Genomic DNA, 72,089 nt, shown 5'->3' with positions numbered 1-72,089 from the left:
GTATGATAGCACCTTTTATTTCTAACCTCGCCTAATAAATTCTCATAATGGACTACACATGGATTTCTACATGGGGGAAATCATTTGAAGACCTTCAAAGTTGGCTTGGAATTCTCTTATCCACTCAACTTCTGTATCATCCACAGAATTTATTCAACAAGCATCCAGTGAGTGGGTCTCAGCTCAGAGGGCCTTTTCTTCTTGAAGCTTTCCTTGGGTGCTTTTTTGCTGAGCTCTCACTCTAATTGAGATATTATTTAATTATAGCACATATTGAACAATATTAATGCCAAGTGTGTTTTTGTCTGTCTCCCCTACTGGATTTGATGCATGTATCTTGGAATCACTGCCACCTGGCATAGTATTTAACAGTTCGGAGACAACCAGTTTCCATCGAGTGGATCATTTTGAAACTATTCTGTCATGTTCTGAAAAACTAAGGGATGCCTGGGTGGCTCAGCAGTTGAGTGTCTGTCTTTGGCTCAGGGCATGATCCTTGGGTCCCAGGATCAAATCCCGCATCAGGCTCCCTGCATGGAACCCGTTTCTCCCTCTGCCTGTGTTTCTGCCTCTCTCTGTGTCTCTCATGAATAAATAAATAAATCTTAAAAAAATAAATAGATTAAAAACTAAAAAATATATAATAGCTTCCATATTCCCTACTTATATCTAAGGATAATCATTTTCAGTAATTATTCTTGGATTTATTAGGACTTTTTAATAGCAGGGTAAAGCTGGTCCTTCAGGAGATGGAAGGAATCCTAATTTCCTCCCCACATCTTCCTTAGGCAGAGTCAAGGCATGGTAGCCAAAGAGATGTGGTACTCGTATCCCTCCTGAGCTAAAGGAGTCAGTCCTCCAGCTCTTGGTAGAGCTGTTGGAAGATTACCCTCAGCCATTATTTTGTTCAAGGACTGCCTCAGCCACAGACAGCCACCTTACCCAAGGTCATGCTCTTCCAAGAATGACTTACATCCAATGACTTAATCCATGCCAATCAAAGGGAGGGGCATAAAGACCCAACCATTTCAGTCCAATTCAGGGCAATTGTGATGGACCATTTTAGTTCCTGAGTTCTGCTGGAACTAAACTAAAGTTCTGATGGAACTGGCTGAGACTGCACCTGCATGCTAGCTCAACTTTCCATTTTCTCCAATCCTACTTTTTATGCTTCCCTTCCATGGAGATTGATTACCAGCTTACTCTAATAAACTTGCTGAACATTAAACTTTATTTTGGTGTCTGTACCCTGGTGAATCCAAAGAGTTGATTAACGTAGGCAGGACTAAGTTGGGATTTGGTAGCTGTATTACTCACCACCCAGGTGATAATTAGGATGCAGTCATTTGTTGTTGGTGATGCACATATAGTCCCGGCACCAGATAGTAGCCACTTGTTGAAACATTCCCTGGAGGTGAGATGGGATGCATACCAACAGAAGGGACTGTATTAGCTGGCATAGTTCATCAGGCACCTGAAAGGGATGGAGAAAATAAAGTATATAAGGGCAGTGATACTATATTGCTATCATTAGATGCTGTTTAAGATCTGGAAAAACATAATAATGAAATTAAGATTGATTAAGAAGCCAAGTGTGAAAGCCACAGTGTCTGTGGTAGTAAATAAAAGGGCTCTAATCTCTTGCAGCAGAACAGCAGAGAAAGCTGGAGAGCCACCCATAAATGAATCATCATGGTAGCTGAGCTACAAAGAAGGTCAAACTCATAACCAAGGACTGTTTATGCCTAGGTGAAGGGTCTGATTGGGGAAAAACGGGACTTAGATACATGGAGTCAGAAACATGTGGGTTGAAGTCCCTGAAAATTTAAATATTTTAAAATATCAGAGTCCCTAAATCTCTGAGCCTCCAGAAATGGCCTTTCCCTCTCTCTTAACCCACTCAGAAGTCTCTCCCCTGCAAGACAGCAGGTGCCCCCTCAGGATCTGGCCCTATCTTCCTTCCTGGCCATTAAGCCAATAACTAATGTAAATGGCAGCGTAATCCAGCCAGGAATACGCTGAACCTTGTAAGGAAAGAAAAAGAGTATATCCCAAAGAAGTTTTAAGACCTGCTAACATGGACCAGCTGAGGCCAGGTGACTAGTGGGGAATTGGATTATGAAGGTGCTTGATCGAGGAGGCTGAAGTACAACAGTGGATAACGTTGGCTTTAGTTGTTTGGGACCACTCTCCCAACTTGCAGCATATAACACTTAGCAAAACCTGGTGACAGAAAAACTGGTTCTGGAAATCATGCAGACCAATTCTTAGAAGCATGGAAAAAAATCATACCTAGGAAGTGAGGTCTAAATACCAGAATTTTGGGACGCCTGGGTGGCTCAGCGGTTAAGCGTCTGCCTTTGGCTCAGGGCGTGATCCTGGAGACCCGGGATCGAGTCCCACATCAGGCTCCCAACATAGAGCCTGCTTCTCCCTCTGCCTGTGTCTCTGCCTCTCTCTCTCTCTCTATGTCTATCATGAATAAATAAATCTTCTAAATACCAGAATTTCTATGTCTAATGGGATTAAAAGTCTCAAGAAGAGGACATGCTGAAGGAGATCTACAATGTATGAAAAACTCACAGTACAGTTATATTCCACAAGAAATTCCAGAAGAAATAAGGAATGTGCTGATGATGGGCCAACATCAGCAAGAAGTTAAATGGTGTCTCCCTTTTGTAGGCAGGGTTGACAGTGGGAGAGGACATCACAGAAATAGACTCACTCATGGCAATGAGGATGATAGGATCCCCAATGAGTCCAGGTTGTAGCACTTCATTGTTAAAATACAGATAAAACACAACTATTATAACAAGTGCCAAGATTGTGGTAACAAGCAAGAAGGCCTTACCCACAGAGAGTTATAATGATAATCAAGAAAACAGGGTCCTTAGAGTCAAAACAGATGGAAAGCCAATAAGTAGAATACTCAGCTTGTCTCATCAGAAGAAATCAAGGATGAATTACCTGGAGCCTGAAAACAGTTGGCTCCACATATGCATGTGTGTGTGTATGTGTGTGTGCATGTGTATGTATGTGTATGTATATATGGGTGTGTGTATAGACACACACACACACACACACACACACACACACACACACACCCTGCATAGCTTCTGGACCTGAGCCAGTTTTAGAACTAAGAACTCCTTTACTTTTTTACAAAAACCCAAATTAACATTGATATTAGAGACCCAAAAAGTCATCATAGCCCCCATGTTGGAATGGGTCCAAATAAATAAGCCAAATCCTGACCAATGTCCAATAAATGTCCAATCAATGTGGGTGTACAAAATCTCCCTTTTCCAGACCCTTCTGAAACTGATCCTCCCGCCAACTGCAGATAGTAAATAAAAAGCAGTATCACAGTCCAGGTGTCTAGCAAAAATTAGTTTCATTCTCAAGTCACTAAATGATGCTTAGGGAGTAGTCCTCATCAAATCCTCAATTAATTCATCAGTCTTTCGCAGAAACCAGCTGAATCTTGGATAAAGATAACGTACCACCATAAAATCTCAGATTCCCCAAATCTCTGAGCCTCCAGAAATGGCCTTTCCATATTCACCATATTCATCCCAACTGAAATTGCAGTTTTTGTTGCAGATTAAATATCTTTGATACCATGGGTGAACATGGTCTTAATGTAGGATTTGTGGCCATTGATTATGGTTATTCTTTTCTATCCTCATCAGAAAAGAAGACCAAACATAGTTCGTATTACACTGAATAGGTACAACTATAGGTTCATACTTGTCCCCCCAAGGTGATGTGTTAACTCCTTCATTCCTCCATCTTGTCAATACTGTAGTCTGTAGGGATCCTAGGCCACCTGACATCCCATAGATCATCACATTGAATCACAACATTGATAAAACATGCTTATCAAACCAGATGAGCAAAAATGACTGCCTTGTTTAAGCCTTAATAAAATGCATCTACGTTTGAGGGGAGAGATAAACTCTACAAAGACTGATGGGATACCGTATGAGTAAAATATTCTGGTTTGGGGACAAATGAGGATTCCATATGTATTGGTATTGTGTGGCTGCTATAGTGAATTACCATAAAACGAATAATTTAAAACAGCAGAAATTTATTTTCTCAGTTCTGGGGGCTACAAGTCCAAATTTATAGGGTTGATATGGCCATACTTCTTCCAAAGGTTTTAAGGGAAATTTCATTTCTTACCTGTTCCTGCTTCTGGCCCCAGGCATTGTTTGAGTTGTGACTGCATTACTCCAATCTCTGCCTCCATGATCCGATTGCCTCCATCTCCTGTGTCTGCAAAATCCCCCATGCGTCTCTTGTAAGAACACTTGTCATTGGATATGGGGCATACCAAGACAATCCAGGGTGATCTCTTTATCTCTAGGTCCTAAACTTAATTACATCTGCAAGGATCCTTTTTCAAAAAAGATAACCTTCATAAATTATGAGGATTAAGAAATAGATGTATCTTTCGGAGAGCCATCATTCAACCTACTACCCTATCCAAATTAAAAGACAAATTATTCCATAATATTCTTCTTAGTACACAAAAAAAGAAGCATGCCATCTAGTAGGCCTCTTCACATTCTCGAGGCAGCATAATTGCCACCTAAGAATACTACTGTGGTCTATGTAATGGATAACATGAGATGCCATCAGCTTTGAGTGAGGTTCAGAACAGGAAAGTTCTCTGTAACAAGTAGATTATAGTTGTGGAAGGGAAGAGCCCTTCCACCTGGGCCACATGACAAGCAGACCCTAAGATATTAAATACACCAGTTCTGGGAAAAGATGCCTTGAAAAGCCAAAGACAAGACCAAGTAAAAGAATCACAGAGCAAGCTTTGAGATTCTGGAGCAAAAAACCCAGTGGACATAAGCAGCATACATGCAGTGGAGAAATAAACACCTTTTGAAAAATGATTTCTGGCTTGTTCTTCACCCTGGTAGGATAATAGAGCACTTGTCCATGGGATTGCTTGTTACTCTAGGCACTGAACTGTCTGCAATGAGCTGGATTCTGTCAAAACACTCCATGTCATAAAATTGTACATGACCAACTACAATACACTGTAAGAAGGAAGTGGTATGTGAGAAAGCACAATAAGCTTCATGAGCACGTACCGCTGATAACCATGTCATCCACCACTGATGCATCAGTGGGTGCACACATTGACACCATGGCCATGTGGGGAGATCCCTATTCCAGCTGACGAAGCAGGAAAAATCCTTCATAGAAGAGTTCTTTCACAGAATGAGTCTGAATATGAGTCCAAGTCAGAAATAATAGTCTCATTTAGAGGCAGCCTTGAAAGACAATAGTGAAGAAAAATCCACCCTTCTCATTGGGTACTGCTTTGGGAAGAGCAGTAGTGATGTTTTCGTTGTGCCAAGAAAAGTGCCCTACAGTTAGAATGTACAGATTCCTATACCGGCAGGAGTGAATAGTCTGACCAATCTTAAAGAACTAATTTTGGAAGAAGATGGGACAAGGAGGTATGGGGTAGAGGTATATGGATGGATATTTGGAAGTGGTAATGATGTATGAAGATTTGGGTATCACATGTTGATACTTGTTAGAGAACATGTACTACAGAAAAGGCACAAAAGAACCAAGTAGACACATGACTGAGACCATCCATGTCAGCCATTGTCATAGACCAGCTGAGTGTGGGCCTTTGTCATAGACCAGCTCACTTTGGCCAACCAAAGTGGCCATGGTGACTGAGATGGGGAGCCTGCAGATGGATCCAACAGCAGGATCTCCCACTTACCAAGGCTAAACTAACTAGCCTTACCATTGAATCTCCATGTCAAAAATAGAGACCAACCCTGATTCTCTGATGCAGCATCTGTCGTTCCTTCAGCAGACCCAGCAGGTCACTGAGTGGCAGTTGACCAACTGAGCCTTTCCCATACTGCAAGGGCTAGCAATTTCTTCTAAGAGGAATTTATGGATATTTCAGGTATGGATTATGTTTTCTGGCCTACAGGGTCCTGGGCAGCACCACTTGTGGAGTGTGGCATCCACTGGCATGGGATCTTACATAAAAGTGCAAAAACCCACTGGTGACCAGGGCTGGTGGGAGCATGGACCGATGACCATAGAACTGTTCATAACAAATATACACGGCCCAGAGACTGCTGGCTTGAAAGAGCTTTGGAACAGCAAGAACTACAGCTAAAGCACCAGCTCAGAGACTGGTGAAAGATAGAGCACCAACTCCAGGAAGCAGTACATGTAGGGAAGCAGCGTCTCTATATGATGCTGTGTTCCCAGTATGAAGGAAACATGGGGTCAGAAACATGAGGTAGAAACAGAAATGGCATCTCCTTGAAAATTCTGAGAAAGTAATTTCTAACCAGTATTCTATACCTTCCTTACGATCAATGATGCATGATTATAACATAATCATTTGACATTTACAGCCTCACAAAAATTATCTTCAAATACTCTTTTCTAGATAGCTACTCGAGGACGCATTTTACCAATAAAGGAGAAGATACCAATTCATTAAATTAGGAATTCTATACCAGAGAGCCAAGCGGGATCTCTGGGGTGAGAAGAGCAGGAGATCCCAGGATGCTGTAAAACAGGCTCGGCAAGATGCCAGTCTGGACAGGGCCTCTGGGAGAAATGTCTTCAAGCAGATGAGGTTTTTGTATTACTCTATTAACAAGTGGATTTTATTTCTGGGGAAGATTTGGGGCTTGAATCAGTAATAATTAACAGACAAAAAAGGAGTAAGGCAATGTTAGGGAAAACAAAAAGGTGCAAGGAAGTTCATTAGAGTGTAGTGTATCTCTTGATTGTGAATAAGTTTTTACAGTCATAAGGTAAACACTAAATTTTATCCAAATAAAATTATAATAAAGATAGGTTGGAGGGTGGTGGGCCGGGAAGCGTGCCTGAATAGGGCAGGGAAGGGATATGAAAGAGAGGTAAATTCTCACCTTCAAGGACCTAATTTTTATTAAAGTGTGATTTGGCAGAAAGTTATCAGCCCACCTGCTGGAACCTTATCAGAAAGGCCTCCACCGTATTTGCTTTAGAGAAACGTTTGAAGATTAATTTCCTCTTATGCTCACGTCAGCTTTATGAACAACTGTAGGTAAATTCCCCTCTGGTCATTTTACCAAGAAATGTTCTATTTCCCTTGAGAAAAACCTTTTTTGTTGTTGTTGTTTTTACATTTTCCTGGCAAACACAATGAATCTTACACTAATCAGTTCTCAGTCTTTCACTCAGTATGCTAATAAATGCAGAGGTTGCTCCGCACTCCATTTTTATCATGTGCACAGAATATGATGACACTCATCTTGCATGCTAACTGTGCTGCTTGTTGTATTTTGTGAACTTCCTTTTGCTTTTCTCCATAATGTCTTCATTTACAGATTCTTACAATGGCTGTATTTCTTCAAATTGCCTTAAATTATTTTGTTTTGGAAGGAGGCAAGGTTAAAAACAAGTAAACATATAAATAAACAGAACTCGGGGCACGTTAATAAATTTTGGATGCGCTTTTCGTAATCACTCTGCTTGTTTATACTGTGCTGTCACATGTCTTCCCACTGGAGCATAAATTTACAAACATCATGCAAATGCATTATTTGTAATAAAACTGACTAATGAGCATTAAAAGCCAATTATTTCTATACATCTGCTGGCTATGGCTGGCAATAATCGTGCATCATTCAGATTTGTGGCTATGTGTTTGCCTTAGTAAGATTTTAATCACTCATTAATTTATGGATTACAATATGCATCATGGGCGCCAGCACTCCCCAAACTGCCTCAGACTTATAAATCAAATAGCGAGAAAACTTGGAATCGTGACAAGATAGGGTTCTCTTCTGAGTTGCATCTTCATGACGATGTTGACGGAAGAGTCATAGATGAGATAAGACAACCTCCCCCCCCCCCATAAAACACCCAGAGTGCAACTGATCTGCTAGTCCATTGAGGAAATATGTCTCCTTTTTTGCAATATCATACTATGTATTTCTGTGTTATTTTTTGTCAGTGGATAAGTTCTTGATAGTCTAACCCCTGGAGGTAAGATATATGGTACAAGGAGTGTGTTTTCAGTAGGTAGAAGCAGGCTTCAATCTTGTTTCCATTCCTTAGGCATGTCACTTAGCATTCCCAGATCCATTCCTCTAAACACATTTTTAGTAGAAAAAGATGCACTGTAGTTAGATATGAAGATTTTGATGAATGGCACACCAGTCTTGGAAGGGATTTTTCTCAACCTCCGCTGGAATACACTTAACTGGGGAAGGGGGTCATTGAGTGACTCCGACCTTGACCTGTGAACCAAGAAGAGGAGAGGCTGGAGGATACAGCCATTTCCATGATCTATCCCTCCCTCACAAAGAACTTATGGGCCCACCGCAAGTGATCCTCCCCTACCAGGTGAGACCAGGCGTGTTTCCTTCCCTCCTACCCCACCCCACTTCCCATGTATGCTCATCACCTCTGACCTCAGTGAGTCCAGCTATGGAGAGTGCATCACAATGAAGAACATTGTCCACAGCAAATCCATGAAGGGAAGCAGAGAATTAGAAGTACTATATTTTCATATAGTCCCATATTTTCACATGCCCCCCACTTACAAAATCAACAAAAAATGCAGATTCTTTCAAATATGCAAGAGGTAGGCTGGGAGGATAGTCGGAAAGCCATATTGAAGGGATCAGGGCAAAGAATCCCACCTTACAGCAAAGCAACCCATGCTAACGGCCTACCAGATACTAAACACGTGGCGAGGGACCATGCTTATAGCACAGTTTAAGAAGTTCAGGGAATATCAAGACGGCACCCAGGTGGACAATAAAAAAAGATCAAAGTTGATACATACTCATGTCTGTTGGCAAACTGCAGACACACACAGATCTCACCTCATAGAGGAAAAACTACAGACAGCAACAGAAAAACATCGTGGGCCGTACAAAAAGATTCTAACACATAAGAAGGTAAGACACAGCTATAAAGATTCAGAGTAAAAGCATAGTTACAAAGATAATTCAATACAAATGGCAGAAAAAAATCAGGATGTGTCTGCTTTGTGTTCTCAGCATATAAGAAAATATTAGTGCATGAAGTTAGATGGAAAATATGATCTTCTGGTGGCAGATGAAGTTGTCAAGACCCAGGAGGGGAAAATATGGTTAAACCAAAAATGCAATGTCGAAAATTAAACTATATGTTGGAGGTATTTCAAAGCTGAATCAACACTTGTAGAAACAATGATCTAATAATACAGGGGTCAGCAAATAATGGGCTAAATTTGACCCATCCCTTGGTTTGTATTGTCCTTGAGCTAAGAATGATTTCTATACTTTTAAACAGTTAAGGAAAAAATATCCAAGAAGAATAAAATTTTGTGGTGTATGAAACACTGGAATTTCTAATTTTGATGTAATGTATAAAGTTTTATTGGCACACTGGCATCCTTCCCCATCATTTACATATGATCTGTGGCTGCGTTCCTGATACGGAGGCAGAGTATTTGTGCAGAGATCCTGTAGTGCGCAAAGCCTAAAATATTTACTTTCTGTCCCTTTACAGAGGAGATTTGCCAACATCTGACAGAGAGGACTATTAATGAGAGAAACCTGCATCTTCAGAGGAAAAGAAAAAATCATTAATATTACAGGAAAGAGGAGAATAGCTATTACAGGTAGAATGCAAAAATTGGGACACTTTTGACAATCTTTTCACACAGTGGTGATGCAAATGTTGTCATTGGAGAGTAATAGGAGAAGATTTGCCCTCCTCAAATACAAATAAATAAATAAACTGTGAGTACAGAACAAGAGTACACCATGTCCCAGGAAAGCATGAATGAAAAGAGAACTATTCCTTTGTGCGAGTTGAAACATAAAAGAAAAGAAAAAAGAAGAGAAAATTCTTTGGGCACTGAGGCAAGAGAAGGTTGGAGGGGAAGGTTACTTGTAAAGAAACACAATCAGACTAATCTCAGGATTGCTTTTTACATCATTAACTCCAAAAGAGAAGAGATTGTCTACATAATTTGTAAGCTGCCAAATAATCACTTGCAAAGGCAAAGACTTTCTCAGATGCTTAAGGACCCATTATTGCCTCTCACGTTCATCTCCAGAAGAACTTCGCTGTCTTCAGGGTGACCAAGACATCGAATAGAAAGTAAACAATCAAAAATGCAGAAGTCAGAAAACTAAACACTAGATGATTTCACATTATATCCATTAAATGTGGAAAGTTACAGAGAAACAAGTGCTGTCGAAACAGATATAAAATCAAACTCAAGAAATAAAAGAGATTAAAGAAAAATAGAATAAAACACACAGTGGCAGTTAGAATCATATTAATCTCTGATCATGGATTAAAAAAAATCCAAAAATTGAGAAATATACGAACAAGTGAAAATGTTAAATATCCCATTTGATTATTTTTTCCCTGATACTCTAATTAATTTAATTATTTTGAACACGTGAGATATTAACATAGTCCTAAATGCCAGAACTGTATAAGAAGTATACTCCAGAGAATGTCACTTTTCTTTTATTTTCCCTATCTACTCCCATATCTCCATCCCTCCCACGCTTTTCGGAAGGTGGAGAAAGGGGCCTCATTTATAGCCAGAGTTGCCATTTTGAATTTGATGGCCAGGGGTGTCCAAGTGGTGCAATCGGTTGGGCGTCTGACTCTTGGTTTCAGCTGGAGTTATGATCTCAAGGTCATGAGATCAAGCCCCATACTGGGCTCTGGGCTCAGTCAGGAGTCTGCTTGAGATTCTCTCTCCCTCTGCCCCTCCTCCTGCTCACACTGTCCCTATCTATCAAATAAATACATCTTTAAAAAAATAAAATAAATTTGACTATTAGAGAGAACCTTGGGAGAAGAAATTTGAGTGATGATGTATAGTTGGCAAGAGAATGATTGATGTGAATATCTTGGGAGGAAGATTCCAAGCAGAGGGAACAGCAAAGGCTCTACAGCATGAGCATCCCTAGTGTGTCTGACAGTAGCAAGGAAGCTGTAACTCCTGGAGATGAGCAGGGGAAGAGGATAGTAGCAGGAGAGAGGAACAGAGAACTAACAGGAGCCAACGCATGTAGAAAACCTTTTAAGAAACTGAAATGACTCTGAGTGAAGTGGAAGACTGAGCAGTGGGTGGTGGGATGGGGCTACCCTGCTGAGAATCGTCTGTAGGATGAAAGCATGTGGGCATAGAGACCAGTTGGAAACTCTTGCAATATTGCAATAACCTGTGTGAGAGATGATGTTAGCTTGAGCAGGGTTGGTGTGGGGGTGGAGGTGATAGTTTGAATATATTTTGAAGTTATAGCACAGTGGTTTCACGACAAGGAAGAGTCTGAGAAAAGCTGAGCAAGATTTTTAACCTGAACAATTGAAATAGGAATTATTCTCTACTGAGCAACCAGCCTTTGGATCTTAACTCTTTCCCAGCTAGAATTTAGATCAATGCTTCTTAGCCCTCAGCTGTACACTAGCATCACATAGGAGGCTTTAAAAACATAGCCTAATAAAAAAGAAGAAGAAGTCTGTTGCTTGGGATCCACCACCAGATATCCTGACTTAATTGGTTAAGGGAACGGGCCTGAGTATTGCCTTGAAGCTCCATACTTGATCATGGGAACAACCACGTAGGACAGCTGCTGTGGTCTCCTATAGGGAAGTTGCAGGGAAATCTAATTAGCGCTACTGGTGGAGAGGAGAGACAGAAGCAGAAATATACTAAGAATGCAGTTGAGAGTTTTCTAGAAGGATTAGATTAGCACACTGACTGATACATACTTGGTGTTCAGCTCATGTTACTGAATGGACAACAAATACCAGGGTAGACTGTGATTTAGGAGATGGTTTTTCACGAATGCACAGCCTTCTCTCACAATGGTCAGAGGAGGATGAGGGCAGGTACTGCAGAGACTATGACCCCCTTTTTTTAAGATTTACTATTTTTGAGGTGAGGGAGGGGCAGAGGGAGAGGGACAATCTTGAGCAGACTCCCCACTGAGTGCAGAGCCTGACCCAGGGCTCGACTGTGACCTGGGTCGAAATCAAGAGTCTGATGCTTATTCAACTGAGCTACCCAGGTGCCCCGAGAGGGTGACCTTTTAATATTCACAGCACCCATTTAGTTTCTTACATGTGTTTAGTGCTCAGTAATGGATATGACTGCATTCTGCTCTCCTAGAAGCACAGACGGTCTGAAGTCCTCTTCCAAGCTCAGTGGCTGGTGTCAGAATTCAGTTCCTGTGGTTGAGGGACTGAGACACCTGGCTCTTAGAGGTCACCCACCATTCCCTGCTATGTCACTCCTTCCACCACAAGGTAGTTTGCTTCTTCAAGACTGATAGGAGAGTGAAGAGAAAGCTTGCTGCTGCTTCTAGACAGTTTTAAAGGGCTCACCTGATTAGGCCAGGCCCACCAAGGATAATTCTTCTCTAGGTCACCTCAAAGACAATGGGGACCTAATTACATCTTCAGACTCTTCACCTTTACCATAAATGTGATCTAATTACAGGTTTGACACCCTTCACACACACAGGTCTTTTCCACACTCAGGAGATAGAGGTTATACAGAGAATGGTCGTTGGGAGTCATCTTAGAATTCTGACTACCGCATGGGTGGACGTAGGGATTGCACTGTGTGTGACCATTCCAGGACAGGAGCCCATCTGGTCAGCTTTGTGACCTCAAGCAAATCGCGTCATGTACATTTGTTTCTCCTATTGGGAGATAATTCTCCACTGAGTTCTCACATTTCAGTATGTGTTGCAAGCAGAAGCACTAACAGTTTTGTTCGGAACTGTCTTTTCGACAGCCTTGGAGATAGTATCACCCTATGGAGCAGAGAACAGGTTTGCTTACTATTGAGTAAAATAAAGATACTATCACCCTCCAGAGTCAAAGTTGTGAAATTTGCTTGGGGCCCAATAGAAAACATGCTCTTTTCTTGAACTTGGGGCTCTGCATCTGTGATGCAAACCTACTGTGGATGCAGTCCCCCCCCCCCCCGGGGCCATCTGTACTCCCCCATGAGAATAAGGGCAGAGGGGAAGCTGCAGAACTGGGAGCTTCCTGTCGCTTCCTGTGTGTCGTAAGTAACAAAACCCTTTGTCTCCAGCCTGGGAGTCACGTTTCTTCTGCCAGCATCCATGAAACTGGGGCAGCTACCTTGTTAGCTTGCAAAGAGGATAAAGTCTCAGACTCTTCATGGTTCTTAACATTTCCCCACAGTGCCATATGCTGTTTCTGCCTTTGTAGTGAGTGATTCTCCCCACTGAATTTCCTTAGCAGCTCAACCTCTGGCTTTTCCAAATCTCTCTGGGGCATTACTTCTTTTCCTTGGAAGATTTCTTAACACATCTACTCTCTTCCCTAGAAAAAGTCAATCACGCTTTTCCTCCACACATCACCTTTTAATTTATGCTCATTGACCACAAAGGCCAGATTAAAAGGCAAAATATCTTCCAAAACAACATTCTTTTGCAAACAGGGAGTTGTGCTATATCCAATTCCATACAAAGTCTGTTATAGGGGATTCCCCCCAATATTTTATTTTTCAAATAAAATATTTTTTATTTTATTTGGAGAAGAGACATTAGCACAAAGCAATCTCAATAAATGTTGGTATCGGCTCCCCATAGAAGTCACCTAAATGGAATTATTAACAAAGGGGGCAAAGAAATTTTAATTTAGGTGTAATTCCTCCAGACTGGGGATAGGCTCTGACCTCTGAAGTCCATTTCTGCCATGTTGTCGCAAACAAGGCTTTAAAAGGTCACCTTAAGAAAAGCAAGAGGGTCACCTGGGTGGCTTAGTTGGTTAAGCGTCTGACAAATGACTTCAGCTCAGGGCATGATCTCAGGCTTGTGAGACTGAGCACTGAGTCAGGCTCCCCACTCAGCCTGGAATCTGCTTGAGATTCTTTCCCCCAGTCCCTCTGCCCCTCCCCCCGCTCACCTACATGTTTGTGCGCGAGCTCTCTCTCAAATAAGTAAGATCTTAAGGGACAAATAAAAAATAAATAAAAAATTTTAAAAAGCAAGAAAGAGATTTATGTTGGGCAGGTCATGAATACTGAATGGTAGCTGTGGCTTGAGATAGCTTCCAGTGACAAAATCTTATAAAGATTCAAGGAGAGCTGTCCAACAGATGGACGTGAAGGTGTCACATGTTCACTGAACATGTGCTCATGATGAGGGGATGTTGACACCAAGGGGCCACGGGAAGAGTCTGAATAAACTTGCATCATGGAATGAGAGCAGAAAGATTTAACATAGTTTATAAACTATGCAAATGTAAATGTGCATACCTAATTTGAAATTTATATACTTTATGGAGTATTTGGCCCACTTAGCTGCTCGTACACAGAATGTGCATGTGTGTGTGTGGGGAGTCACACACGTGTGCAACCCTAATTTGGGCTTTCTAATTGGGAACCTAGGGCTCTCATTACATCCCTAGCTATTTTGCCTTCAGCCCTCTGCTGCGAACATTCCCAGGACCATGCACCTGACTGGTAGGGTCTGGAACTAGCGGAAGTTAGGGATCATTGCATCCTCAACATCTTGCATAGTGTCTGACACATGGTGGATATAAAAATTCATGCTGCAAACTAAAATCCTCACCTGAGGGGTCTGCCTCCTTCTCCTTGAGACCAGGTGATCTGATCCCCATCCCCATCGCCACTGGTCCTCTGGGCTCGCACATTGCAAGAGCCTGTCACCAGCAGCTGCCAGGGTCGCATGCATGTAGGAACTGCCTATACATTCCAGGGGAAGACTCAGTTCAAGTCTCCCCTCAAAGGCCTAACCAGGAAGCTTTGCCCGTGTTGAATGGCGCCTTTGTGACCACCCCCTCCCCCTTGCGGTGGGGCCAGGCTCTGTGGGAAGAGGGGAAGCACTGGCTTTATGGCATGTTTTGCTAATGTGAGAATCAAAGGCTTTCCAGGTGTTAATGGTGGCAGCGGTGCAGAAAGCCCAGAGTGACCTAACCTGGTCCTGGTCTGGGTTGGTGTGATTGCCTCTCTTGGCTCAGCTAACTCTTCGTTTCCTTTCACCTCCTGGTTGGAATGAACCTGGTGAGCTGAGGTAAAGTTTCCCAGGGCTTAGGACGTGAACCTGATCTTCCTGCACCCCAGATCCCAAGGCTGGGAGTCAGCTGGCTGAGGAAGGGGAGGGAGGGAGCTGGGGCCTGTTCACTCCGTGGGAGCCTCAGCTCTCTGCATTTTCTAGAGATGCCAGACAAGAAAACAAGCTTCAGAGAGGCCCCTTCATTAAGAACCAGAGCCCATCCTTCCTTTTCCCCATTAATTAACGCTGTTGCCTCCTTCTGCACGTGCAGAAGTTAAACGTCTTACTCTGCCTTGTTCGTGAAATTCTGAATTTAGAGAGCTCAACCTGGCGGCCCACGGTGCCTGGCGGCATGGGGACAGCCCTTCCCAATTATCACCTCCAGAATAAACCTAGTCAGCTCTCTGCAAAAACAGATTACATCACCAACAATAACCTTGCAATCGCGTGCCATTTACTTCTTTCTGAGCATTTCTGCCTGCAACGGGGTCCCTCTAATTCCAAAGAGTCCATGGAGGCGAGCCACCAAGGCATTGCTGTTCACCCTGGCCCACTGGGAACAATGAAACCCCACAGAGGTGAAGCAGCTTCCTCTGGATGACCAAGGTCCTGGCTCTCAGACTGGGGAGAAAGAGGACCTTAAGACAACCACCTCCTGCAGGGTCACCCCAAAACAGAGCTTTCTCCCAAGGCTGTGGGGCTGATGTGTGAAAAAGAGCAAGGTATTTAGGGTGGGTTAACACTGGGTTCAGACCGTCGTTCCATAGTTTCCTCCCGATGTGACTTAACATCTCTAGAACTCAGTTAATTTATTTATAAAAGGATAATGATGACACTCTTCTCATGGGACTTCAGAAAGATACAAATGCTAACATGCCAGTAAAATATTTCCATGTAAGCCACATTCCCAACAAACATGAATTTCTTTCTCCTTTTCTTTAAGAGATAGATCCCCTCACGGTTGGGAAGGTGACTTGCAGACTGCCCGAATGGCAGGGCTATACACAGAGAGCTGAGAAAAAGAAGAGATTAAAATCTGAGGCCAAGCATCATGCCAGGGTTTCATGGTCGAGAGCATTCAAAAATTTGGAATTTTCAGCCCCACTTCCCCACAGTTGGGTGACCCCTGTGTGGGGCTCCTCTTTGGCTGCCGGTCCTATTGTTGGCTCTTGTAAGTCTGACTCATCTGAGAACAGGACCACAGACACAAGTCAGCTCACCAGCGATTGTTTTGGAGCTCTTGAAACAGAATGGTGCACCAGAGAACCGCAGCACATTTCTGTACTTATATGTACCCAGAAAGCCAGAGCTCTGACTCCCAAAAACTTCCTCTGCGCTAAGGGGCCCTCCTGTCCCCACCGCCAGACTTGTCATTCCCTCAGTCTCTGAGCAGAATACCTGCCCTGGTTAATAATGCTCCCTGGGCTCATATAGTTACAAAGCGACAGTGTTGAAGGCCTGGTTTATTTTGAAGCAAACCTATCCAGCTGAGGTTCAAGAAGCTTACTCGCTCCATAGATGAAAAGAACTCGGGGAAGGCGTTCAGAATCTAAGACTGGAGACATGGGGGAGGAACAGCGCAACTTCTCTGTAGCAAAGGTGTTGTTTTTTTTAAGTATTTGCTGGTCAACTGAACTTCAAACGTATTTACACAGATCTCGCTTTCATCTCCTTTTTTTTTTTTTCACACGTGTTTCTGACTCAGTCACACTTAGTTCATCAACATGTTTTGTCTAAATAATTTAATACTGAAAACACCCTCCAGTATCATGGGTCTTTTTTTGAAGGAGAAAGAGACACAGGACCAACTACGTATTTTGCAAGGCCCAGTGCCAATGAGCAGCCTTTATTCAGAAACTGTTAAGAATTTCAAGAGGGTGACAAAAGACCATTATATCATACATGGGGGCCATTCTAAGGGAAGGATCTTATGTGATGACACAGGACACAGGCCCATGAAACCCCCCTCAAGAGACATTTCAAATGTCATTGTTAAAGACCTTCAGGACTGGGCATCTTCCCCAGATTCTTTAAAATATGCATTTAAAACTGATGAAACAGAGATCTCTAAATGCAACAGAGTCAGCAGCTGGGGGAAGGCTCTCACACGTTCGTCCATTCACACCTCACACCATCCAGTGAGGCCCTACTTGGTACCACACCCACTGCACGATGCCAGGAATGCACAGATCTGCCAAGATACGTATTTGCTTCTCATTTCTATCTCCCCAGCAAGGCAGAGAGTCTTCTATGTCATAGACATTTTGTAGAAGGTCATTTAACTAAATCTGTGGCCTGGTTGAGGAACTTCCAGGGATAGACAGACAGTAGATGGTACATAGTCCAGGGTGGCAGCTGCTCTGGTCTAGGCATCTGTGGAAGAAAAGTTATCCTTGTTTGATTATATGATGATGGCTATACGGTTGCGTCAGCTGTTCCCGTGACTTTCATTGCCCTCCAGCTGTTCATTTCACAGGCCCAGGACTTCCCAGACTCTGACTTCAACACCTACACGGTGATATAAAGATGGCATAAGCAATGACGCCCCAAGAGTCCAGTGGAAGGAGGAGGCTCACAGCCACTGATGTGCACAGTGCTCAACTCACAGCAGGCAGAACCATCGCCATCCTGAGGAGACAGAGGTCACCATAAGCCAATTCTTTGCTAGATATATCCCAATCCTTTATCCCAACAAGTAAGATCCCATATATTGTAGCCTAAGCCAGGGGTGGTGGAAGAGGGGTTGACTGATTTACAATTAACAATATAGTGCATGGAAAAGGAGCGAACGAGACTGGCTTCCAAACCAGCTCCTGGTGTGGACTGGTGACAATCCCCATGTGAGTTGGGCACGTTTCTGAGCATCTTCTATGTACAAGCAGCGATGCTAGCATGGTACTTTGGTTCTGTGAGGTCAATACCTCTCTGGTGAATTTACTAATGAAGAAACTGAAGCCAAGAGAAATCAAATACCCTTCCCAAGTGCTTCCCAAGTGGGCACTCGGCCTGAAATACCCACGCTCCAACTCTCCTCCTGCATGTGGCCGGGGTCTCTGCATCTGTCTGTAAAGTGAAAAGCAAACTCTCTGCTAATACTGTCAAAGGTTGTCGAAGGTCACATATGGAGGTAGATTTAAAACCACCTCAAAGCTGTGAAACACTGCAATGAATATGTAGATGACATTATTATTTTTCAGCAAATGGAAATACACATTTTATACAAAAAAGCATTGATAAGAAAATGATATATGTATTGTTTTATATTCTTCACCAAGTCTTAGGGCAATCATCATTTTGTTTTTTACTATTTGATCATATGATCTAATTATAAGAAATCATATTTGATTTTTATGGAAAATACAGATAATACAAATAAAAAATAAGCAAACATATACCTATAGTCCTAAACCCTAATGGTAAATATCTTATATCCTGTGTTTTCTATGTCTGGGGGTTTGTAAAACATATTGTTGAGAGAAGATGATAGAATGCATGCATACACATACTATTCACATCCTGCTCTTGAAACTTAACATGCATTCGCTCATTCGATGTGGCTGGGTTTCTACGCTTTCAGGCACATGCTAGGTCCTGGGAGAATAAAAATGAGCAATGCAAGAGGTGAAACCTACCTAGCAAGGCAGGAAGATACAGACAAAGCAATTACAAAAATGAAACTAATCAAATCTCGGGCACTGGAAGGAAGAATGCATGAAAAGAAACTAGAGGGAAAATAGGAGTTATTAGGATATAGGGCAGATGGGTCTGGAGGGGAGCAGCCTATGTGTAGGGACAAGAAAGGGCATAGAGCACAGTATGTATAGGAGCAAATCAAGCTCATTATGGCCAGGACTAAAACACAAATAATACACAAGTGATAGGAGGTGTAGTAACTGGAATTTCCCAAGTCATTTAAACTTCATGGAGATCATCATTTTGAATATCTGTTGCAGGTCTTAGTGGCAATATGAGGGTGCAGGTGGTAGACCGTATTACCTCTAGGCTTGTAAGCTGGGAAGCTTTCTCTCCTTGTAGAGAGATTTGGAGCAAGCTCCTAAGGACCTTTGTTGTTGTCATCAGCCTTCTGTCCCAGAGAAATCAGAAAATGTTGCCTGAAACTATTGTCTGAATATATCAATGGTTACATTATATTCTGTGACACATCTGCGTGTATCTCTGGCTCTTTCACATCTTTTCTCCAGACTCCTTCAAATCTCGTTCTCTAAGATCCGTCTTTCCACAGGATGTGGAGCTTTGGATCCACGCAGCCTGTAAATCCAGGACTGGCCTGAGAGGAAGACCACAACGCACCACCTCCTCTATCTAGAAGATTCTTTTAAAGGAAGACAAGATGGCATTCAGTACACAAGGGTTTAAGAACTTCCCCGACACTTAGTAAGCGGTTGGGGCATCACTTAATCTCTGAGTCTCAGTTTTTCGTGGATAGAAGAGGGTGAGTGGAGGTGGGGGGATTAATATTAGATGGGTGAGGAAGTGTGTATGCCTGGCGCTGGGAAGGTGTCCAATAAAAGGGAGTTGTTCTAACTAACCCCCAGACTTGCAGTCTGCAGTGAAAGGTCTCAGGGGAGGAAATGGCAGGGCCCACTCTGTAGATGGGCATTTCCTGACAGAACTGGGTCTAACAAATGCTGGATTGATAGGCAGTCTCTTTTTTTCACATCTGTCTAGTAAGTTATGTTTGGATCTGGTTATCAAGATAATAGGTGTTTTCATGCTGTGTATTCACCTTAACACTATTCCCCATCTTATAGGCATGTTTCCAATAAATGATAATTAAAAACTCCATAATATGTGACTTTTAAAAATCCATTTATTATTCAACAAGGAAAGCCAAGACGTTCATGCTTTGTAGATCACGGCACATTTAGAATCAATTCATATATTTTATCAATTCTTGAAGCAGCCCTTTTCTTCACCAACCCACAGCATGCCTAAACTTTGGTGGGTACTGAGGATAAGGCAAAGGGGTGAGGGAAGGAACCACCTCTGGGGAGCGCTTACTAAATGGCAAATGCTATTTCATTGACATTCTCCTCACCACCATTTAAGACAGGTGCTATTGCCTCCAACTTATAGAAAATGAAATTGGAGATCAGATTTCTAGATGTATCCACAAGATACATGACCAGGAAATATTGGTGCTGGGACTTAAAGCCAGGTACATTTGGTTCCAAAATCTCTGCTCTCTTAACTCACTCCTATGCTCTCTCCAAAGCTGAGTGAACTGTCCTTGTCCTTGATGGCATCACTTACACTACATGTAAGAGGATTTAATCTGAGGGGAGGCTATAGCCACTCCAAGCTCTCTTTTTGGTTCTTGTGCTCAAAGACAGATGTGGATGGCATGGGCTTGGTAGACTCCTGGATGGTTCCACTCTTTTCACAGCAAACCAGTATGAGCAAAAGGAACATGGGTGCCCAGGAGAGTCTGCATCGCTTCTCTCTAAAACAGATGTTGATATGGAGACGTGGGCAGATTCCAAAAGTTCAGTCAACCCAACTCCCCTCAACAAGGTACTTACAATGGGTTAACAGATCCAAAGTCCAATTCTAAGTCTTTTTTTTTTTTTTAGATTTTATTTATTTATTCATGAGAGACACACAGAGAGAGGCAGAGACACAGGCAGAGGGAGAAGCAGGCTCCCTGCAGGGAGCCCGACGTGGGACTTGATCCCAGAACCCCAGGATCATGCCCTAGGCCCAAGGCGGCGCTAAACCGCTGAGCCACCCAGGCTTCCCCAATTCTAAGTTTTGAAGATGAATTTCAACTATTCATTTAGAGAAATGTCTATTCAATCTTTTGTCCATTTTCAGATCAAGTTCTCCTCCTCCTCCTCCTCCTCCTCCTCCTCCTCCTCCTCCTTCTCCTCCTCCTCCTCCTCCTCCTCCTCCTCCTCCTCCTCCTCCTCCTCCTTCTTCTTCTTCTTCTTCTTCTTCTTCTTCTTCTTCTTCTTCTTCTTCTTTTCTTCTTTTCTCCTTCTCCTTCTCCTTCTCCTTCTCCTTCTTCTTCTTCTTTCTTCTTGCTACTGAGTTGTAGAAGTTCTTTATATATTTTGCATTTTAACTCCTTATTCTATCTATGATTTGCAAATGTAGTGTTCCATTCCGTAGGTTGCTTGTTCACTCAGGCAATTGTTTTTCTTTACTGTGCAGAAGATTTTAGTTTATTATAGACTCACTCATCTTTTCATTTGTTGCTTATGTGTTTGGTGTCATTACAGAGACTAATGTCATGAAACTGTTCCCCAATTTTCTTCTAGGAGCATTTTCAGATTTTATGTTTAAATCTTTAATCTATTTTTGTGGGTGGTGTAAAATAACAGTCAAATTTCAGAAGACACTCAAAAGACTATGAAAATGTATATGAAAACATGCTCAACATCCCTAATCATCAGAGAAATGCAAATCAAAACCACAATGAGAGTCACATCTGTTAGGATAGCTATTATTCTTGGTGGCAAGAATGTGGAGAAATTGTTCATTGTTGGTGAGAATATAAAATGATACAACCTTAAAAGAAAACAGTACAAAAGTTCTGAAAAAAATTTAAAAATAGGGGATCCCTGGGTGGCTCAGCGGTTTGGCGCCTGCCTTTGGCCCAGGGCGTGATCCTGGAGTCCCGGGATCGAGTCCCGCATCAGGCTCCTGGCCTGGAGCCTGCTTCTCCCTCTGCTTGTATCTCTGCCCCTCTCTTATATATATCTATTATGAATAAATAAATAAAATCTGAAAAAAAATAAAAATAGAACTATCATATGATCCAGCTATTTCACTTCTGGATATATATCCTAAAGAATTGAAATCAGGGCCTCAAAAAGATATCTGTACCCTCATGTTCTCTGCAGCACTATTCATAATAGTCAAGAGATGGGAACAAGTTATTGAATGAATGGATAAAGAAAATGTGGTTTATACACACAGTGGAATATTATTCATCCTTAAAAAGGAAGGAAATACTGCCATATGTCACAACATACATCAACCTGGAGGTCATAAGACAAAATTAAAGAATCAGTCCTCAAAAAACAAATACTGCATGATTCCACTATATGAGGTATCTAATACAGTCAAACATATTGAAGTAGAGTCTAGAATGGTGGTTGCCAGCTGCTGGGGTGGAGAGAATGGGGAGCTGCTGTTCAATGAGCATAAAGTTTCCGTTGTGCAAGATGCGTAAAAGCAGAGATCTGCTGTGCAATATTGTGTTTACAGTAAACAGTAATGTACTGTGCTCTTACAAATATAAGGGACCAGGCAGCCTGGGTGGCTCAGGGGTTTAGCGCCGCCTTCAGCCCAGGGCCTGATCCTAGGGACCCGGGATTGAGTCTCATGTTGAACTTCCTGCATGGAGCCTGCTTATCCCTCTGCCTGTGTCTCTGCCTCTCTCTCTCTCTCTCTCTTTCTCTCTCTCTGTCTCTCATGGATAAATAAATTAAAATTTTAAAAAAGTAAAAAAAATATAAGGTACCTATGTCATGTAAACTCTTCTGACTACAATGAACTATAAATGATCCTCAACTCCTACAAAGAGGTAGGCGAGTCCACCATCATCATTAAATTGAAGCTGCCATCAGTGGTGCTCTCCTTGGCCTGACTTGGAGAAATTTAAACAAATACTGATGCTTGCATTTCACCCCAAAGGGTCTGTTTCATGGCCTGGGATGTATCTTAGGCATTATAATTTTCTTTTTAATCTCTACAAATCAATTTAACTGGCAGGCAAGTTTGAAAATCAATGATTTAGAAAATTCTCTTATCTTCCATGGAACTCATTTGCCTAGGCATGATTTAAAAGACGAATTACAGAAAAAAATAAAATAATAAATATAAATTAAAAAGTCAAGGATGAATTACATGTTGTGATCTTTCTCTTTATCTCTCTCAATTTTAGTGACCTCTCCTACTTACCACTCGGTGTACCTTCACTCAACCTCTCATCCCTTGCTAATGGAGATACTAATTCAATCCAGGGCACTAACTCCTTGGATTTTTCTACTCAAAGATCATTTCTATTTAAAAGGGGGACATCAATGCCTTAAAAGCAACAACTGCAACAAAAATCACAAGAGATATGAGGAACATTTTGAAGGCTTCTAAAGGAGCCTGCTTGGGAAACTCCATGCCTCTGCTGTGTATCTGACCACCCTACCTAGGATACCAACATTCCTTAGAAAATAGTCACCTGATTCTAAGGTAAAGCCCATTCCTGAGCCCCTGAATTAGTTTATCTTTGGATTTAAGAAAGGATTTATTTCTCTTTAATGGAAGACAACTTCATAAATCCTAGTGGACCACAACATTCCCAAAGTTGCAAAGGGACTCTCCAGCAGGTGAGCCAGTTAATCCTGGACTCCTGGGATTATGTTGTGTAGCTCAGCACACATGACCAAACATCTGTCCTGTGCCACCCTGTGGGCCCCTACCCTCAGAGAGCTGCCTTCCAGGTTGGAGGGAATACAGGACCACAGTTCCAGGACAGGGAGACTAGTGCTTGAGAAACAGAGGATGGATCCATCACCAATCACAACAGGTTTGTGGATCAGGGAAGTCTTCTGGAGAGGATAAAGGCTGAACTGAGGTATTAGGGCACATCACAGTCCCAGGGGAAAGGCATTGCTGGAAGAATGACCAGGAGAGATAAACAGAGGACTTGGCTTTGCTGGGAGGATCACTGAACTGGACCCACGAGCCTTGGATAATTCTCACCCTAACATAGTTCGAAGTTCTCTGTGCGCATTATGTAGATGGAGCCTCCTTCTCTGAGCCCCGCTCTCCAGCTATAAAATAAAGCAGGAATGGATCCTCTCTCTCCACAGTTTCCCATGATTCTAAGTTAAGGAAGACTTCCCAGCTACTGTCCTACACAAAGCAAATAGTTATATCTGCTCAGTGATTTTCAATCCTCCTTTTGGTGATGTGCCAAATGAAAGTGCTCTTTTTACCCACCACTGCACCAGGCAGCAAAAGAGGCCAAAGGAAATGAAAGTAAGTCTTGTATAACAAACCAAGGAGCACAAGTGCTGCCGCTCATGGTGTGGCGTGGCGCCTCCATCTGGCCTCGAGGGCTATCCTGGGACACACGCTTGGCTGCATTGGTACAAGCAAGTGACAGCCAAACAACAGCCACTGCCTCCTGTCAAGGCAGAGGCACCGAGGCCTGGGCAGGGGGTAGAGACTAGACATCCACTCAGCTGTGGTTAGCAGGCTTTGGCTTAAGGTTCCCCAAGAGTGGGCGGAAGGGTCTTCAGAAATATTTTGCTTTGATTTCCTGACTCTTCATTCTTCTGGAAAAAAAAAGTTAAACAAAATTTGCTCAGAATCCGAAGACAACAGTGTCTGTGGCTGGTATAACGCAGGTCTCCCTCCCCAGGCAGCCCTGTAATTCATTGCATGACTCTATTATATATATATATATATATATATATATATATATATATATATATATATAGCCAATGGTAGGCTCTAGAAGGCCTTGGCCACTACTCTACCCTAGGCCACCATTTTGTCACTACTTTGTGCCCAGCCACCTGGCTTGGAGAGGAAAGGCAGGAGGCTTACTGAGTGCCTACTGGCACCAGTCTTTTCAGATGAAGCAAACATTCTCATCCATCATGTGATAAAAGCATTATTACTACTATTCTCATATCCTCATTCTCATTTACAGATGGAACCCACAGCTCCACCTTCACTGTTGGCTTAAACTGCCTTACTTCAGGGCTTGTCGGAGATGGAAATGGTGTCCTGAACATCTGTGTGCCTGAATGGTCCTGCAGTCAAGGGGAGGATCTTTGAAACAAGGGTAGACCCAGCCTCACACTCAGCAACAAGAACAACCAGGAAAATGAAATAGCATCCAGTGTCTTTGCGTATTTCAAAGGTCTTTCTTCTTTACTTTTTTAGATAAACGTCTACCAGACTACAGAGAAAGCAAATGAAACAACCCTCTGTCCATAGTAGACAGAGGTCTAAATCATTCAGGCAGTAACCTCCCTCACAGGCGCCACCAAAGTCCTCTTGCCCTGTAAGAACCAGGGCAAATGCTTCTCTCCCTGGAGCCTTCTCTGGCTCCCTGGTTATGGATTGGATCATGTTTCCCAACTTGCTGGGCCCTAACCCAGAATGTGAGTGTATTTGGAGACAGGGCCTTTAAAGAGATAATTAAGATAAACTGAGAGTATATGAGTAGGCCCTAATCCAGCATGACAGCTGTCCCTATAAGAGGATATTAGAACATGCAGAGACATACAGAAGAAAGACCATGTGAAGACAGGAAGGAAGCCATCTACAAGCCCAGAAAGAGAGGCCTCAGGACAACCTCACCCTGCTGACACACTGATCTGAGATTTCTAGCCTCCAGATCTGTGAGGAAAGAAATCTCCATGTTTCAGCTGCCCAGTCTGTGGTAGGGCAACCTGAGCAGACTACCACCCCCAAGCCAGACCCTCCCCATCCCAAGTAAAGGCAATTTTCACTCCAAATATGCTCACATTATCACACTCACAACTCTTTCTCTTGTCTTTTCCTACAAGGAAAATATTGCAATATACACAGACCCAAGTGAGGGTGAGGGTAAGGGCTTTCAGATACGTAAAATTTTATGCCTCACTTCAACAGACCCAAGAATATCTTTTCCCTTTTGTTTTCATTTTTGTTTGTTTCTTTATGAGGTTTTCTCTAGCTAAGTGAACTTCACTGAAGTTTTCTCATTTGGAATTGGAGATGATTACCAGTCATTAAGACCTGTCATAAGTCTTAAAATGTGATAGAGTATACAAAGCCCCTCACAGAGCACTAGGTGCTCACATAGAGGCTCAGTTAATGCTGACTTATTTCCCATTTTTATTGTCTTCTCTGAGAGTCTCTGAGCAAAGGGAGTCTTACACACCATCAAACGTATTATAAAAGTTTTTAGGGTTGCTCTAGCAAAGCACCAGCAACTGGGGGGACTTAAAGTACAAAAATGCATTGTCTCACACTTCTGAAGGCTGGAAGTCCAAGATCAAGGTGTCAGCAGAGTTGGTTTCTCTGAGGGCAAAGAGGAAGAAGCTGTTCCTTGCATGTGATGGTTAATTTTGTGTCAACTTCACTGGGCTATGAGGTGCTCAGATTAAACATCATTTCTGGGTGTGTGTGTGTGTGTGTGTGTGTGTGTGTGTGTGAGGGTGTTTAGGTCAGGGTCACATTGAACCTAGTGGTCTCAATAAAGCAGGTTCCCCTCACTGGTGTGGGTGGGCCTGAATAGAAAAAAAGGTGGAACAAGGAGAAATTCACCCTCCTCTTTTTTGTTTTGCCTCACTGTTGAGCTGGGACATCTCATTTCACTTCTTTTCTCATCTTCAGACTGGGATTTATATCCTTGGCTCCCTTGAGTCTCAGACCTTCAGACTCAGACTGAATTATACCACTGGCTTTTCCTGACTCTCCAGCCTGCAGGTGACAGATTGTGGGACTTTTCAGCCTCCACGGTAGCATGATCCAATTGCTTATAATAAATCTCCTTTTATATACACACATATGTACCTGCTTGTGTATGTACACGTGTATATGCATGGGATATATATCCCATATATATATCTCCTGTACAGATATCTTATTGATTGTATTTCTCTGCTGAACCCTGACTAACAGAATGCCTTCCTCCTGGTTTCTGGTGGTTTGGTGGCAATCTTTGGCTTGTAGAGGCATCTCCCCAATCTCTGTCTTCATCTTTACATAGTGTTCTTCCCTTGTGCATGCCTCTTTGTCCAAATTTCCCCTTTTCCATAAAGACACCAGGCATACTGGATTAGAGCTCACTCTAATGACCCCATCTTACCTAATTATATCTACCAAAAACCTGTCTTCAAATAAAATCATATTCTGAAGTGCTCGTGGTTAGGATTTCAGTTCATGAATGGGCAGGGTTACAATTCAATCTGTAACACTTATTTTCCAGTTGTTGCTAGAATTCCATTTATAATCTCTCTGTGCCTATGTTTGGTTTAAGTGATGAAACTTGACTACTTTCCCAGGCAATCTTTCTGTCTATGGATGCCTTGAAACATCATTATTTTTTTCCTATAATTCTAGCTCTCATGGACAAAGAACATATCATTTTTTTTCCCTTCTGATTCACTGAAAGAATTTGAAGAAAAATGTTCTTTGCTGCAAAGCCTAGGCTCCTTGGAGTCCTATATCACTGACATGTTCCACCTTGGCTGGCCGTGAGAATCACCTGGACAGCTTTAAATAAAACCTAGTACCCAGGACCCATTCAAACCAATCACATCAGAATTCCCAAGGGAGGAGCCAAAGCCTCAGTTTGACATTCAAAGCTTTCTAGGTGATTCCAACTATAGCCAAGGCTCAGATGACTGATCTGTTAAGATCCTGGAGGTTTATCTCATCTCTGCAGATAAGAAAACTGAGTGCTAGAGGCATATTTTGGGGTCTTTGGAGTCTACTAAATACAACACACTGGCACTTATAACCATTAAAAGATTGGGAAAGGGAGGTGGGCGGGGTTTGGGGTGACTGGGTGATGGGCACTGAGGGGGGCACTTGACGGGATGAGCACTGGGTGATATGCTATATGTTGGCAAATTGAACTCCAATAAAATATAAAAATAACAATAATAACAATAGTAATAATAATAATAAAAAGATTGGGAAATTCAGCATGAGCTTGTGTCAACTATCTCTTCCTGATTTCAAGCACATATATTTAAGAGGCAACACGAATCATCTGTTTGTAATTCAGTGACACTTAAGTCCTCACTGGAATACTATTTTCTAAAAAGCTTGCTGATGCCTCAGGACTCCATTTGAAAAGACCTGGTTGCTCAATCTGAAAACTGAGTGGCCTGCATTGGGCAGGCAGACAGAATTGAAAGCCTTAAAGATCTAGCCAGTGTTCCAACATGTACTCCATGAGTAGAAAAGCCCAGAATAGCTAATTTCTTTATTTTTAGGACTGTGGATAATTTAGATGGTTGTACGTTTGAAGGATTTGGGGGGAACTGTGTATCTCAAGTGTCCCTTTGTCTTTGTCGCATTAGTATCTCCTGGAAGTTTTGGGATCATGTCCTCCGTCATTCCCTCTCTCTCTCTCCTCTCCTCTCCTCTTTCTCTCTCATCATAAAGTCTTTAATCCATTTATCAAAACTAAACTGATTTGTGCCAGGCTCAATCTTACAGAAAGCAAACAAAAATGACTAGTTATGATAAAATCTGAGCTGGACACAGCTCAGTTACAGAACAAAATAAATGCTTCAAGGTAAGAAAGAAGTTCTGGGAACACAAATAGCTCTGAGGGAAACACACAATGATGGAGATCATCATAATATTTTGTAACTCGTATGTGAGAGAACATCTAATCCAGTTCTTTCACTTTATAGATGAGCGACGGTGGCCAAGAGAATGAGACATAACAACTTACTCAAGATCACACAGAACGTTGTTTACACATCCAGGACAGAAGCGAGGTCTCCTGCCTCCCAGACTAGGGTTTTCCAAAATATCCTGCTGGGAGATGCCCAGATAGAAATCAAAATTAAATAGGAGTGTGATTTGTTCTCTTTTGCTCCAGTAGCCTTGGCCTGTAGCACCACTAGCATTTGGTATGAAAAAGGGTAGTTTTGCTGGTAATCAGGAGAGGCAGGGGAGAGCAGAGGCTGATCAAGGCAGAAGCCAGGAAATGTTGGAACGGCCAAGGGTGAGGACCCTGGGTGGCATCTGCTTCAAGGTCAGGCTGGAGTGCAGGATTGCTGCTCTGTACCCAGCCCCAGCTATGCATCACAATGACCCAGCAAGTTGTTTCAACAACACTGGTCCCCAGACTCTGTCCTTCCCTCAATAATTCTAGCTGATCAAAAATGAGGCCCCCAAATTGCCATAATTTTACAGCTTCCGTGGTGAGTGGGTATGCACTAATTGTGAGGGCGAGAAGCGGGAGGGGGGTACAGGCATGGTGACAGTGGGGACATGCAGCACAAGAGGCTGTAGGCAGAGACAAGCAAGGGAAGCCAGAGGAACTGTGTGATTAGCTGGATAGGGGTGAGGGAAGGGGAGCTTCTGGCTCTGTAGGCTTAGCAGATGATGCATCTACTCATTAGGCATTAGGCAGTAGAGAACGCTTCCGAAGCTGCTTTGACAAGGGTGCTGATACACTCACATTTAGACCTGTTGGGTTTGAGATGCCCGTGAAACATCGGGGTAGAGTCTGCAGCCACTGGCTGTGTGAAGAAGCCAGGAAAACATTGGAGATCACTCTACGTTAATATTTATGAGCTCAGATCCTTACTCCAAGCCAGAAATGAAGTTTCTGGCCAGGAGAAGGGCAGCCACCCAGGCCCTGTGAGCTCTGGAAACATGAGTATGTTCACAGATGCTTTTATCCTGCCCTCTGCCAAATGACGCTTCCAGGACATGGCATTCCCCACTCCAGGCATCTTGCCACCCCAGGACTCAGTTTCACCAGACTTAGCTGTGATGTGGGACATGTCAGGTTCCTAGGAACGTCAGTGAGGGCCTGTCCTATCCTAGAAACCTCAGTGTGTAGGGAGGGGAGGGGGGAGAGGAGGGGGACATCCGGGATGTGGGACAGCCAGGGAGTAGGCAGTGGGAAGGGAGTGTGGGGACTCTCTGTGAAAGCATTCCATTGTATGTAGGTAGCTTTGAAGGGAGGAAGAAACAGATATCAATCAATAACACAAACGTCAGGGACTGGAAAAAGATACAAGGAGAGCCCCAGATACTGTTCTCACCAAAAGTTAAGCAAACAACTCAGTCTTACATCATGCCCTAGATATCACCAAGCACGGCTGAGGCCAGACCACCAATGAAGGCCGTCCCCAAGACTCTGGTCACCCTCCTGTGCTCTGTGGCCAAAGGTGTCCTGCTTTGTTTGGGGGTATGGGGCTCTGGACAAGAACAGGGAAGCCAGCTCAGCGAACATCTCCTAAGCCCCTCAAGTAGAAGAGGTGTCACTTACCAGGGAGGCACAAACATTTGCAATTCAATTTCCCTGTGCATGGCTGCAAGAGACAAATGTCCCTAATGGCATCTGACCTTCACACAGTCGAAGCTGAAGTTCACAAAAAGAAGAATGGAGGCCCTCTGACAGCTCCACCTGACCTCAAGTTCAGCCCTTACAGTATACAGGCACCATGCAAGGCACCTCACATTCCATTTCATATTTAATCCCCATAAAAACTTCGCCAGGGTTTTCTTGTCTATTTTTACTAGTGTGACCTAAGCCATGACTGGAGAATAAGAGATGGGATGTAGGTCTGTCGAGATTACTCCTGTCTACTACCAGCTGTTGTGCATTTTTCCCCCACTTCTGTAAATATATGGACACATCTACAGCCTGAGATGTTTCCTGGACGGCCCTGCTTCAAGCATTAGCTTGGACTTACCAAGGGATGTTTGTCGGCTTGTCACAGGATGTAAAAAGTAATATACCAAATGCTGGGAACCCCAAGTTTAAGTTTGAGCTTTACTGTTCACTAGCCTGATAATTACAAAGTATGTACTTCTCCTTTCAAATAGTAATTTTCTCTTCTAAATAATAGAGAACATAATTTTTTTTTTTTAAGATTAAACATCAAAACTTTTCCCAATATGTTAAATCTGCTAGTTTGGTCTCACTGTCTTTAATATTAACTAGGGAATAAAGAAACCACCTGAATATCGGATTCCAGCCCCCACAAAAGAATATGCAGTATCCTTATGTTGCTTTTGAGGAGATACACTTGGGGATTTTATTTTCGGATATCTTTAAGTGTTAACAACCTAATTCAATGGTAGTTAATTCCACTGTCATGATGTAATAGCACCATTGACTAGTGAAATGCAAATATAAGATTAACCATTTAAAATTGAGCCTCAATAATGATTTGGCCTGCTTGCCCATGCATGCCTTCGGAGCTGAGATAAGCAAAAACTGCCAAACAATGAACCCAGTAGGGTGTATTGGTGAGAGCTACAGGCTTTGGCAAGGCAGGTAAAAAGCACCCTATCATTCCAATTTGGATGAAAATTCGTTTCTTCTTCTTATGTCTAAAGAAAGCTGGGAAAGCCAGTGGTTCAGTGGTCTCTACTCTCACCTACTTTGTGTCTCCTACTGAGGGCCCAGCAGCTTGCTTTATAATCTCATTTTTGTTAGACTTCCGGATTTCGTCAAAATCTGCCTCGATATTTTGTGTTAATAATTATAGTTAGGGATAGAGCCAGCCCTGCTTTTGACTTCAAAGGTGCACAATTTTTCAAACCAGACATTTGTGAATCTGGGTCAGGAAAGGCAGAGCAAAGCTGATCTGGAGCTCTGGTCGGCTTCCCCTTGCCTCACAGTGTGGGCACTCTCAAAGTGCAATAAACAGTCCGCTCCAAAGAACAATGCCCTCATTGTAGGAATCTCCGGGTTCCAGAGCCTGAGCCTTCCCTACACCCGGCTAAGTGTGCCCCGGTGAGCAGGCCAAAGAGCCTCTGGAGAGGAGACTCTGAGAGCCAGTGTTTTCGGCAGCTCCTCTCCCAGCCTGTCTGAAGGAGTCTAATTGGATGCAGCTGGATTATCCCAGCACTCTGAACTTGAATTTGCTTGCAGAAGGTGGGGAAAAGCAGTTCCTGTTACATTTTGAGCCCCCAGGCCATGGGAGACTTCTGGGGTAATGACTGGGAATCTCTCTGAAGTCACTGTGTGCATCTACCCAACTGCCAGGACTCAGCCATGTGACAGTAAAGTCACGCTTCGAGAATGCCTGCAGATTACATTTATCTCCAGCTGGAAACACTGGGAATAAAAATTACTAAGAAGAATAGTAGTAAAAATTGGTAGCATCACTTCTCAAAATACTTCCTCTTTTCCTCTTGTATTATCCATTGATTAACTCTATTAACTCTATTCTGAAAATGAGATGTTTTTAGACTGGAGTTCACACAAAAGAGGGGTAGCATGGCGGGAAGCACATGATTAGGTTCAAAATTAAGCTCAATTTAGGTTCAAAATTAAGTGAGTTACCAATAGTTAGAACTTGGGCAAGTTACGTAAGACCTCTCAGCCTCTGTTTCATCTGGTTACAAATGAGCAAATAGAAAAGCACTCCACAAATTGAAACAAGGGATTAAAAAAGATGTGATCAGATAGTCATAAAATTAGACTTTTTCTTTTCTTTACTTTCTTTGGTTTTGGTAGACCAGAAGTTACATGTCTATGTGACTCTATTTCCTTCCAAGAGGTTCCTTCAAGAAGGAAGAAAGCTTATTCCTATAGTATAGCAATCCTCAGGCCACTTTTGACTTCAAAACTGGGAATTGATGGGATGACTGGCTTATGAACCACTCGACTTTGTATGATGTGATTTCATAGTCACATTCTTTTGTGTATATTTATTTGTATCCCCATTGGTAAGTCACTCTATTTGTCTGCTTGCCTTGCCTTTGGATGATTTTTGGCTCTTTACAAAAATCAAATCTATTCTCAATGTTCAAAGATTCAGCATCAGTGAAGAATGGATAAAGAAAATGTGGTTTATGTATACAATGGAATATTACTCAGCTATTAGAAATGACAAATACCCACCATTTGCTTCAACGTGGATGGAACTGGAGGGTATTATGCTGAGTGAAGTAAGTCAGTCGGAGAAGGACAAACATTATATGTTCTCATTCATTTGGGGAATATAAATAATAGTGAAAGGGAATATAAGAGAAGGGAGAAGAAATGTGTGGGAAATATCAGAAAGGGAGACAGAACGTAAAGACTGCTAACTCTGGGAAACGAACTAGGGGTGGTAGAAGGGGAGGAGGGCGGGGGGTGGGAGTGAATGGGTGACGGGCACTGGGGGTTATTCTGTATGTTAGTAAATTGAACACCAATAAAAAATAAATTAAAAAAAAAAAGAAATTGTAAAGTCTCTTCCTCCATATCTTAAATCAGTCCCTTACACATTCTGAGCAATAACTATGAAAAGATTCTATCTTTCCCAGTGAGCTGCTCTATAGGACAGAGAATTATGTTAATTAGATGTTTAATCTAGGCCGTGTTCTATGTTAGGTGTATAACACACATAGCTGATTTTATCACCATAATAATACTGGAGATAGGTAATGTAATGTCTAGTCTAAAAATGAGGATGCTGAAACCTGAATATTTTAACTTCTCTCACCCACCAGATCAATAGGGAGCTGGAATTAGACTCTAATTCTCCCTATGTTCAAAGTCTGCATTCTTCTTCCACCAGACTTCTCCATCCGTGTGGATATATAACGGGCCTCATCATTTTATAGTCAGACCTCCTTTATTTGTTCATTAAACCACATTTATTGGCCCTTTCTGTGAATGTGATCCCAAAGGTGGTCTATGAGACACGCTGACTTCTCTGGCTCCTTATCTCCAAAGTGTCCCATTTCCCCAGGGCCTCAAACTAAGTACCACGACAGGGTCACGTGTTTAATGATTGTTGGAACTGAATCTGATACAAAATTAATTCCTTGCATGCCACAAATCAATAGTGCATTGTCCTCAGAACAACCATAGTGATACTTCAACTGGACTCAGGTAAGACCAAAAGGTCTAGCTCAGAACTTACCACTTTGTTAACTGTCATCCTGGATGCATACATATGCATGTAATGTTGGAAAGTTGTGCCAAAAGCAGCTATATCTCAACTTTTATATGCCCTTGGGCTTTCATTAATATTGGAGATATAATTCTGTGGATCAAAAGTAACATAATTTGTCGCCCACTTTGAGCCAAGGTGAAATAACAAGACTACATTTACCCTCCCACTTGAAAAAAATAAAAGTCAAACTAACAAAATATAGGAGAAGATAATTTTCAAGTATACATTAGGCAACACAAGACAGGGATCAGTGAGAGACAGAAAACAAATGACTTTAATACTTATTATAAAGATGCAGTTATCGAGACAGCATGGTATTAGTGCAAGTATAGGAAGACAGATCGATAGAACAGAACAGAGTCCAGAAATTGACCCACACGTATTTGGATAAAGGATTTTCAACAAAGATGCAAAAGTAAATCAGAGGGAAAAGGATAGTTTTTCCAATAAGTGATGTTGCAGCAATTTGATGCCCACATGCAAAAATAAAATAAGGATAGATCTGTGTCTTGCAGCATACACAAAAATAACTCAAAGTAGATTATTGACTTAAATTCAAAAGCTAAAATTAAAAAGTTCAAGAAGAAAACCTTTGTGTGCTTGAGTTAGGCAAAGCTATGACATTAAAAACAGGATCTATAAAATAACAAATTGATAGATTAGACTTCATCAAAATTTAAAACCTCAAACTCTTTAAAAGACCTTGTTAAGAAAACACAAAGAAAAACCCAGGAATGGAGAAGAAAATTTATGAAGCATGTATCTAACAAATAACTTGTATCCAGAATACATAACAAACCTTTAAAACTCAATAAGAGGGATCCCTGGGTGGTGCAGCGGTTTAGCGCCTGCCTTTGGCCCGGGGCGTGATCCTGGAGCCCCGGGATCGAAACCCATGTCGGGCTCCCAGTGCATGGAGCCTGCTTCTCCCTCCGTCTATGTCTCTGCCTCTCTCTCTCTCTCTCTGTGACTATCATAAATAAATAAAATTAAAAAAAAAAACTCAATAAGAGAAAATAGAAAACCCAAAAAACCTGAGCAGAGTATTTGAATAGCACTCTGGTAAAGGAGATAAAAGCACATGGAAAATAAGCTCTATATCATTAAACATTAAGGAAATGCAAATTGAAAGCACAGTGAGGCACTGCTACACACCTATTAAAACTGCTGAAATTAGAAAGAATGACCATACCAGGTGTCGGTGAAGACATGAATCTCTGCACTGCTGGTATGAGATCAAATGGCAAACCACTTTAGGAGGTAGTTTGGGAGGTATATCAACTATATGACCTATTGTTCTTCTCCTTACTTCCTCAAGAGAAGAGAAAGCATATGTCCATACAAAGATTTGTTCAAAAATTTTCATGGCAGCTTTAATTGCAATAGACCGAAACAGGAAATAATCCCAATGCCAATAATGGGTGAATGGATAAACAAATAGTGGTACATTCATACTATGGAATAAAAAGAACAAAGTACTGCTATGCTATGGATGAATCTGAAAATAATGATGCCATTTGAGAGCAGGTAGAGGAAGAGGAGCATGCTGTGCGATTCCATTTAGATACTGTTCTGAGAAACATGAATGAATGTATGGTGAGAGGCAGCGTGCCACGGTAGGGGTGCTCAGAGAAGCAAGCAAAGAGCAATGACAAAGGGGACACAGGAACCTTTCGGAGGTCATTATTTTGACCATGATGATAGTTTCCTGAGCATATACATCTGCCAGAACTTATCAAATTCTTTAAATACATTTGTTCAGCTAATTGTAAATAAAAATAATTAGTACGGTTTTTAAGAACAGCTCTACTTAAAAGTGCAATCAATCTTTTAAAAATCACATTTCCAAAAGACTAAGAAAAAACATTTTCTGATGAAATATTGATTAAATTGTCCAAAATAAGCTGCAGGATATGACTGTTAAGCAGCTATGCTTGTTCTGGTTGGCATCACAGCTAGACAGCCTGAAGGAAAAACAGTGACAGCTTACTGAACAGAACTCAGCGGAGCGAAAAGTCCCTCCAAACCCAAGTGTGTCCCTCATAACTATTTTACAGTGGGAGGAGAGGCAGCTCTTTCTAGTTCCTTGGTGTGCATTTCTTAGCACTTGGAAGGGCCTGCTGACTTCCAGAAAGGCACAGGTGAAACTGCCCTGATGGTAGGTGGGCAGAGCAAGAAGCTACAGAAACATAAAAGCCATAATAAATCCAACTATCAACTCAAAATAGAAGAAGAACTGGAAGTGTCTTGCCTCCTTCAGCCACATGATTCAGTGGTCCCCACTGGAGGTACAGAAGGGCTTCAAGTTCTGATAATGGGTTGGGGCACTTAACTCAGAAAGGCCAGGGGGACACCTGGGTGCTCAGTGGTTGAGCATCTGCCTTTGGCTCAGGTTATGATCCTGGGGTCCTGGGATGGAGTCCCACATTGGGCTCCCCACAGGGAGACTGTTTCTCCCTCTGCCTATGTCTCTGCTTCTCAGTGTGCATCTCTCATGAATAAATAAATAAAATCAAAGAAAGAAAGAAAATAAAGAAAGAAAGAAAAAAAAAAAAGAAAGAAAGGTGGGGGGGAGCAGAGTCCCCACCCTGCCAACCTCATGCTCAGGGCAGAAGTAAAACCGAACCCTGGTACTTGCTTCTTTCCTGTGTCTCTGGACATTCATCCAATGCTAAGAGACAGCACAAAGCCTTAGGTCACCCAAGGTGGGCCTCAGAAGACCTGGGTCCTGTTCTCCCTCTTTCACTATTTCCAACCTTCTCCTTTCTGTCTCTTGACTGTCCTGGTTTTCTTGTCCTCCATCTTCCTTTTCCCTGTCTCCTTCCTTTCTTTCCTCCTTTGCCTTCCTTCCAGTCAACTTTCAAAGGTCTTTGAGCAAAGCAGGAAATACATAAATTAAATATAGGAAATTGCTTTGTCAGCAAGAATTTACTAGGTGGTTCCCAATGTACTCAGTCAGGAGCTGTGATAGGCACTGGGGTGAGCAAGGGAAGAAAGAACAAGGCCCTTGAAAAAAAAAAACAAAAAAACGTAGTGTAAATCAAAGGGATGAGGATGAGCCAATGCACTGCAAAATGATCTATATATGCTGAAAGCGAATATATAAAAATCAGTGACGGCAGAAGCCCAGCAGAGAGGGCCCACAGCTTTGCCCCTCAAATCATCAGGGAAGAAGATTGCATTTCAGCTGGACTTTGAAAAAAGAGCAGAAGTTCATCAGTCCAACAAGAATAGGATGCTTAGAAAAATGGGGGCATTTCATGGAGCAATGGGAGCGCAAAAGCAGAGAGTGGTAAGTGGAAGTTTCTGTAATTCACAGTAAGAAATATAGCTGGCTGGAAGGGGGTGCGAGAATGGATTTGTGGCTGGAGCAGCCCTGAGGATGCCAATTAAATGCCTACTTGATCTGGGGTTTGGGCAAGCTGTTAGCTCAGGGGACCTAATTTATTTTTCTCCAGGAAAGGGGGGGTTTGACTAACTTACCTCTAAGCTTGGCTCTAACTCTAGGATCCATGACACTGCATGTGTCAGCAATAGAATCTCTGGTCTTTCTTGGTACATGTGTGCACCCATCAGCCCGGCAAACTCATTGTATCTTTTAAGAGTATGAATGATAAACCATCTCTCTCTCACATAAACAGAATCTGTAAGCAAATTTCTCCCCAGAAGCCAAAGCAGGGTTTTGGCTGGCCTGGCCTTTTGATGTAGTCAAGGATAAAGAGAGGTGATCTAAAAGTGAACGTTTTCAACAGGCAGTGCAGTGAAAGGAAATAGATCTGACACCCACACACCTCCGCCAGCACCGTTAAATGCTACCCTCAATGCGACAGGCATACAACATAGGTGACCATTCACCCCGCACGTCCTCCCTTGTCCTTGTTCTCCGGAAGGGTAACACGATAGTAGGAGATTCAGGACAAGACCTACAGAGAACTGCAAGCTGGTCAAGAGCATTATCTCTGGGTTGTGCCTACTTCCAACGCCCCATCCTGTGGTCTCAGGTACTCACCCTGCCCTGCTGGGATGTGTACTGGCACACGATACAACTGGGAGTTCCAAACTTTTCCTTTTGTAGAAGAGGAGCCTTCTTAAGAGGCTCAAGGGATGGATTCCAGACTGAGTCCTGAAGACAACCGAAGCCTCTTAGTGTCATGGTGGCTTCTAGGAATTGGCCTGAGAGAGATAGAAGGGGTCATGGAATCCCTGGGGGCTAGCATGAAATTCCTGCTCTGCTCTTTCCAGGCTGAACAATGCTTAGCGGGATGCTTGCCTTCTCTGCATCCCCTTGTCAAATGGGAATAAAAATATCTAGTTCAAGGGATGGCCAGAAGGACTGGAGGTAGTGCATGTGAGGGGCTTGGCATAGTGCCTGGTACCTATTCAGCCCTCACTTAGCAAGTCCAGGATGACGTATCCGTTGCATGAGGCCTACCTGTGGTTCTCTGGTGACATATAATAAAGGCATATATTATGTGACGGTACGATTAGGAAGTGAATATAGATAGAAAGTGACATACAGCCAAACTGCCCTTGAAAATCATGTAGGGAGGTACCATAGCAGGGACATATTCCTTAATAACTCCAACACAACCAACATAACCTGTTTGGTTTTGTTTTGTTTCTAATCCAACAATGTGACACCTTACCCCTTTATTTGGTTGACCACCAGATAAAGTAACTGGTTTATGTTTTAAGACAATACTCCACCCAGTTTTGTTTTTTTTTTTTTAAGAGGCATGTAATTAAGACACCTGACAGAAAGAAGAGCAGATTCTTTGTTTCCTCATCTGCCAAAAAATAACAATGCCGTACTAGGTGCCTGGCCTCCTTACAACTTTATGGTGAGGGTCAAATAAGAAAATTCGAGGAAAAAAACTTTTTAGATTGTAAGACACCTGTAAATTGAAAATATTTAAATAGATCTCTTGATGTGGTTGATGGAAAGCACCCCCAGAAATTCCTGATTGCATAAAGAAGATTGAAATGAAGAAGATTCGAAATAGTTAGCAGTCACCTCTAGTGGTGGCCCAAGTTCAGGTCTATAAACAAAGGCTAAGAAGATTTAGACATTTCCCATCTAATCACTGACATCGAAATGTGATTTTACCTAAGGAAAGTGTCACTGAACTGTTTGTATTGATCTTTTCCATGTGGGCAGAGAGTCATCTGCCTATGGGTTGGACTCAAAGAGAATCCCAGAGCAAGGTCAAGTTAATGTAACACAAATGATCTCTAGCTGATTAAAAAATAGTAATAAAGAACAGTTCTTATCTTGAAGCTACCATTTTTCTATCAGGTCTAATCTGTAGGGCTTTGTTTCTTAACATATAATAAACCCACATGCATCTTAAGTGACAGAGTCTTAAAATTACTGTCAGCAAGGCAGTGTTAACGTAGTTGTCATAGTTGTCGCTGAATGAACATTCATGAACATGGACTTAACTATTCACATTGTTTTCGCTTCTGTATCTAAAACACTATACAGTAGAATTACCATATGCCCAGTAATTCCACTACTGGGTATTTACCCAAAGAACACAAAAACACTAAATTGAAAAGATACACGTACCCTATGTTTTTGTAGCATTATTCGCAATAGCTGAGATGTGGAAGCAACCCAAGTGTCCGTCCACAGATGAATGGATAAAGAACATGTGGTATGTATATCTACACGATGAAATCTTGCCATTTGCAATAGCATAGATGGTTCTAGAGGATATAATGATAAATGCAATAAGTCAGTCAGTAAAAAACAAATACTATATGATTTTGCTCATGTGTGGAATTTAAGGAACACACGAGCAAATAAAAAAGAGACAAACAAAAAAGCAGACTCTTAACTATATAGGACAAACTGGTGGTTGACAGAGGGCAAGAGGGGGACGGGTGAACTAGATGAAGGGGATTAAGAGCACAATTATGGTGATGAGCACTGAGTGATATATAGAATTATTGAATCATGATATTGGACGCCTGAGACTAATACAACACTATGTTAACTATACTGGAATTTTATTTATTTATTTATTTTTATACTGGAATTTTAAAATGAAGAAATAAACATTTCAAAATATAGCTCTTTCAGTAAGTCTAAAACAAAAACTTGAAGTGATAAAGAAGCATTGCATTATGATGTAATAACGGCATCTCCCCATCCCCTTCCTCCTCCCCCTGATTCTTGGTGGTTCATGAGATGATGGTGTTTCTTGTACGTGGTGTGTCTTAGGTAATAGGACTTGCCTTAGGTAATGCTACAGAGGGCAGGCAGCTGAACTACACTGAGTTTTAAGATTCTTCAATATCCTCCTCAGCCCGGCTCTAGACTCATGGAACAGTTTCTGATTATAATTTAGCTTCCCCCAATACCTGTCGCTAAGAGGGGAGACTAGATGAACAGTAGACATGGGTGCCCGAGGCAGGGTGTTTCTCATCCCATACCAGTAACAAGGGAGCCTGATACCTCGTCGCACAGAGCTTTGATCAGACCCTGAGTCTGATCACTCAAGGGTGCTTTGGCAAAATGCAACATCTCAACTGGAAAAATCTGTGCAAAGGATGCCAAACCACGGTGATCTCATCTCATTTCCATCTCGATGCAAGTCTGTGCCTGGGCAGCCAGCCTGGCTCCTACAGGAGGACACTGTTGTCCTCTCTCCTTCTCTTTCTCTCTCCCTCTCTGCCAGCATTAGTATGGCCTCCTCGCATCAACTCTCCCTTTCTTGTCAGTCTTGGGCTTTGCTTACAGACCTGGTCCTTGTCCTGCCCACACCCTGCTCTGTGTGGCAGGACGGCTGACCCTATCTTCATTTCCCAGGTCCTCATGCAGCTGCTTCAGCTTGGGTCCAGCCAACGTGAGGAGGTGATAAGAGATAGGAGGCTGAGAAAGGTAAAGCTGTAACATTTCTTTCCTTCTCTCTGCCTCAAAAGCTGTCCCTAGAAGCAACATCCTCGGAGTCTGCTCTGTGTCTCTGTGTCCCCCAGGGAAGCTCCAGCTGGAGCTTGTGCAGGGTGAACCCAGGTGACCCCAGTCCCCAGCTTCTGGTTGCACCACCTTCTTCCTTTGTCTTTCCAATGGAGGGGCGAGAGTAGTTTACTGCCATCCCAATTCTTATGTTGCTTCTCTGGGACCCAGTAGGTTTCTCAGCCTTTGTCCCTCTACAACCAATTTCCTGTGACACACGGCTCTGAACCCTGATGTGATTATGAACTGCTGGAAGTCAAGAACCCCACCCCATATCTTTGTGCAGGTACATTTGGGTGGGTACTTGGCAAATTATTATTCAACTGAATTGAAAATTCCTTGAAATTGAAACTTTACGTGACCTCTAAGATGACAAAACTAATTGCCCTGAGAAGTCATTCTTTTACTTTCTTAGCATTGCTTCCTTTTTTACTTTTCTCACTCTTTTTTTTTTTTTAAGATTTTATTTATTTACTTGAGAGAGAGAGAGACAGAGCTCATGAGTGGGGGTGCAGCAGGGAACCTGGTGCAGGGCTTAATCGCAGGGCCCCAAGATCATGACCGGAGCTGAAGGCAGCCACTTAACCAACTGAGCCGCCCAAGTACCCCTATTTTTCTCATTCTTAATTGCAATAAAAGACACGTATTATAACATTTACCATCCTAAGCATTTAAGTGAGGAGTCATCCACTTTAAATGGAGACATTTGCTTCTATGTTTAAACCAAGACTTGATTTAAGAAAACTTCATGGTCATGCCATTCCCAGGAGAACAGGTGCCTGCAATTTCCTTTGAAACAATCACTGAACCCTACTTGAGCACCTAGTAGGCATCTTAAAGAGAGGACTTATATTCCTCACCACTAATCTCCACTATGCACAGTACCAGTCTCACTTTACATATGAGGGAATCAAGGTTCAGAGATGATGGCTAACTACTCCAGGGTCCCACACCTAGTGTATAACTTAGTAAAATGTAAACCAGTAAGTCTATAACTTGAAAAACTGTAAGAATTAAGTCTTTGTTACAAACGGAAAGCTCAAGGCCCATAGCAAGAGAATCTAATTTATCAGGTCGGAAGTTTGTTCACACCCTCAGTTTCTGATACAGGCAATTCCTCAGTCATGCACTGAGAGCTACTGCACTAGACCATAAGGAAAATGTATCTGTGTTAAGTGATTTCTTGATCTATCCCCAGGCCCTAGCCAAGGCCCTGGTACTTAGCCAATGACCAATAAATAATTGTAGAATTGATAAGTGAATGAATGAGTGAACGTTAACCATTTCGTTTTGAATTTAAATCTTAAACATTTTCTATTCCAATTAACTAGCTCTCATTTTAGACACCATGCCAAAGCTTATTCATTTCTTAACTCATCCAATGAGTATTTGATGAACTCTTACCATATGTGATGTGTCAATGCTAGATACAGGGGAATGTCCAGATATTCATCAAATATTCTAGACATAGACCCTATCCTTCAGAGACTATAAATTATTTCAATAGAAGAGACCAAGCAAGTAAGGACAACAGAGATCTATAATAACGTGTTAAACGGATATTATCATAGATCTCTGTGCTGCAGATGAATTAGGACCACAAAGAGGGGAGCGACCAATTTTACCTCGAAGGAATGAGATTAGAGAATGATCCTACGTAAGAGGTAATGCCCACAATAAATCTCAACAGATTGATGTCTGTCAGTCACATGTAGGGTTGGTGACAGCCTTGCCACATGTAGGTGGAAGTGCAATTGGCTCTGCAGAGCTTGGGGCTCCTTGTGGGAATCTCCCACACCAGCAGGTACGTAAAGCCATCTGATGCAAAATCATTCAAATAGTAAAAATAGCAAAAGGATTGCCCAATCGGGTTTGGTTGGGAGGAAAGAGAATTCCTCTGTTGTAAACTTTCGCTTTCCTCTCCCTGCCCCAAAGACTTACAGGAGTCTCCCCTTATCCAGTCTTCTGCTTTTCTTGGTTTCGGTTACCCACAAGTAAATGACTCTTTCTGGCTCTGGTCCGAAAGTCAGTAGTAGCCTAACATTATGTCACAACACCTCTGTTGTTCACTTCATCTCATCACGAAGGCATTTTATTATCTCACGTCATCACAAGAAGGGTGAGTGCAGGGCAATAAGATATTTTGAGAGAGAGAGACAGACCACTTTCACATAACTTTTATTACAGTATATTGACAATCTATTTTACTATTAGTTTTTTAAAATATTTTATTTATTTATTCATGAGAGACACAGAGAGAGAGAAGCAGAGACACAGGCAGAGGGAGAAGCAGGCTCCTTGTGGGGAGCCCGGTGTAGGACTTGATCTCAAGATCCCAGAATCACCAACTGAACCAAAGGCAGATGCTCAATCACTGAGCCATCTAGGTGCCCCCCCCCTTTTTTTTTTTACTATTAGTGTTGTTGATTTCTAACTAATTTATAAACTAAAACTTCATCATATGTATATATGTATGGGAAAAAGACACATTTATATATGGGGTTCAATACTACCCTGCTGAGGCTTCCCCTGGGAGTCTTGGAACGCACTCTCCAAGGGTAGCAAGGGGCTACTGTACAAACCTGAGGGGATGAAAGGGTCTTTTGGTTAACTAAACGTTCAATAAGTAAATACTTAAAATTGGAATTCCAGGTCAGGGATAGCTAAGCCCAAAGGCTAGGCTCTTATCACAACATTCACTCAATCTTCTAAGACACTGGAGAGTAAGGGCCAGAGGAAAACAAGGCTCTCGATCCAGCTTTTCCAGTATGTGGTCCCTGGGCTCTGCTTTAATGCAAATCCAAACATTTATCGAGTGAAAGTCACGTGGATGACCCTACGTTAGATGTTTTTATCCTCATGGCCTCATTTTGTCCTCAGCATGTTCTCGAAATTTGTAGGATTTCCTTCATTCAGTAGGTGGGGTACCTGAAGCTCAGGAGTAAAATGGCTTGCCCAGGACCACACAGCTGGTAAGCAGCTCACCTTCACCTACGGCAGAACTTGAACCACTTGTCATTCTTTTGTCCTGTTGCTGAGTATGATGATGTCAGGAATATCTAGATAACAACATGAATTCATACACTGGTAGACCACCTATAGCTATAAAGCAGTTTAGCTACATCTCATTTCCCTCCACAACAGTGTGTATTATCCCCATCTTATAACAAAGGTTATTGAAAGTTAAATGTGTCAGTAGTTGGCAAACCACACAGCCATGAAACAGCTGGGCTTCTTAACTTAACTCACCTCTTACTTTAGCCTGATATTTCGTTTCCATATTTGAAAGAAATCCATTTGTTTCTGGATTGTCTTTATTTCCCCAGAGTCATTATTCAAGTATAGCCATTTAATATGGAAAACTATTTTTGTTCATTTTGGAGTTAAAAAAAGGGAGGGGTGGTGGTGACATTTGATGGATTAAATATTAGTTGAGCCATAATCTGTGGCCCTGTTTTTATTCTCTTAATTTGCAAGCAGACCACCAAACCATGACAAGTTTGACTTCTGTTGAGGAACAAAAATATTTAAAATGGCCACAACATTAAACTTTCAAAATATTTGCAGCAACATTTTTCTATAAGCTTTAGTCTTACTCTTTAGTATTATCACATTTGACATAATTACACCCTGTAAATACCTCAAACTTGTAATGACATCCTTTCAAGAATTATTACTAATTATTATACTTGACGTGACAAATTAAACATGTTGTTTGACGTAATTATACTAAATAATTCAAAATGCTAATTATGCTTAGAAATAGCAATTAGCATAATTAAGTTAAAAAAATAAGCTACTGTAAATTTTGCTACTGATTCAGTATCACAAACTTGAATTTTCTAGATTTTAGTAATGATTGACTGATATGACTTATAAAATTATATCTGTAATCAAAAATAATGAGACATTTTCAATGGCTTCAGAAGGCCTGGAAGAGATGATAAGAAAATGAAATTTTGGTGGCTAGGGACTGTGCAAAAGGCCAAGTGTCTAGAGGTAGCCAGACTTAAGTGTGAGTCCCTACCTGGCCACCACTAACTGGGTAACTCCAGTCTAGAGATATAGCCCTTTGAAATATTTTTTTTCTTCTACAAATGGGCATCATATTTGCCTCTAGGCCTGATATAAACATCAGGATCTTGAAGAAATTGTAGGATCCTCATGTTGATTGCAGCACTATTTCCAACAACCAAGAAATGGAAATGACCTCAGTGTCTATCAAAAGACAAACAGGTAAAGAAAATGTGGTATATTCATACAATGGAATATAATTCAGCCATAAAAAAGAAGGAAATTTTGCCACATGACAACATGCATGAACCTTGAGAACATTGTGCCAAGGGAAATAGGTCAGTCACAGAAAGACAAATATCATGAAATTCCCCCTATATGAGGTATCTAAGATAATCAAATGCATAGAGTCTACGAATGGAATGGTGGTTGCCAGAAGCCAGGGGGAGGGGGAAATGGAGACTCACCAATAAACAGGCATAAAGTTTCAGTTCAGATAACATGTAACATGAGACTATAGTCAATGATAATATATTGTACTCTTAATTTCTAAGAGGGTAGATCTCATGTTAAGTGTTCTAACCATATATTTTTTTTAATGAACAAACTAAGGATGTAAATAGAGATATAAATTGCTGGACACAATTATAGCCTAGGAAGGGCTCAATAAATTCAGGTCTCCTGAATCTTATTCATTAAAGGTAGGCATATATTGATTGTAAAATTCCTAGGCCCCCTGGAGACAAAAGAAGAAAGATATAAGGTGAATATACATAAATATTTTAAGAATCAATGGTCCGAGGGGCACCTAGGTGACTCAGTCGTTAAGCATCCAACTCTTGATTTCAGCTCAGGTAATGATCTCAGGGTCATGTATTCAAGCCTTACATTGGGCTCCATGATCAGCACAGAGTCTGCTTGAGATTTTTTCTCTCCCTCTCCCTCTAAAATCACCCCCTAAAATAAATAAATAAATGAATGAATGAATAAATAAATAAATAAATCTTTAAAAATAAAACAACAAAAAAAAATCCAATGATCTGAAATGGAAAGGCAACGTTCTCTAATTTGTGAGGACACGGAGAGGTGGTATTTGTAAACGTTTAACTCTTAGAGCATCTGGGACATAGTCAGCTCTACATAAATGATAGTTTCTTTTCTCTTTTAAATAGATTTTTAAAAGAAGCTTCATTAACAGCCCAGGGTTATGAATAATTGATTCAGGATTTGAACCCAAGTCCAAGACTGTCTCATTGCATTATGCTGTTCTGCCTGAAGAGGGCTTCATGTCAGTGCCCGCCCCCCCTCCCCCGCATCAAGGCCACCCTTCATCTCGCTCTTCTGGGTGTGTTCCATCATCCTGTGTCCTGGCTCCAGCTGTCTGTGAAGCTGCACTTCAGAGACAATGCAGGGAACATATTTGAGCTACGACCTCTTTGGGAAGGTGATCCACACCTACATTCCTAATGCCAAACCAGCACCGGCACTCCCTGGGATGTCAAAGCTAGAGAGCTAGACACCACTTTTATTTGAATCTTGACAACCTTCTCCTTATTTGTAAAACACTGTGATAAAGTAACTTTTTGTCTAGGTGAGACAGCTTATCAGACATTTCATCAGGGAAGAACAACTGTCAAAGGCACTCAATTTTTGTTTCAAGATAAAAAGACACAGAGACAGAATCTTGTTCTGATGTAAATGAGCCGACTGGCAGGAACTCCCTCCCTGCAGAGGTTGGAGAAGGTCCTATCAACTCAGGAGGTGGAGGCAATAGGTGCGTCTTGCCTTCTACTCCAGGTCACCCAGCGAGCCAGGGATGAAAGGCTGGACCACTCAAAGGAAGGGAAGGTTTCTTAACTTCTGAGTCTGAAGTTACTCAACTATAAAATGAATGAGGGTCAGAGGAATGATGTCTACATCACAGAGTTGTTAGCATCAACCTGAGACCTTGACCTCCATGATGCAGGTGGGTTTCTGCAGCCAAAGTGAGAGAAGACTAAAACAACATGGGCACACATTTTTAAAGTCCAACGATGTGCAAGTTGACTTTGCTCAGCATGATATTCGGGAGAGGAGAGAGATGAGGTTGTTATACTGTTGAAAAGACACATTTCTTACAAGGTCATCCCAGGGACACAGCATGAAGAACATGATATACAATAAGAATTGGGAGAAATGATTTAAATCCTAAGAAAGAGCTATGGTGATATAATCTATTAATTATTAAATGAATCCACTAGATACATTTTACTCAGTAGTAAAGAGGTGCAAAGGAGTGTGTGTGTGTGTGTGTGTGTGTATGACAGTTCCCAGCTTTTAAGAAGATGATAGACTGGGAAGGAACCAATTCTGGAGACAGATGGGATGGGACACCCACTTTTTTCACCTCTGCTGGGTGACCTTGGGAAGGTTTCTTAACTTCTGAGTCTGAAGTTACTCAACTATAAAATGAATGAGGGTCAGAGGAATGGTGTCTACTCACAGAGTTGTTAGCATCAACTATGAAGGCCCACTTCTTGCTGCTCCTCAGAAATCCTCCATAAGCTCATGCTAGATGCCTTTTTGGGCTCATTTCGGCTCCATTTCCTCTTAAGCTCTATCATTTATGGGGCAGCCTGAATGAATATACTTAGTGTCTATTTTTTGCTCATTTCAAATGTAGAAGATGCCCACCTTTGCTGGTGTATGTGCATAACTACATGAAACATCTCAATTACAGAAACGTTAAGTGTAGAATAGAATCTGGAGGCAGAAAAGTCGAATTTGAGTCTGGCTTTGTCAATTACATGGCAGGTGGCCATAAGAACGTCACCTAAACTTCCCTGAGTTTGAGTCCATCATTTGTAGAATGTCGGTCTTAGCACACAGTAGGAGGGAAGGAGCCTGGGCACGAAGGAACTAGACAGGAGAGACCATGATTGTGTGTTGGGGGGGGGGAGCCTTTATTGGTAAATAGATTACAATGAAATAGAATGATGGTTTGTTGGGGAACAAAACTCAGACAGGATCTGCGTGTCTTCACCCCAGCTCTAGCTTTCAGCCTGTACCTTCTTACTGGCCAGTTGGCACAATGAGGCCTTGGTGTGCATGGCTGGCCTCCTTGGGCCCTTGGGAGCCTCTTTCTTCCTGGCTCGGGGTTCTGCACTATCTTAGACCTGCCATCCCTAGGAGGAACAGCGGCCTTGGCTCTGGGCCCCTTCTTGGCTGCATGGGCAAAGACCTCCTTAAGGACATGGTTTTCTTTCTGTGTGGTTCGAGAAGCAGCACCATTCTTGCCCTTGGGGACCCTGGATTTTGAACTCTGACTCCCAGCTTTTGTTTTCCTGTGGGCCTTGCCATCTTGGCTGTTTCTTCTGCTTTGTCCTTTGACTTGCCACTGGGAAGGGCCCACAGCCTTGTCTGGCCGTTGGGAGATATCTCTAGCTGAGACCAGCAGAAGCAGAGTGGACTGGAGGGAAGATGGCACAGCAGGGAAGGATTCTAAAAGAAGATGAAGCAACAGTCCTGTGACCCCTGCAGGGGCCTGGGCAGTAGCAGAGGTCAAGTTTGGTTGGCAGGTCCGCGTGAACAGAAACAGTAGGGAGAGAAAGGCCAATGGGAGAAAGTAGGGACTGTTTGGGGACAGACATTGGGTTTGATGTTGCATGTGCTGAGTCACGATATAGCAGGTGCTCCATGGATGTGAATCTCCCAGCCTGGTTCAGTATTAGGGATGTAAGTGAGGATCATTTTCCTGCAGTGGTGATCGCCTGCATGAGTTCTCCACAGAAGAGATGGAGTAAAGAGGGGGACACAGAGTTCTGGCACCTGATGTCATGGGATGAAGGCCAAATGGAGTGAATGAAGAGTGCAGAGAAGCAGGATCTCAGGATCAGAGAAGCAGAAGGTGACCAGAGCAGTGCGTTGCCACCAAAGCCTTGAGACCAAAGCAGGAAAGCAGAAGATGGCAAATACAGAGGAAAGATGGATGGCAAGAGAACTTGTGTTAAAAGCGGTAGAGATCTGGAGGAGATGAGACAGAGGAATGGTGCCCACCAGCGTGGACCATGGGGAGACTCTAGCCCTTGGTCTCACACCAGTGCCAGAAGAACAGCCCCTGCAGGGGCTTTATGTACTTTGTTGTCTATAGGCTTTTATTCTCAAAAGGGATCCATTTGCCTGATGATAATAATTTTAAAAAAAGGTAGACTTCAGGCAACTACTCAGTATCTACTACCCTAACCAAAATTCCCTTATAAATGTGTCATTTGCTTCCTCCCAGCCACTCTCTCCTTGTTTCCCAGGCCAGTGTGGATGGCACCTCCAGCTTCTTCCAATTCTGATTCCCTCAGATCTGCCTCCTGACTTTTTGTATCTCGGCTCTTAGTAGCTCTGGGGCAACAAAACTCCAGATGATTGCCCCTTCTCGGTCTGAGCTGGGAAGGTAGCAGATACACACCACGACATCTTCGGTTCAGTGAAGAATACACGTACAGGAGGTTTGGGGGTAAGTGTGAGATGATATCCAGAGGATATTATTAGCCTTGCCGTGCTTGAGACAAAATGGCAAGGAGAAAAAGCAGGACGTAGGAGTGGCAAGATTAAGGGAAATGTGGGTTTGTTTTGACTGGTCTTTTCTCGATCAAAGTGAACATGAGCAGGGTATACGTTTGGGAAAAGATGTCAGAGGAAACCAAGAACTTAAGTGTGTTAGAGAGCTGGAGAGAGAGTGAGCAAGTGGGATGCTGGAGAGAACATCAGCAGGGAGAGAGATCTGGGAGGAGGGAAGCCCATCTGGTAGAAGGTAGTAGGCCTCATTATCACTTCGAGGCTGCTGAAGGAAGGAGAGGAGGATGGGGATCGGAGGGAATTATCTGAGTGTGGGAAGAAGTTAGATTCCTTTGCTCTCAGCCTGGGAATCTGGGTTATATCAAATACAACAGAAGGGAGGAAGAGTGGATGGGAGGGAAGAGGTGGGAAATTTATTGAACGCTTTCCACACTTATATCCATCAGCCTATTTAATTACCACAGCCTTAACCCATATATGTTGACATGAGAAGTTAAAAAAAACTCTCCTCAAAGACAAATTATAGTTTGTGGTCCAGCCAGGATTTGGATCTGGGTCTATCCCACTCCACAGATTACATTTTTCCATTTATTTTTCTCTCCCCCAATCTAGCCACACTCCTTTCTCCTACTGTCAACAAGTTTTTGGTTAGTGAATTTACACAGGGACAGGTGTTCTGTGGTCTCGCAAACCACCAGCCAAGAAGTGTTTTTACATTTGTTCACATTTACAAATATAGGAGAAAGTGATTTTATCTCTTGGGATCAAAAGAAATCAAAGAGTCTCTTTCTCTTAGGTTTCCTTCTTCGGCTGCATGCATGTTGCCAGTAGATGCCAGTTCAAAGTCTGAGTTGTCCTGGACTCTTCCCTCTACCGCTTGAATACATCGCACGATGTTGCTGCCTAAATGTGTCTTATATCCAGCCCCTCTCTCTTCTCTTGCTTTGGGTCCCTATCTTCACTTACTCAGAAGACTTGAACCTATTTCTCCAGCTTTTTGACTTGCCAATCCTCATCTCCAGTACCTCACACCATTATCCTACAGCACTTTAGACATTAGGATCTGTTTCACATTCCCAAAATTCTTCAGTAGCCTCATGTCTGTGCTACCACTAGTCTTTTTTTTGGAGCAAACATCTAGCTCTTTCTTCCGGCCGGGTGCTCCTGGCAAATATCTATTTGGCCTACAATCCTTTCCTGAACCTATCATCCATACCCTCATCCCCCCAAGAATTACATTCTACTCCCTGTGCAGAATTGCACCAGAGAACCCATGACATACCTTTGTATCTACCTTGATGATGCATCTCCCACCTTCCCTGACCTGGGAGCACCTTGAGCTCAGCAGCATGCCAATTCATTCTCATAGCCCAGGGCCCAGTACTGTGTGCCAAGTGGTTGCATCAATGAGTCAACCAGGATTGATCTTTGGCTGAACAACCACATATTTTTTTTTTTCTGGTCTACATTGGAATTTGTCACAGTATCTATTGGAATTAAAGCCTTTATAAATAAATATAAGCCTAAAATAAAACCTCACAAAACTTTTTTTTTTTTTTTTTTTTTGTTTGTTTGTCTTCTTGGATGCTTTGTTCTGCCCATCAGTTTAGGTTGGAAGCTGGAGTGGGCAATTAGCATGACAGCCCCAGTGATTACTCCCATAATCTGCAACCCCTAAGTGGTAGGGAATAGAAGCCTTGGGTAGACTTCGAGTATATTTCCTTATTAGGAAATCACAGTGATTTCATGAAAGTCACAAAGGAAATGTTTTTACTGAGAAATCACATGCTGTAACTAATGAGGAAAGGAAAAAATATATGTATTTTTAAATCCCACATATTAACACTATGTCTAACAATGAAATTATGTATTCAGGAAATTCTAAGCTTATACTTGGCCTAGTTGAACAGAGAGATGTTAATTCGTCTGAACCCCCTGTGCATAAATACATATCTGAAATGATAATGGCTTGGAGCACTGTGCCTCTTGTCAGTACCATGAGGCACTTTCTCATATAATCCTCACAATGGATATGTAGCTTTCACCTATTGAACAGAAATGGAAACTGAGGCTCCAATGTGTTAAGCTACTTGTCTGAGAGTTTGTAGTGTCCAAGAGTGAGACAAATTGTGAGCCCAGGTCTATCTGATTCCCACCACTCCAGAGTTGTACCTCTTGATAATATATGGACATGAGTTATAATCCAGATAAATCTGGATTTATATGGATTTATATTCATATATAATATGAAATAATTTCCATAATTACTGAAAAACATGATAGAAGCTCCTTGACTATCTTTGAGACTCTCTTCAATAAGTCCTTCAAAAGAGTATTTTTACATGAAGGATAAAAAGGAATGAAATAAAACTTAAAACTCAAGTTACTCTGGTTCTAGTCCTGGCTTTGATGACAAACTCACTGTTTGACCTTGAAGGAATCTTTTTTTTTCATACCTAATCCCAGTCAAATGAGGTGTTTGGGCTTGCTAATTTCAAAAGTACACCCATCTCTGTCTTATGTTATGGGAAAATAAATAACAAAACTAAAAAAAAATAATAATAACAATTTTAAAAAAAGATTTAGGATATCCTCTTAATGACCAATTCTTAGACTAGGAAGGGTCCTCAGGCAAAGTTGCTAGCAGCTGAGCAACACCCAGAACCCAACAATATTCATTTTTGAATGAGGTAATGAATTAATGAATCAGTTATCTATTCTTATTTTTTTTCTTGGATTTGATTTTTCAAGAAATTTGTCTTCTCCTGTATGTTCTGTATATATCTGGTGTGTCTTAGCTTCTACCAATGCATGGGCAATATAAATTGTTGGTATCAGGATAACAATAGAACAAAGTACGAGAAGTTGTGCAAAAGGAAATGGAATTAACAGCACATATCAGTGAGTAACATCATAACTCAGCAGAATGATGAGTGTCAGCAAGGCTCTTATGAATCACTGACTTCACAAGAGTTGATATCTTTTCATTAAATATTTTGTCTATAATCAAATCTCTTCTTCCTTTAAAAGCCAGAAAATTGTGAATGTTGTCTTTCTGCAAAGACAAATGCAAAGGAGATGTGAATCCACAGGGTCCAGGACTTCAGTGGTCAGGATTCTCTCCTTACTACTATACACCATAATTTCTATTTATTGGGAGAGGCAAGCTCTGCCCATTTCTGTAATGCATACCTTTCTCATCCTAGTTACATACTCAACGGCTCTCTCTGATCCTAGGTTTTGATCATAATTTTTTCAGTCCTTATTAATTCAATGAATTCATATGCAAGCATGATTTGTGGGTCAAGAGCTTGATTCAGTGCATTCAGACAGCATGTTCCCAATGCCAGGCTATTCTGGGCACTGGAGATATAGTGGTGAACAAACACAATCTCTTGCCCTTGAGGGTTTTTCCAGTTAATAGGGAAGCCAACTATGTAAAAAGTAAATGTTATTTAATGTGATACATGCTATAAGAAAAAGAGAGTGCATGGCACAGTGAGCCCTAGGAGGAGTGCTACCTAATTCAGAATAAGAGAAAGTCGAGTCAGCATAGACTATGATATGTGACGATAATAGACAACCCTAAAACCTTAGCAACTTACAATACATCTGAGTTTCTTACTCATTTCCCATGACAATCGTAGACTGATTTAGGGTTGGCTCCACACCATCTCTATTCCAGAATCCAGGCTGAAGCTGTACCCGCTGCCTGGAACATGTGGATCTCTGGCCACAGGACATGCGGTAGAATGGCATGATGGGTCAGAAGTGCCATTTGTCACTTCCTGCTACCTTTTAAAGCAAGTCACATGGCCAAGACTGACATCCAGGTTTAGGTTTGTTTAATGCTGCACGTGGAAGAGACCAATAAAGAATGGCATTGAGTATTTTGAAAACTAATACCATCTACCATTGGGGGAAATGCCTGCTATTTATGATGACTAGACCCGAAGGTAAGATGGAGGGCTTGTGAGTAATGCGACTTGATATTCAAGCAGAAAATAGATAATGAGGGATTTTGTAGTACAAAGAAGCTTAGATCAGGAACGATTATAAAGGTGGTAAGTCTTCTCTTGGAAGTGAAAGAAAGGAGTAGTAGAGCCAAATCCTGTCTGTGTTATGGAAAATGGTTCGTAGGCAGCACAGTGCTGGCAGGAGCAGAGAAGGAGACTGCCTCTGAAGACGTGATGAGAGTTTGAGCTCAGGAGGTGAGATGGGGATGCAAAGGAAAGAGAGACATGAGAGCTTAAGAAAGTGCTTTGACTACACTGTGCATGGACAAGACCCATGGAGAGAACAGAATTTTTTTTTCTTTTTCCATGAAATGATACATTGCTACTAATAAAATGTTGGCTTTGTTTGCAAACTACAACAGAGGAGAGACAATAAGCACCTCATGCTGGGCTCTGTGCAGCCACAGATGATCTGAAGAGTCTGATCCAGTGAAGCTCTCACAGGTGTAGTATTGACAGGGAGAGAAACAAAAGCCAGATTGGCCCTGTGGTCCAAGCCTTGCCAAAAGATTGGCCTGCTTGTTTGCACAGCACCTCACAACTCACAGAGCGGGGTCGGGGAAGCTGCAGAGGCTCTGGAGGGAGAGACAGACCTGAAATTCAGTCCCGGTTGGACTGTCACAAGCCAGTAGACCTCGGGAAATTTTCTTCATCTCCTTGAGCCAATCTCCTCATCTAAAAGGAAAGAAGGACAGGGGGAGGGAAGGAGGCAAATCAAGAAGAAAGGAGGGTGTAGTAGTCAGGGATCCCCAGGGAAACAGACCAGCAGGAGAGAAAGATCTGTTTTTAAGGAATTGGATCCTGTGATTATGGACTCTTGGCAAGTCGAAACTGTGAGGGAGAAGGCCTGCAGGACACGCAGGCGAGAGTTGCAGTTGAGCTTCAAAGGCAATCTGCTGACAGAACTCTTTCTTGTTCAAGGGAGGCCACTCTTTTCCTCCATTCATGCCTTCCACCGATGGGCCATGGCCAGTCGACCTGATGGACGACGATCGACATCAATCCAAGTTCAACCATCTAAGTGTTAATCTCACCCACAAAAACACCTTCACAGAAACATCCAGAGCAACATTTGACCAAATCTCTGGACTCTGCGGTCCAGCCAAGTTGACCACATCAAGTTAACCTTCACAGAAGGGAAAAGAGAAGAAAGAAAGAAAGAGAAGAGAAAGAAGAAAAAAAAAAAAAGTGATATTCTTTGGAAGGCCCAGCTGCCATTTGGTAGCAGCTCACCAAAAGGACGCTTATTTTTTATTTTTTATTATCATCACATCATTTTTTGTTTTTCCAGTTTGTCCATCCTTTTTTACAGATGATGAAACTGAGATGTTACATGCAGGCTCCCTACTTTCTCTGTCTTGTTGAGGTCGTGCCCTTGCTGGGTACGCGTGGCCACTTATCAGACAGCGGCTAATTCTGAGACGGACAAAATACCCAGGTTTTGTGTGGAACGGACACAGTTCCCTGTGCACCAAGACCAATCAGAATGATCAATTGAGAGTACAATTGAATTCATTTGTGAACAACAGAAACAAAAACTGACCTAGTTTCTGTCGTCGAGTGGGGCTTCAGCGTGTCCATCTACGCTTAGGGGGAGCTGAGACGGCCAAGGGGCTTTGTTCCCTGTGGACATCACCAACTCATTTGCTGATTTAACAGGACATTATAAACATATTACATCGTGGCTGCCCAGTGCAGCACAAGGCTTTGAAGGGACCCAGAGAACATGTGCAGAATTCTTACATTGCTGCTATCTGATTTATGCATGTGACCTCCTTTTACCCTCGTTGTATTTGAAGCTGGATGAACCTTCGGGACATAGTAGCCTCCCTGGTTTTTCTTTGTCTGTTTTAAATGATGAACAGGTCATAAGAAGACAGGGTGCTGCAGTGCTGCCTCATGGTTACACGGACGAGAAGCTGGAACATCACAGAAGGGTGGACTCGCTATCTTGGACACGTGTGCAGGAGGAGGTGCAGCTAGGTTGGATGACCCAGCACCCAGTGGGGAGAAGGTGGCTGGAGGCACCATCCTAAAGATCCATAAAGACAGACCGATGACCACAAGCCCCTCTGCTTGGGCCCAGGGGTCCAGAGCAAGCCCGAGTCACAGAGCTCACCAGTAGCAAAGCCACATCAGAACCCCTGCAGACACGGGTGTGATGCGCTGCCCCGACTTCCGCCCTAGCACCCCCTCCTCCAGGTGCAGCCCTGCCCTGGAGCTGAACTCTGAAGACTGTAGGGCAGTCCTGGGTCATGAGAATAAGCTTTGAGTCAGTAAGGAAAGGAAGAAAGGCCTTGGGTGCCAACCCTGCCATGCATTGATTGTATGCTCTTAGGTATGTGGCCTGTCCAGCCCCTGGAATGAGAATAGGACTGCTATGAAGGGTGTCAGCCCAAGCACATGGTAGGTTCTCCAGATGGGGTGCTTATGCTTAGTACTTTCTCACCCCCATCATGCACAGACCACTTAAGGGGGTTGTGGGAAACGGAACTTCCGCTTCACCAAGAATTCAGCTCTTATCTTTCTATCTGGACACAGCCATGCTCTTTTGATCCGAGATCGACAAAGAGGCTATTCTGAGTACTAATTATGGAACACATCCGGTGAGGGCTCCTCTCCCACCCACACACAGTTATTGGAGCTGTCATTGTCACATGCAGGCAGCCTGGCCATGTGGCCTCAAACCTCTGGTACCTGTTGGCAGCAGTTGCCCCTAGCAACAGTGGGGGGGAGGGGAGCTGTGAAGAAGGAAGTTGCTAATGGTGTCTGTGTTTGGTGTTGTCTGTGAAGTCTTCGTCTTCATGTGTATGTATGTGTGAGGGAGGGTGTAGTCAGAAGTGAGAGGAGTCATGGGGAGATAGTTGGAGAGGTACTTCCTGTCTGTGTTGATTGTGATGTATAATTTTTTTTTTTTTAAGGTCTAGCTGGGGAAGCTGCTTAGGGCCATTTATTTGCAAATACATATATAAGAAGTGGAGACCCTGCTTCATCTCACTCCCAGGTAACTCCCAAAGTTATTTGACTCCCTTTGGGGTGGGGTGGGGGGGATGGTGGTTCCGGCTTCTCTGGGGCTTCTGCAAGGTGAAGTTGGAGATTAGCAAGGCTGAAGCACACAACAGAACAGGCTGTGGGAACGCACAGAAACTTCCACCACAGGGAGACAAAAACAATCAAAATCGAGCAGGCCCAAGGCTGCTTGCAGTGGGGGGTTGGGATGGTCCAGGTTTTGCCATCCCTGCATAAGGGAGCTAACAATGAGGTGCTCTGTGTCATCAGACCCCCATTCCTCTGAACCTGGGGGTTTACCAGGAACTTCTCTCGGTGGCGTGACTTTGGGCACATCACCAGCCTGCGGGTGTCTCAAGTTGGAACTTTTATCCATCTGCTGAGAATAGCTTTTATCCTGCCAGGTTGCCCTAAGTGTAGAAAGTTCCCAGCACAATGCCTGACTTCCTTTGACACTCGACAAGTGCACATTGTGTCCCTTTGAGGGAGCACACCGTGGTGGAGCAGGTACAGGTGAGCTGAGGGCAGAGAACATTTCCTGCCCACCCTTCCTGCCTGCTTACATGAGTGGTTCCCACCAACTACATCCAAGATTTTGCCACTCCCCGGCTACATGAAGACCTAGGTGAGTCCTGGCACCTTCCGAGCTGCTCCTTCTTGGTTTGTAAGCGGAGCTAAGGTGGCCTGCTCCTGCAGGCTGGCGCTTCCTGAGTACTGGGTGTGATGCCACGCAAAGCTCACTGCCCAGCATCGGGATGGTGAGGTTTGGCCCCCTTGTCAGGACCCAGGCTTCTGAAGAGCACGGCCTGATATAACAAGGAATAGAGGTTTGGGATTTTCTGACTATGGGGAGGAGGTCTTTTGAATGTTATCGTTTTTCAACCTAAAAAAAGTATCATATGAAGGGAAAGATGGGTTGAGGTGGGAGACACAGCCACTTTGAGGGACATATTTTGATAGTGGGGGAATTTAGGGGAAGGGGAATCTGAGAGGAGAGAGAATCGAAATAATATTTTTCCTAGAAGTTTTCATTTTCTCCAGTACTTCATCTGTGCCTCATTTTCTTTTTGGTTTATCATTTTTAATAAAGGTATTCTCTTTCTTACCCATCAGTTAATGTGTGTTTGGTTTATTTTTTAAATTAGAAAATAGAAGGGTGCCTCGGTGGCTCAGTTGGTTAAATGTCTGACTCTTGATCTCAGGGTCATGAGTTTGAGCCCCACCTTGGGCTCTAAAAAAAGAAAGTAAAATAAAAAGAAGATATTAAAACCACGTACAATGTCACCATCTGAATATTTATCTTTGCCTTATGTATATTTTCAAGTTTGTATTTCAAATATATTTCCAAACATTAAATATTATTCAATAACTGTCAATGTATTGATTTTTAATGTCGCTTAACATCTTTTTAACTAGCTTACAGATTCTTCGAATTTTCTGTGAAATCCCTCCTGATAATCTTTCATTTGATCCTTGTTGTTTGGATATCTTTTCCCATTGGCTTTTTCAATTTGAATTTTAAAGTTTTAGGATATGCAAAATATTTTAATTTGTATATATTTCTATCTGTTTTCTTTGTGATTTTTTTCCCCCCATTGCTATGGAAACTCTTCCCAGTCCAGTAACAATTAAATGCTCAATTAAGTTATAAGTGTGCTGTGAATTAATTCTTAAATCCAACAGGAGTATATTTTAGTATATGACCTGCCTGAGATAAGAATTAATTGTGATTTTAAAAACATTCTTCACCAAATTTATAAGTATATTTTATTTTTTTTAATAATCTGTTGTTTTTTTTATGATTTTATCCACTTATTCATGAGAGACACAAACACAAAGAGAGAGAGAGAGAGAGAGGCAGAGACACAGGCAGAGGGAGAAGCAGGCTCCATGCAGGGGGCCCGAGGTGGGACTCGATCCCGGGTCTCCAGGATCTCGCCCTGGGCTGAAGGCGGCGCTAAACCACTGAGCCACCGGGTTGCCCTATAAGCATATTTTGATGAAAAACTTGCCCTTCCTCTTTTATTGTATGTCCTTGATTACATATTGGATTCTTATCTGCAGTAGAAGTCTTTTTTCTGTGTTTTTTTGTGCCATACTTTCTATTGCCAATTTTGGCAATAGATGCTCTTTTAATTTTGTGGCTGTGTAAGAAATTATTACATATGATCAATTCAAGTCCTACATCTTGCTTTTGTTTTTCAATTTCTTACCTACTCCTATTTGTTGGTTCTCAATAAGAAATTTAGAAATGTTGCCTCTTAAAAACTCTAGAGTATGATATAAAATGTGTTAAATCTGAAAATTAACTTGGAAAAGGATGATATTTTGCAGCACAGCTTACTTAGTACTGTATCGTATTATCTCAATCATATTATCAGATCTCCTGTCTCATGCAATGAGCAGTATTCGTTGCCGATATTTCTTCCCAAATCAGTGCTCAGGGCCTAACCCAAGGGCTTACACACTGTAAGAATTCATTACCTGTGAGATAACACAGAGCTCCAGGAATAATGTGTTGATTTTTTTGATTTGGGGTTTTTTGGCAGTGGTTCTGCTAGAATCCATATATTCTAGGATCTTCTGACCTCAATCCATGACAATTTCTAATGTATTTTTTCTTTTTTTTTTAAAGATTTTATTTATTTATTCATGAGAAACACACAAACACACACAGAGAGAGAGAGAGAGAAAGAGAGAGAGGGGCAAAGACACAGGCAGAGGGAGAAGCAGGCTCCATGCAGGGAGCCCGATGTGGGACTCGATCCCCGCTCTCCAGGCTCCCGCCCTGGGCTGAAGGCGACGCCAAACTGCTGAGTCACCCGGGCTGCCTGTACTCATTTTTTCAATGTGAGTTGATCCAGTTGTATTTATCCTAAGGAAGGAATGTGAGCATATCAAATTTTTTAGAAAATTACCACTTTCAGGAAGCATCGTTCTGCCCCCAGAATGTCTGAACAAACAGCACATAGCATATTGCAACATTACATCTATGAAATTTTTCAGTGTTTCATATATATATAAATTAATCCACTCACATATACATATGTATATGAGTTGATTAATAGTGAATATGAAAATAATTTGGAATGAAAGCTAATACACATACATTATACTTTTCTGAGCCCAAAGATTCAGGAACTGGCACGGGGAGTTCTTATTCCAGCATTCCAGATGCCAATAATGTCTAACTAACACTTTAGGTGACCAAGCACATAGCATGGTCTTGAGCAAGAGTTGGACTCTGCATCTGCCTCCCTTTGGGCCTCAGTTTCCTTAACAGAAACTGTTGAGATTGGAACCGAAGATCACTAAGCGAGGGGGATGCCTGGGTGGCTCAGTGGTTGAGTGTCTGCTTTTGGCTCAGGTCATGATCCCAGGGTCCCAGGATCGAGTCCCACATCGGGCTCCCCACAGGGAGCCTGCTTCTCCCTCTGCCTGTGTCTCTGCCTCTCTCTGTGTGTGTCTCATAAATAAATAAATAAAAATCAAAGATCACTGAGGGACCTCGGGCCAGTTAGTTCTCTGGAGCTCTGTGTTCACCTGTAAAATGAAGTTAATCTCTACTGGCATGGATGAGATGACATTCCAAAGTGGGTGGAGCCCTTGGGGCATCTGCCCCCCTGTCCTGATGGTGGCTAACAGTGGAGTCAAAGAGAACCACCGAGCTTACTAAACCCAACCCACCACAATCTGCACAAGTCATGCCACCTTTGAGGGCCACCAAGCAAAACCCAAAACAATTTGAAATCATTTTTTTTTCCCCTAAAGCTCTGAGCACACTCTTGACATTGTATTTTCCTTTTAAAACAACAACAACAACTAAATAAAGATGTGTTACAGGGAAATGAAATAAATGACAACAGCTAAATGTTTGATGACTGTCAAGAAAATGAAGATGGAGCCAGGCACCTGCTGTGGCATCCTCCTGCCTGTCCTGATCTTCTGGAAGCCTATCCTTGGCCTCCAACTCCTGTCAACTGACCTCTTCTGAACCCATTCCTGGGGCTTAGACCCAGGCCCCAGGACCTCTACTCATTGTCTCCCATCTCCTCTCTTTTGTTCAAGCCCGACCTCTGCCGCAAGTACATTAAAGGGAGAGCCCATATCAAGTTTCTGTAACACCAAGCGCCTTGATGTCTTCATATGTCTTCATGTCTTCGATGTTTTCCCATAGTAGACTATGAAAAACACGTTTTGAACTGGGAGAAAATGCTTTATCATTGAATATTTAGTGACTACATTTCCTCCAAATTAGGAAAGAAAATAAAACATTTCCAGCAAAGAAATCGAATGGGAAACTGGAAAGAACAGGGGAATTTGGAAGATCCGGGTGTGAATTCTGACTTCACTGGGTAGCTGCAATGATTCACTTAAGCTCTATGAATGTCCCTTTCCTAAAGAAGAAACCAGGCCGCTGGTAATCCCCATCTCAGAGGTGGCTGTGGATCACACATACATGACAGTAAAGGGCCCAGCAGCGGTGGCCGGCAGGGAGGGGACTCCGAGACAGAGCCTTTCCCCACTTTCACTCCATAGTGCTCAAGGATGGTGTTTTGTTGCAGAGAATGCATTTGAAGAACTCAGCTGGTGCTCAACATTTGTAACAGCCCCCCCAGGAATAGAGGCCACCTGTGGGGTATGGACTGCTTTCGCTTGCTTCTCTACCACCAGCAGGTCGATAGCAAACCCACTGGAATAGACAATCTGTAGGATTGTCATCCTGGAATTTGGTCAACAACTGTGAACAAAGCAGCGATTCTTTGGTCCAAGGATGCACTTGCCCTGTGGACTCTCAGCTTTCCTGCAGACCCTGAAATATGCTGGTCACCCCTCTGTTCCCATACCTGGCCACCTTTCACTTCAGGGACCTGGTGGTATTGTCTTTGGTCTAAACTCTCCACGCGGACAAAGGAGGTGAACACACCGTACGCCCCTCTGCCCCCTTTTCCTTTGCCCCCTCTTTCCCTCTGCCCCCTCTTTCAGCTTCAAGCACATACTGAGTGCCTTCTGTGCACAGGCCCTGAGGAGACAATGTGGAAACAGAGGCGAACTAGCCCCCGTCCTGGACCTCAAAGCAGACTGGTCACTGAGATATAAGGATTTGAAGTATGTGATGATGAAGACACACAATTCAAAGTGATGATCAGCTCTTTGGGAACAGAGCTAGAGTGATTACCTATACCTGGAAGTTTTTAGGAAAGATAACGATGAATTTACCAGAAGGCAGGGGTACCAGGAGAAAGGTCATGTCAGGCAGAGCGGATGATATGTATAAGTGCACAGAAAACTTTCCCGTAAAGAGGCAATTACGGTTAAAGCATGTCGAAAAAGATTTTCATTCTCAGAACAGGATCAAGTTATCTTGGTAATGACCAAATAGCTGTACAATCATAGTACCTATTAAATTATCATCATCCTTATATGCATTTAAATTGAGTCTTACACTTTATTCAAAATAGTCTAGCATATGAATCCTAATGCTGCATCATTGGGAAAAAAAAAAAAAAAACCCAAACAGTGCCTAGGAAGGAGCTTCTCCCCTTACCACCCCTGTGATCATTGCCAGCGTACCTCTCCGTCTCCAGTTGTTGACCAGCAACGTAGGAATAATGCCATGGCCTCCCTTGGTGGGGAGGGCTCTGTCAAGGTCACAGGTGGTGTGCAGGAAAAATAAAGCAGGTGGCCCACATGGAGGCAGCCCCGACCTTTTCTGTGCTGGGCAGTCATGCAGCACCAACAGGACAATGCACCAACACCAGAGTGGGGAACACACAAGGTTAGGGTTGAAAGTTCTCCATCCAAATACTGCCTGAGCTCGGCCCCTTATTTTAGGACAGCCAACTACACCGCCTCCTACAGCAGCAGTTTTTCTGAGATTACTCTTCAGTTCATTTCACAGTCCTCCCTAGTATATAATCCCTCTGGCCATGACTGCTGCAGGATCTTATAAAGACATTCGTTACTGCCGCCAAAGGAAGTCATATCATGTATATCCAAAGATGGAATATGCCCCGTTTGGAGCGGTTAAAACACGGATCCCCTAGAATAAACCTATAATCAGCATGAACTATAGATTTTTTAATTGCCTGGGAAGGTGAGAGGCGTTCTTGAGAATGAAGCACTAGACAGCAGTGATCATCCATAGAAGCACAGAAAAGTGTGTGCTGATCATTTAGGACTGTAAACACCGGAGCTTATGGCTAAAGCTTCTTTTCCTTCTTTTTTAGGTTCCTCTTGTTTTTCAATATATTTTTGTAATTGTCCTAGTCTTTCGTAGGAGTACAGGAAATATACACGTGTGTGTACCTGTGTGTATATATCTATAAGTGTGTCTGTGTATTTACATATATGGAATATATATAAATTTATATATACTCATAGGGAGAGAAAATATTTGAGATGGCCCAGGGTGGAGTGAGGGCCATGATGAGAAGGAGCTGTTCCCAAATAGAATTTGGGTTTGTGACTCAGACAAGCAGATGTTAGATTACAATAGTAGGTCTATTTGTTAAGGAGAGACCAGCACTTAGGATTTAATTATTGATTATTACTATTATTGATTTTATTATATGATTATTGATTATACATTTTCTTAAAAATTTTTAAAGATTTTATTTATTTATTTGGGAGAGAGCACAGAGAAAGGGAAAGCATGAGCAGCGATAGGGCAGAGGGAAGAGAAATAGACTCCCCGCTGAGCATGGAACCCCATTCAGGGCTCTATCTCAGGACCCAGGATCATGACCTGACCTGAAGGCAAACGCTTAACCAAGTGAGCCACCCAGGTGCTCCTGATTATATATTTCAGTTGTGTTTTTCTAAATTTCATTGCTTAACCCTCCTCCTTCTCAACTTCTGTATTGTGAACACCCAAAGGGCAGACACTGTGCCTTACTTTCATTTCTCAACATGCAGCATAGGCCTACTACATAGTGGCCCTCAATTAATGTTGGATTTCTTTATATTAAAAATAGACACATTTATTAAAACCACACTTGCTCTGTGTCAGACACACATCCTAGGAGTTCAAGTTTCTGGTCCTCCAGGAAGTCCTAGAGGGGGCAGATATATGCATGAGCACACTGGAAATAGAAAGAAGGCCCTAACTACGGTTGCCAAATGGATAGGGCAGGCTGCCCAGAGGGGGAAATGCTTGACGGGGTCATTAAATACTGATTTGGAGCTCGCCACCTAGGCAAGTGAGGAAAAGACAAATGACACAGAGTGTTTTTAATGACAAATAAGTGAATAATTGCAGGGATGGTCTTTCTAGTTCCCTAATTCTGGAAATTCTGAAAATGGAACCATCTTGCAAGAAGACTCCCACATACCAGGATATCGGGCGATTAGAAATCATTTGGGTCCCAACAAAAAAATCACTTAGTTCAATGCCTAATGAGGCACCAATGGCCCCAAGAGCAGCACTGGAGGAGAAAGTTTGGAAGGCTCACAGAGTAGGGCCTGCTCTCTCCTGGCAGGCATGTGATAAGATGAATCTATTCCAACTCGCCTGGGAAACCGAGGGCAGGTGTCTGATTATTACCTGCACAGTCTCCACCTGTGTCAGCTGGATGCTGCAGAAGCCCACTCTGAAAGGGAGTTAGAGGTACCAGAAGTATATAGGGGAAAGCTCAAGAGGAATAAGAGTGGGGGGGGATGCTGGGTTGGCCTCTTGAAGCCTTCGGAGCCTGATGCAGACTTGCCACCCTTGAACAGCTGTAGATCTGACCACTTTGGGCTACCCGATGAGGAACTCCAGAGCAAGGATCGTCTCTAGATGCATTCTGTGTGGAGAAGAATGAGCCGACCCTGCTACACAGCCCTGCTCAGTGATTGTTTGGGGCTGCTTGGGAAGAGCACAACCCTGACTTGGAAAGTGAGGCAGATCTTGAAAGGTGACTTGAAGCAGACCAGCCATTTTTTTGTGACAGGAGATCCTGGTGGTGCACCCCCCGCCCCCCCGCCCTTGGCTGCCACCCTACGCAGCACTACTCCCACCTCCTCAGGAGCTTCTACACCTGAATTAGAATGATCTAGTCCTCAACCCTAGCTCGGGGCAGCTTACGCTTTCTGGCCTTTGATGGACCTCCCGTAACCACTACCTGGATCCACTGGTGCTGATTCCGTCTGGCAGCTTGCCCCGTCTATGCACATACTATCATCCTAATAAATGGACTTCACCTTTGCTCCAGGGTTCAAGCTACCACATTTCTCCAGTTCCTGTAGCATGGCCCCCATCCTGCTGACCTCTATGCTCAGGCCAGGATACGACCATGAACTTGCATATTGCAAGGCAATCTGTTTTCTCCCTGAGTCCTGGGGAGGAGAAATTTGGCAGCAGCTCTGAGCGGACATCATCACCCAGAGGAGGAAACAGACGTGATGAGTGCTGACCAGGACGCACCGCTTCCCAAGGCCACTCCCTGGGAAAAATGTTCATGAACATCTCCTCACGTTTGCATTTTCTTATTTTGTCTTTTACTCTCCAGTAGAACAAAAGCTTCAGGAGAGTTGTTGGGGACGGGAGCTCTGCTTGTTTCTCTGCTGAGTCCTCGCAGTTCATATAACAGAGCCTGCCAGAGAGTTAGCATTCAAGAGATAATCACTGAGTAAATAAATGGATCCCTCTCAGCAACTCGCAGGAGGAAAGCAATGTTTTGTAGGAGGGGTATTTGAGGATGGAAGAGAAGCAGTCACTTGGAGAAAACTACCCTGACAACGACGGCTGCCCCAAATTCAAGGTCTGACTCCCCTTTTGGTGTTCTGACTCCAGATTTTACAGAGTTGCAACCCAAATGCTACAGTTAGAGAATATTTGAGTGTCAGCTGTGTCCTCACAGCTAGCCAATGAAGCAGATATTGATTTTGTCCCCATTTACCGATAAAGAAATAGAAGTTGAGCCAGGGCACCTGGCTGGCTCAGTGGGTTAAGCAGCTGACTCTTGACTTCAGCTCAAGTAGTGATCTCAGGGATGAGTCTGCCATCAGGCTCCATGCTCAGCAAGGAGCCGGCTTGAGATCTTCTCTCTCTGCCCCTCTCCCCTCCCTGCTCGCTTGCCCTCTCTCTCTCTCTCTCTCAAGTAAATAAATAAATAAGTAAATCTTGAATTTAAAGCTCTGAGAAAAACAAATGAACAAACAAACAACAAAAGCAAACTCATAAATACAAACTAGAGGCTGCCAAAGGCCAGGGAGGAGAGGATTGTGAAGATCGGTAAAACAGGTGAAGGCAATTTATCTTCCAGTTATAAAACAAATAAACCATGGAGATAAAAAATAAGGAAATATAGTCAATAATACTGTAACAATGGTGACAACCCCCAGGGATGCATGGGTGGCTCAGTGGTTGAGTGTCTGCCTTTGGCTCAGAGCATGATCCGAGGTCCAGAGATCAAGTCCCGCATTGGGCTGCCTGCAAGGAGCCTGCTTCTCCCTCTGCCTGTGTCTCTGCCTCTCTGTGTGTCTCTCATGCATAAATAAATAAAATCTTAAAAAAAAAAAAACATATGGTGATGGGAGTCTTTCGTAAAGTATAGAATCGTCGTATCACTATGTTGTGAATCTGAAACTAATATAACATTGTATGACACTTACATCTTAATAATAAAACTTTTTTTTTTTTTTTTTTTTTTTTTTTTAAGAAAGAAGGAAATCCAAGCTCTGAGAGTTATGGTCAGCCGGCAAGTGGAATACACAATCCTCAGTCTGTCTGGCTTCAAATCTTTGCATTTCTTGTCCTGGGTGTGCACCTGACCTCCGAGGTGGAGGGCCTAGAGCTCTGGAGCACCCCACTGAAGTAGTCCCAGTCTATCAAGTTATCTTCCCCTTCTCCCAGTACAGGAGATCATCTTACTTACCTAAGGGTTTGTCTGCCCTCACTGGGATCAAATCTCTGTTCAGATGAGGACTCTGTCTCATTCGTTGCTCCATCCCTGGCATCTAGACGGTGCTGGATATATAATCAGGGTTTGATAAATACCCGCAGACTCACCTCTTTCCACTCCATGCAATTTCTTTTCTTCCTGGCGCAAGTTTGTGTCTCCTGGGCAGCAAGTCCACATCTAGGGTTGTGGAGGGAAAGCCTCTGCTACTCAGACACGGAGGGAAATTGCTGTGATTTTCACATCCTCCGAAGAGGAGAATTACAACCTTGCTCAGGAGCTGGCTTCATCGTCCAACCACCCCGCCGGGAAATTTTTCTACAGATCTGACCTAAATTTGTCCAGCTGTGGCAGAAACAGACTTGATCCTGGGTGGTCCTCAGAGGGGGCAGCTGGTGAAAGAGCTCTTTGTGTCAAATGACACAGCATCCCACGCTGACCTCTCCGTGAGAGGAAAGACAGGGCTTGGCGCACGGCTGTGGCCTCGCTGACCCAGCCGGTTCCAGGGAGGCAGCCAGAGTGCAGTGGACAAAGCTCCAGAGAGAATCGGGAAGGTCTGGCCTTACGTCCATCTCTACCTGCCTGCTGGGTGGCCTGAGCTAGGTCAGCTAAGTGCAGGAGCCCCATTTCATCACCAGCAGTGTGCCTAATGATGTCTGTGTTACAGGTATGCAATGTGATGGCGGGGCTCCGTGGTCTGTGTCTTTCTTCATTTATTTTTTTTTTAAATGTTACTAACTTATAAGGATTATGAGCCCAGAAGAGAAAAATAATCAGCCCAAGCTCAAACTCATGGTGGAGTTCAGAACATCTCTTTCTTCAAAGTCACAGTGTTGCCTTTATGATTCTTTCTTACCCCTCACACAGGTTTAAAGCTCCCTCTCGTCAAAACTGGACAAAGGGTTTTGTTAAACAAAGAGAGAGCCCCAAAGTAAAATCATTTTTGAATCATGGGATATGTTCCCAAGAAGAGACTATAGGCCTCAAGCGACCTGGCTGACACGAGCCAGGCTTATGACCTCTCCCAATGGCCACACCTTCTACCAGCTGAACTTGCCTAAAGCCCTGTGGTCCCCTGCACCCCACGGAGACTGACAGGTGGGAACCGGTGATGTGCAGATGCCCACATGGCCAAGGCTTCAGACCTGAGCCATCTTGGCATTGGTCATGGGTATATGCAATCATGTCCGACATCTTCCTGCAAAGCCAACCCAGCTGTGACTGGTATTGTCACTGTTTCCACCTAAAATGAGCACTTAAAAAATAAATCACTTACAGGTATCAGACACAGAAGAAGGCCTTAGTGCCAGAAGATGCTTAAGCACCTTCTGTGTCGTACAGATAGAGCAGCTAAAAGGCAGAACAATGGAGTGTCCAATTTTATGACATGGCAGGGCTAGAATCCAGGGCCTATGCCCAGCCCTGTTTCCTTCCCACAGTACCCCACTCAGGCTATTAGGTGAATCTGACTCAGAAAATCCCACAGGCATGTAGAATTTCCTATTCTCCCTTAGTTTGAAATCACAAAGTTCTTGAAACACTGGATTCTATGAGTGGGTGTGGCCCAGCCATTTTTCCTATAGTCTAATACTACATGTTTCTGATACCATTGTAATCCAGAACAAAGGCTCTGGAGGCCAATTCACAGGGTTTGTAACCTGGACAAAACACTCATCAGCTGTGGGTCCTTAGGTAAACCCCTTCATCTTTTCTGTCTCCATTCCCCTATCTATGAAATAGTTCCCTATTTCCCCTATCTATGAAATAGTGATAGTGACCTCATCAAGTTGATGGATTAAAAAAGTTGCTAGACATTCACTGCTTAGAATGACTGACATTTAGTAAGCACTGAGTAAATGCAACAATCATTTCATTATTTCTATTTAATAGATAAGGAAACTGAGATGCTCAGATGCAATGTCAGAGGGTAAATTAATGGAAATGTAGAAATCTGCCTCAAGCTTTCTAGGCTCTGGGCGCAATGCTCTTTCTTCCATGTCAGTCAAATTAATAGAATCACAATGATTCAAGGTCAGAGAGGTCTTTCTTCTCCCTTTTGCCCAGTGGCTCTATTGTACAGGAAAGTGAAGGCCCAGAAAGCAAAACCCCTGGCTGTGTACTGATCAGCTGGAAGATGATAGGAAATGATGACTGGCTCCTACTCTGAACCTATGGAATTTCCAGAAGTGGCATCCTGGCTTAGATGGAATACTTGGTTGACCGGATTAATATTTCTAGACTAATAATCTATAAATGACTACATTTTACATCTCTTTAACCTACATTTATTTGTTTATAAATCATATGCTCAGACTACTGCACACAAAATATTATATTCATTATTGAACAAACCAAAAAAAAAAAAAAAGTAAAGATTTTATGGGACACCTGGATGGCTCAGTGGTTGAGCGTCTGCCTTCAGCTCAGGGTGTGATTCCGGATCCGGGATCAAGTACCACATCAGGCTCCCTGCAAGGAGCCTGCTTCTCCCTCTGTCTGTGTCTCTGCCTCTCTCTCTGTCTCTCATGAATAAATAAAATCTGTTAAAAAATGTCAAAATTTTAAACAGGAGAGAGTGTAAGATAAGAATTAGTAGAATTCCAATATTGTCCTTCCATTACAATGGGTCATCCTGAGCTAGCACACTGCCTGAGTGAGCGAGTGCACCCCGTCTTCAAGACCATAGCTCCAGAGACCAAGATATTATTTGTTGCAAGGAACCAAGGGGCACATAATCAAACCTCTGCATCCCAGTCTCCTATCCTGTTCTGTCACTTATGGCACAGTTGTGAGGGAGAGGCTGGTGCACAGTCCCTGATAGTATTAACCTTTCCCAGGACTGAAGGAATTTCTGCACTGGTCTTTGGGATCCAGCATGTGTTGGGGAAACTCCCCAGTATGCCCCCTTCTTGTCCCTATTCCAAGGAGTGGGTAGTACTAATCTAATTGCTCATGCATTGAGTCAGCTCTACTAGTGGGTGGGTCACTGTGTGTAGTAAGAGTATAACATGGGTGTGGCTCTTGCTGCTTTGTCCACATCTGGCTGGAGTGGTAGCCTGACCTCAGACAGACCAGTTTCCTTCTCCCTTTCTTCTCTAACTCCAGATATGTAGATTTGGGTAAAGGGACTTGAAGATACATGTGTGTTAGGCCACATGCTTACTCAAGCTCTCACTAGACACCACACTTTGTTGACAACACTTTACTTTGATCCTCATGCCCTCACAGGAAGGAGGAGTGGTTGGGTCACAGGCCCAGACATGGCCCACTCAGACCCATCATCAGTCCCCCTTTGCATCATCCAGATGGTCTCTGCTACTGCATATTCTGTACTCAACACAGATCACTTTGATTCCAGTCACATTAGCTGAATATGCTTTTTAACAGGCAACTTTAGTTCCATACTCGAGGAGCATAAATTCTGCTGGCTTTGAGGCAGTTCATGTGGGTTTCATCACTGATGCTAGGGTCTATGTTCTCATCTGTAAAATAGAGATACTAATAACCCTGCCTACCTCATTTGACTGGTATGAGATGAAATTTGTAAATGCTTTCCATAAACTTAAAAAACCCCATTCAAATGAAAAGGATACGGAGCCACCAATGGAAAAAATAAATAAATAAAACTTTTGTTTTTAATGCAGTGCAATCCAAAACTCAGTGATCTTTCTCTCTTTAAACAAAATTCTCATTGGAATGAGCATGTTAAGAAAATTTGGTGAAGACCTTGATAAATAGAGAAACTGTACATAGGTAGTAATCATTTATTCTTTATTCCATGGAAACACGTACTGAACCCCTATTTTGTGTCAGACACACTTTGCCAAGTACTAGAGAAAGAAGGTAAGACTGGTTGTGGCCTTCAACGAATTCACAATCTGATGAGAGACAGAGAGAGTGGGATGAGCACCCATGTCATGACAGCGCACTGTGCTAAGGTCTGTGACGGCGATGAGAACTCAGAGTGGGAGAGTGAGCAGGAGGGTCCCCCCACCTCACCAGGGACCAGGGAGACATTACCTGAAATAAACGCTGAACTATGCAGAAGACTAAATAAAGCTAAAGGTGGGAGGATCCATTCCAAATGGAGGTGAGGGAAAATATAAAGATTTTGAGGTAAGAGAAGGCTTTGTACCTTCAGAGCAATGCATGGCTAGAGTACACTCTGCACCTGGGGTGTCAAGGGGAAGTGGGACAAGGAACCTTGAACCTGAGAAGAGACAAGCATTTGATCTTTGTCTTAGAAAGATCATTCTGGAGACTTCTTCAATTAATTATGCACTGTTAAAAGTTCAAGGCAGGGTTTCCCAAATTTGGCAGAACTATTGGAATCATTCAGGGAGTTTGTACTAAATTCAGATTCCTGGACTCCGTGTCCTTTATACCTGAATCCAGACATATGTCTTGAACGTGCTCCCAAGTAACTCTGAAAAAGTCATATAACTGAAGTGGGCCTAATGGTCTCCCCCCACCGCCCCAAAATGATATATCCATGTCCTGAACCCCCTGACCTGTGAACGGTACTTTATTTGGAGAAAGAATCATTGCAGGTTATCCTAGATTATGTGGGTAGGCCCTACATGAGAGTACACATACCCTGAAAGACAAGAGGTGAGGAGGAGACTTTTTTTTTAAGATTTTATTTATTCATGAGAGACACAGAGAGAGAGAGGCAGAGACACAGGCAGAGGAAGAAGCAGGCTCCATGCAGGGAGCCCGATGTGGGACTCGATCCCGGGACTCCAGGATCACACCCTGGGCCAAAGGCAGGTGCTCAACCGCTGAGCCACCCGGGGATCCCAGGAGGAGACAGTTTGACTGTGAAGGTAGACATCGGAGTGATGTGACCACAAGCCAAGGAACATCTGGGGACCACCAGAACCAGGCAGAGACAAGGAACCAACTCCCCTAGAGCCTCCAGATCACATGAGGTCCCACTTGCTCCATAATTTGATGCCTCTGGCCTGCAGCCCTGGGAAGGAGTACATTTCTGGTGTTGTGAACTACCTTTTTCCATTTGTTATGGCAGCCCTAGGAAACTGAAACACCAGCCAACAACAATTTTGTCTTTCATTTGTTTGCTTCCATGAGGTAGGAGAAATGGTGGCAGAGGCTAACAAAACCTAATCAACTGTTAGAAGGAGTTTGTTGAGAAAGAGCACAGCAAACTGTACAGCCATAAAGAAAATTTCCAAGCCGAGCTGGAGTCCAGCCTTGACTTAGGCTGAGCTCTGAACAGAGTACCTTCTTCCTCCCCTGCATACCCTCTGCACATGCTTCCAGGGTGCCCTGCTTTTGCTCTCTGGTGCTAGAAGTGGCCATGTGGATCGACAGTCTTACACATAAACACACCTACTTCTTTCTCATGGGAGCCTCCATCACCGGCTCTCCAGGGAAATCTCCCAGTTACTGATCACCCCCAAAAAGCACATATCTCCTTGGATGCAGTGGGTTGGTGATGTAGGTTCATTAGTGCTGCAGCCCTGTTCCCATCACAGGTGCCATGCTGGTCAGAAAGCCTGTCCTTGAGTCATCTGGGACCACCGGACAGACATCAGGGACTTTCTATACTCCTTTGTAAGGCTATAAACAGAAAGTTTCCTTAATGGGCCACGCTCAAATGCAAGTGTGTATTTGGATATGTTTGTCTTTGGGTGTGTGTCTGTGTGTATGTCTGTGTGTGTTTCTGTTTCTGTGTGTGTGTGTCTTTGTGTGTGTGCGTGTTTTCAGCTCCTTCCTAGGAACCATCTATTTCAGAAGGACCTTTCATGATGCTAAAGAAATTTCCTGAGCATCTAATGTAACTCAGGCCCTACGGGGAACACAGAAGTAAATTAGATTCAGTATCTGCCCTGAAAAATGTTCACAGCCTAGTGGAGAGAGATGCAGTATAATGCAGAAGTTGAGGAAAATGACTTTGGGTTCAGACAAACCTTCATTCAAATTCAGGCTCTGCCTTT

At 42.9% G+C, this 72,089-nt stretch overlaps 3 long non-coding RNA genes across 3 annotated transcripts in view; 1 reads left to right on the top strand and 2 right to left on the bottom strand.

Annotated features, from left to right (window-relative positions):
- LOC144281230 (uncharacterized) overlaps positions 1–574 on the bottom strand; it is a 5,164-nt gene extending 4,590 nt beyond the window's left edge. The window contains exon 1 of the long non-coding RNA XR_013349747.1: positions 1–574. This exon is cut by the window's left edge and continues 665 nt beyond it. This is a non-coding gene — a long non-coding RNA (uncharacterized LOC144281230).
- A 16,331-nt stretch (positions 575–16,905) lies between these two features.
- LOC144281227 (uncharacterized) lies at positions 16,906–66,683 on the bottom strand. The gene is made up of 4 exons (XR_013349742.1): positions 66,240–66,683; positions 39,267–39,406; positions 37,707–37,870; positions 16,906–17,702 (listed from the first exon to the last, which is right to left on the bottom strand). It is a non-coding gene; the product is annotated as an uncharacterized LOC144281227 (long non-coding RNA).
- LOC144281228 (uncharacterized) lies at positions 55,726–61,615 on the top strand. Its single transcript, XR_013349743.1, has 3 exons — positions 55,726–55,842; positions 56,158–56,240; positions 60,089–61,615. It is a non-coding gene; the product is annotated as an uncharacterized LOC144281228 (long non-coding RNA).
- Positions 66,684–72,089: the final 5,406 nt, after the last annotated feature.

Source organism: Canis aureus, chromosome 12 (assembly GCF_053574225.1).
Source record: "Canis aureus isolate CA01 chromosome 12, VMU_Caureus_v.1.0, whole genome shotgun sequence".
NCBI classification, from domain to species: Eukaryota; Metazoa; Chordata; class Mammalia; order Carnivora; family Canidae; genus Canis; species Canis aureus.
The sequence above is the reverse complement of the archived record's forward strand: the minus strand, read 5'-3'. Positions and strand labels throughout refer to the sequence as shown.